The following is a 72,089-nucleotide window of genomic DNA, read 5'->3' on the forward strand; positions in this document are numbered from 1 at the left end:
GCTTACTTAATTCTTAAATACAATGTGAGGACTCGCCAATGTACGTCTTACCAATCAAGGGGCTCTTAGGCAAATGGAAGCCAAGCTATATACTTTTATGTACGAGACAAGTGAATAATAGTTCAGCGACAAGGGGTACTGCAAGCTCCATCATTCTAGTAACTCTGCAAGCTTCTAAAAGTGCATCCCATTGTAGCATAGGAGCATCATCTACATCTCAGGAGCAAGGGCATGCTAGTGTGGGGAGTGGTGTGCCTCCTAGCTATACCATGGGGAAAATTTTGTATGAATTATTACAAAATTCAAAGTAGCAAAGCCAAAATCAAGTAGTGTCAGGAAGCAATTCTTGGGCTGAGAAGTACAAGAATATGAGGGTGCCCACTTTCGACGAAACTCCTGGTGGAGATGCAGACAGAAAAGGCATTGAATGCCATGCTGTACCCGAAAGACTAGAAAGCTTGGGTTACTGCATCAAACTTGGTGGGAGGCGCAAAATATTCATGGCAGTCCATCATAGATATACTTGAAGATAGAGAATTTGTTCTCTGAACCACTTTCAGGAACAAGTTTTACCAATAGTTCTTCCTCGGGACTGAGAGGATGGAGAAAGAAGAGGAATTCAGGAAGTTGAGACAAGAAAGTATGAGTGTGGCGGCCTACACCGCTATGTTTAACTCCTTATCTATATTTGCAAAGGTTTCAGTGTCAAAAGAAAAGCAGAAATGCAAGCTCTATGAGTATAGACTAAGGCGTGAGATTCTAAGGTTGGTGGGGTTATTGCAATTCTGAAAATTTGGTAAGATAGTTGAGATGACATCCCGTTATGAGTTTTGGGATGCCCAGACATCAAAAGCAAAGACAGGGGAGAAACTGAAGCAAGTACAATAAGGACAATCTAGTTTATCGTCTTGAGATTTCCTTAAGAAGAAGACAAACAACAATAAGTTTTAGAAAATACATGAATGAAGTAGTGGAGAAAACAACAACAAGCAGTAGGAAAAGAGGCCTGAGCAGCAGGAAGCAAAAAGGCCCTGACACCAAGGGCTAACATCTAGAAACAATGATAATTGTAGAACTTGTAGCCTCAAGCATGATGGTTGTTGCGAAGATAAGAACAATAAGTGCTATAATTGTGGACAAATGTGGCACGTCACCAAGAAACACCCTCAACCAGTGTGAGAAGACAAAGCAAGACCCAAAGACAAACCAGTTACTCCAAGCCGAGTGTACGTGGTGACTCTTCAGGCAACTCTGGTTAGTCTGAAGATTATGAAACATACTCTACTCAATTTTGGCATTAGTGCACATATTCTTTTTTATTCGAGGGCAACACATAGTTTCACTACCCCGACTTTTGCTGCACAATTATCTCTTCCACCTACACCTCTAGGCATACATTATCTAGTAGAAACATCAATGGGAGAAACCGTTTATGTGGACATGGCTTCTAAGGGATGTATATTATACATAGCAAAACGTTTATTGTCGGTAAAACTATTGATATTAAAATTTAATGGAGTAGACGTTATCTTGGACATAGATTGATTATCTAACAATTATGCAACCATCAATTATCGAAGAAAGAACATCAATTTTCAACAGCCTGAGACCCTAATATTAACCTTTCAGGGTATTAGAAAACTCACAAAATCGACAATTATTTCATGTCTTCAGGCCAACAGATATTTACAAAAGGTTGCCTTGAGTATCTGGCTTATATAAAGACAAAAGTTCAAGATATCTTTATAATTGTAGAGGTAAAGATTGTATTAAAATTCGTAGATGGTTTTCCAGACAAATTATCAAGACTTTTATAAAAAATGAAAGTCGAGTTTCAGATTGATTTAGTTCTTGACACTGCACCCATCTCCATTGCACCTTACATGATGAGACCTGTGGAACTTACGAAACTCAAGGATTAACTTCAAGAGTTGTTGGATATTGGATTTATTCGACCATCAATGTCACATTGGGGTGTAGTAATTTTGTTCGTAAAGAAAGACGGATCACTATGGATGTACATCTATAAGAAGTTGAATAAAAAACAAGTACCCATTGCCAAGGATAGACAATTTATTTGATGAACTCCAAGAGGCAGCATGTTTTTCTAAGTTGTATATTCATTCAGGGTACTTTTCCAAAGAGAAGAGGAAGTGGGTAAAACAACTTTTCGCTCAAGATATGAGCATTATGAATTCTTGGTCTTGACTTTCGGTCTGACGAACGCCCTAACAATATTCATGATTCTAATGAATCAGGTGTTCAAACCTCAAACCATATTTGAACAAGTTTGTAGTAGTGTTTGTAGATGATATAAAGAACAAATCAGGTGACTTTGGACAAAACATTGTTTTGAAATTACCACCATCCATTGCGCAGATAGTGGAGCCCACCAAAAAGTGATGACATCATCATTTCTCAAAGGATAGTGGTGATTGAAGTCATAGATGGTGCTGATTTCAAAATACAAGGAATTGTGTTCCGTTGAATCACTTGATCCATCCTCTTCTAGGTCTCGGTTCCATCTCAAATAGGTATGGGGGGACACGTTGAGCCCTCGTTACCAGGCTCATAAAAAGCTGTTTTGAACTCACAAAATAGACATGACAAACCAAAGATGAATAATTTGTGTTTTGACTTGCATAAGCTTACTAAGTAAGCATAAGTATATTTTTTATATATTATATTTTAGAATGAATTATTGAAGTATTTGGCTTGCAAGAAGTAGATATAAAAATAAAATCGCATTGCTTCTATCTCTAAAACTGTTTATTTTTTAATCACTTTCAACCCTAAAATTTTTTTTTTCTTGAATTCTGTTTGTTTAGTTTGAGTTCACTACTTCTATCTTCGGATCTGAACCTTGAGGTGACTTTGGGTTTGGATCTTAAACCATGAAACACCTGGTAAGGTTTTGAATATGTAAAGGAAAGGGTTCACTTTTTCAGAAATTGCTCCTATAGACATTTGTGCTACTTTTACCTTTTGAATTACTTATCTGTGTTTAATTATAGCTATAAAAATAAAGAATTAATAAATTGATACTTAAATTAAAAAAAGAGAAAGGTTGAAAGCGACATCTTCAAGAGTTAACTATAGTTGTGTGAACCAGTACCTGGAACAAAGGCAATTCTTTTAAAAAGTTAGGCAGTTAACTTAAATATATGGAACTTGGGGCAGCCAATTATAAATTTACCATACGTTAACTGCACATTAAAAAAAGTACATTTTGAAGATTTTTTTTGGAAAATATCAGCTTACATAAAAGTTTAGAATTTAGAAGACATGTAAAAATGTAAATAACTTATAAATCTAAAAATTAAAAATGTCATTACTGAAATGGCATCACATCTAAAAAAATTTCCATAGTTTAGATGTAATATCATGAAAAAACAACAATTGATCGAAAAAAAAACAATTATTTTATTCTATTTGAATATGTCCCAACAACATCATGATATTTTGGAATATTCTGACATTTATGACTGTTGTAGGAGAGAGTCGGGCATCCCTTACAGTGAATGAATGTGTATCAATGGTTCTTTGTGAGCCATCTATTTTAAACCACTTTGATGCCGTTCATTCGAAGCATGAAGGACATCCTAGACAATGGTGCAGTCCATACCTCTGGCATCGCACACATGGCGGTTTGAATGCCGTTCATCTTGAGATTAACGGTATCTAAGGGCCCTTGATGGGGTTTGCCCCTAACCTGATCCGGTCTCACTTCTGCTTTACCCGTCTAGTTTCTCTTAGAGGTGTCAATTGGTCGGGTATGACCTGATCCTGACCCGTACTAGGTCGTTGATGGCACAAAATCGAATCCGTGGCGCATGGGGGCTGCTGCTGTGGTCAGCGGGGACTTGTGTCAAGGTAAAGCCCCCCCCCCCCCCGCCCCAAAAGGGTTTACTTGGATCCTAGTCAGGATTAGGGGTGACAATGGGTCGGGTTGGCGGGTCAGCATACCTCAACTCTAACCCAACCCATTTATTAAACGGGTAACCCGACACGACCCGCCAAGCCGCTTAATAAACTGGTTGGGTCGGGTAAACAGGTTGGCGGGTCGGGTTGACAGGTTGACCCGCCCGCCTAACCCATTTATTAAACGGGTGAGCCGGGTTGGCATACCCTAACACGAACCCGACCTGTTTAATAAACATGTTAGGTGGGTTGACCCGTTTATTAAACGGGTTCATTTTTGCCTAACCCGAACCCGCCTAAGAGGCGGGTTGGCGGGTGTGTCAGGTTTTGCCACCCCTAGTCAGGATCCACCAATTTCTGCCGCGTGTCAGACCCGTTGACACCTCTCTCTCCAAACGGGTCCAGACCCAAACCGTGTGATACGGGTCCATCTTCCCATCTCCATCCACACCTAATCGAGTCGTGTCAACGTTCGAGTTTTCTAGAGGTTCGAAGTTCTAACGCTTGCGACTCGAACGTGTCAGAGTCTCGCTGACTCCAGGCGATACACGTGGCACGAGATATCGGGCTTCTCTGGGCACGCTTTCCTCCCTGTACGCAAACGCCTTGCGGGCCCCACAAACATTTTCTATAAAAGGCCAAAAACCGTCGCCCTCTCAAACTCTTGCCATTTTCTTTTCCCTACATTCCGTCGTTTTCGCCCCGCGTCTTTTGTAACTTTTCTCTGTCTCTCGACTTCCGCTTCGCTCCCGCGTCTCCCTCGCAAGTGCGATACCGATGCATTCTACGAACCGCCTGCCGTTCCACACGTGCCTGAGGCCACCGGAGGGATCCTCACCGGGGAGGCGATCGCTCCTTGGTTTCGCTGCGATTCGTCTTCGTCGATTCCCCGTCGACTCTCAGGTTCGTGATTTCGATCGGTATCGGCCGGATGCCTTCCCTTGCCTAGCGTTTTTTCTCTCCCCCGAATTCGTTATTTCATATTATGGTCGATTGCATCGTGTAAACGGCGCTGTGCCTCTCGTTCTGACGGAAGTTTGCCTCTTATGGATGTATAGATATCTAGAGCGGTCGGTCGTTTTTGTAGAATTCGGAGGAGAGGGTATGGAGGCGTTTTGCGTCGTGATTCAGTGTCGCCGATTGCCGCCGCGGACGAGGTATTTATTTTGGACTTTTGACAACCGATTCTTCGTAGTGGAGATGGTTATTTTCTTTTCGTATGGGGAACAATGTGTTCTGGGATTTATTTTTGACATATTACACATTTAGGGTGAAAATAACACTTACCGTGTCAACTTTAGATCGGTATAAAATTCCCAGTAACGTTACTCATCTTCAGGATGTTTGCAGAAGGTTTTTCTGAGGGTGTGATGTAATTTATCAACTATCCTGCCGTATGAGTAAAAATTTGAGCGTTTTCTTTGTCTTTGGTGTGACGTTCCTGATAATTCGAGTTCCATCTATATTCCTTTCCCAAATTTGGATATACATAAAGTTGGAGCATCTGAACGACTGGAAATGTGGTGAAGTGGCTAGAGCTGATGAGTCACTATACTTTTCTGAGACGTCGTACCAATTGGATAAACTTGGCAGAGCCTGGTTGGTGGTAAGGGCAGACCTATAAATAATTGACTCGAGCTTTTTTCGCCCGAAGTTTTTTTACACGTTTGCCTTTTTGGAGCTATTCTGTTATAGATAAAAAATGGTGGAAAAACCTATAGAATCTAAGATATTTCTAAATACCAGTAGTCATTTCTGGGGATTGATATGATATGTCACTTTCATTACGAAAAATATAAGCAGAATGACATTGCCTCCTTTGTCTGCGGATACATTTCTATGAATTGGTTAGAGCTGCACTTTGTTTTTTTTGAATAATTGTTTACTTCTTTGGACATTTCCAGTGCTAATTTACACGAGATAGATGATGTAGCAAAGTTGGATATCATGAGGCGCGGCCTAAACTTTTAGGCAGACTATTGGAAGTCTTCTTTGTATTTTGGGAGTTATTTTTTGAGGATATGTTATGGTTTTATTGGTATATGCATGGGCAGTTATTTCTGCAGGAAAACTGTTCAAGTTGTATTTGGATTTCAAAATTTTCTACGAGGGTTATGGTGAAACATCACTAAGTTTCATCATTTGCGATCTTTGCACCATTTTTTTCACTAAAATTGCTTTGAAATTTGTAAGTGCCATGCACAATAATAAATTATGATTTTTGACACCCTTTCTTGCTTCAGGATGGATTCTCGTTCTCACCATTTGATGATGGATTTGAGGATCATGATAGTGGAGTATCTACGGAGAATCTGTATTTGATATCATCAAGTGAGGGAGAAGAAAGTGATATGGAAATCCTGATCAATCCTTCTGGAGATCTGGAGTATCATAAAAGCATTCATTCTGACATGTCTGATTTGGCATCAGCCACCAATCGTCTTGCAAATATTAGAATGAAGTCTAAAAATGATAGGCAAGAAAATTCCACCAAACTTGATTTGAACTGTAATTTTACTTTTTTTATTGTTGTTTTTTCTCTTACACTTGTCCATTTAGTGAGGAAGTTCTTATGCATCTTGTTTATTTATTTATTTATTTATTTTTGCATTGCTGATTTTTTTCAGTTGCTGCAATTGTTAGAGAAAGAAATTTTTGTTAGTCTTACTGCAAGATCTAAATAATGACAGTTAAATCCTTTTTATTGGAAAATGATTTCATTTTACTTATTTCTATGGCAGAACTCATCTCGGACTTTTGAGTAATTTGGGATTGACTGTATTCTTGGTTGTGGTTCTGTTACTCTTTGACTTGTGTGCATGGCGGATTGTGAAGCTACCATTGGCGCCTTTTTTCTTGATATGCCCTTTCTTAGTTGCTGCTGTTTTAGCATCATTTGCTGGATTTTTGTGTGTGCCATTGTTTCATGTTTTGAAGATTCATCAAGTACTGAGGGTAGAAGGGCCTGACATTCACTTATATAAAAAGGGCACTCCTACAATGGGTGGCTTATTTTTCATTCCGGTTGGAATTATAGTTGCTGGAGCTGCATCTGGTTTTTCGTCAGTTGAAGTTTTTGGAGCAGCTGTAGCAACCATTGCTTTTGCAGCAATTGGGTTACTTGATGATCTCATGAGTCTTATGAAGAAACATAATTATGGGTTGCCTGCATGGATTAAGATAATATTAGAGGTAGAAGACTTTTTGGGGGCATTTGAATAAATGTCTCTATTCTATGTTTTCAATTTCTTCTTGAATCTTGTCTTGTTGGGGGACATTGGTTTCTTCCAAATTTTTGTTTATCTAATTCCAACAGTGGGGTTTGACAGGTTGCTGCTGGCACATGGTTTTCTTTGTGGCTGAATTCGGCAAATATAACATCACCATACGGCATGTATAGCTTCTCATTACCAATCTGTTGATATAAAACCAGACAAATGCTTGAGCTACGTTTTGTAAGTGGTTATCTGAAGATGGAATCATTCTGTAAAGGATCAGTGTGGCCAAGGTTGTTTTGAGATCATCTAAAACTATAGTGTTTTGCTCAAGGATTAGGAAGCTGAAGTGGTTTTAGTGTTTATTTTTTTTCCTTTTTTGGTTTTTGGGTTATGGATTGGAGTGACACTTGGCACTGGTAGGGCATATCTTTATTGATTTTAATGCTGATCTCTTTGTAGATACTGCTTATTACATTTTGAGCATGTCCACAGGAGTCCTGTATGATAGTTGGCCATGGACTATTGACAAGCCTGAGTTTGTCAATGAGCCCAGCTCAAGCTGCAAGCTTTCTTTTTAAATGAGCAAAAGGAAAATTCCCATTTCCTCCCTTTTATTTTGGTTATAGAGACATTTATAAGAGATGTTGTGCCATGTTATATTGGTTTTATAGTCTTGATAAGACAATTTTATTTCATGGTGCTGTGTCATGCTTGCATATTTCTGTTCTGAAAAAGGGATATTATGCTCAACTTACTCAATTTCATGTTGATTTCTATTACTAGTAATGGAATGGATGATCTTCCTTGCGGCTTAGTTTTGCATGCTTATGCTTTTCCTTTCCCTGCTTCTTTTGCAAGAACATCAAAATGCTAGATGGGTGCACAGAAAAAGGGAAGCATGCTTAGGATGAAGATGATCTTTAATGGACACCATTTTCTTGACAGTTACTCTGAGTGATATCTGTCCTCTCAACCCAGGGATTACCTGGATAAATGTAGAATGTTTAATTTTTTCCAAAGCTGGGTTTCATAATAAACTGATAACCAAAATGCAGCTAGCCGACTGTTGGTGAGCTAAATATTGAAGAATAAGAGTTTGTGTGTTTGTTATTTATGTGTTTCTTGTTTTCGTACCATGTAGTGATTTCTCTTGTGAGGGGTTGTGATAACAAGAGGAATACACTATAAATGCAGTTTAGTATACAGCACTTCTAGTGAAAGAAGTAAGAACAAAAATGCACTCTTGATGAAATTTGTAATCTCTGAAAATTGTATTGACTAATTCACTCGGGATCTTAGTTGTTAAAAGCGCTAGTTAGAGCCTAGGCAAAAGACCCCTAAAAGGACTAGTTGGGCCTAAGCGGGACTAGTTGGGACCAAAAGAATAAAGCATCAAGAAAAATATAAATATTATAATAAATAGTTAAATTTCATAACAAACATATGATTGTAACTATGAATGAAGTGTGTAATTCAATGTAACATATCACAAAAGTCATATTTTATATATATATATATATATATATATATATATATATATATAAAGAGAGAGAGAGAGAGACTAGAATATGAGAACTAGAAATATGAGAACTTCCTTGTGAGCTGTGCATTTCCAACACTTTTTTTGCAAATCCAACCATGTAAATGTGTTCAACAATGTGAATTTGCTAGGAATCAACTATTGGATCGTGTATTTTCGATGAAAAAATATGATTTTTGGATGCTTGAATATTTATGAAGATTATGAGCTGCTGATTTTAAGGCCTTAAAAATTCTTGTTTATTCATCATAATAGGACAATTCAAGAGCTGGTCCTTATAGAACCAAGCATATAAATCATATCCATATAGTTAGATTTAAGAAAAAAGAACAAAAAAATCCATGAAAATTGCGGTTCAAGCCTTATTGTCTATGACCTTCTCCAATCAGCTACCTAACTGGCGATCCTGCACTCGATAACCATGAGAGGAGAAGGAAACATCACATCCATGGTCAGATAATTGAGAAACAGATAAAATATTTAAGTTCAATTTAGGAATATATTTAATTTTAGAAATAAAAAATCTTTTTGAATTTTGAGAAATGTTTTCAAAATTTTCTATTCCTTTTATCTCAAGAGATGTTCCATCAGCAGTGAAAACATTTGACCTACATGAGTTATGACGTTCGGATAACATATCACCATTTGGTGTCATTTGAAAAGAGACAACTGAGTCAAGAAGCTAAAGAGATTTACTGGGATTGTTGAAGCCAAAGGAAGAGATCGTGGCTCCAATGGATGAGGATGTTCCTTTGAGTAGAGGTTGAAGAGCCTCCACTAATTGTGTCAAGGAATGTTTCCAATAAATGGATCTTATATAATTTTTACATCTCTTGACTCTTGTGGAGGTCCAACAGAGGCAACATTTTTCTCATAAGGTTTCTTCAATTTAGGACAATATATTTTCACATGTCTCAGTTCACGACAATAATAGCAAATAACTTTCTTTCTTTCATACTCATTACTTTACTTCTCATCATTTGACCTTCCATAGTTTGGTGGTTTATAGGTATGAACATAGTTTTTCGGTCTAGATACGACTAGAATCGAGTCATCATCACTCTTAGAGATTCACTTTTAAGCCTATTCTCCTTCATACTTAATTCTTCTATAGTGTCTTCTATCAAAGAGACTTTCCCTCGATGAAGAAGAGTGGATTTGGTAGATTCAAACTCCGAGCTCAACCCATTAATAAATTGGTAAAAATGCTCTGCGTCTATTTCATTTTGGCAGAGTTTTATGTCTTCCGAACAATGCCACTTTGGTTCAAGAGCCAACTCCTTTCATGGTTCGGACAAACCATTATAATATTCTCTAATGCTTTTGTCTCTTTGAATCATATTGTATATCTTATCTTACAAGTTGCATACATATGTAATATCTTTAAGAGAATACATTCACTTAAGATAATCTCATGCATTGTTTGCATGCTCGAATTTAACAATACGTGAACACTTCTTAATGTCGCTGATACTAATGAGCCAAGACATAATTTTGGCATGTCCCATTTGCCATTCCTTTTACTTCTTCTCATAAGTGGCAATTGTTTTATTTTTCTCAACCGCTTCATAATTGAAGCCCATATTACATAGTTTGAATCATTGAGCTTGATGGGTTTTATGCTGACATTTTCATTATCATCAATTTTACAAGAGTAAAGATAAATAAAAAAGACTAGAGAGAATGAGAGAAAGTATAGAGGAGAGAACAAGAGAAAGGGTGAAAATCACGAGCACTTTCACCACCAAGCAAATGTCACCGATCAAGAGCACGAACATTCCTTTTCCACGCAAGCACCATCAATCTATTACTTGAAAAACAATCATGATCTTACTAGCACTTGAATAAGAACTGCAGAGAGCTTCAACACTTTGAAATTTGGAGTAGTACGCTTCTCAATGTACCAAAAACAATTTCAGCTTGATCACCAAGATCATGAGTTCCTTCAAAGATATTCACTCAATCACCAAGAGTAGACACTCAAGAGAGTTTCACCAAAATACCAAAATGAACACTCAAAGAACCACAAATGGGTTCACTCACAAACTTCCACTAAAAGGAAATAAAAACAAGAGATAAAAAATAATGATTTTATTTATCTTAACATATGGAAGATGCATTACATTGTAGTGGGGCTTTGCCTCATATTTATACACAAGTGAAGGAGGCCATAGAGAGTCGTTGGGACCCCAACGGTTCCCTATGTTGACTAGTCAATATGTGTTGACTAGTTCAAATACAACCAAAAAAATAAAGAAACCTAAAGAGGGTATTCCTAGCTACTATTCCTAGTTACATTATATATATATATACATTTACATTTTTAACATATGTTTGGTACTAATGAAGGTATAGAACTATGAAGCTAGAAATCATAGATGCAAGTTGTATCATCTCAATCTGACCATAGAGGTACGTTAAAAATTTTTGTTTACTAACATTGGACCTTGGATCATGTTTTTTGGATGTAAAAAATATGATTTTTTGAGTTGTGAAATTTTGGTACATTATGGGCTGTTGATTTTTGAAGCCCTTGAAAAACTTACATGTCACAATTACATTATTCAAAACCCATTTCCTTCTAAACAAGCATTATAGATCACATCCATAATGTCCCATTTACAAAACAAATTCAAAAATATGAAATATAGGTGATTTCTACTCAATAGTTTCATACCTTCATTAGTAGAAAATATTTACCTTTATATATCTATCTATCTATCTATCTATCTATATATATATATATATATATATATATATATATATATAGTAGGTGGTAGCTGCCTAGCACTTTTTTGGACTACCGTTTTTTTGAAGGATTTTTCTATGTTTACCTTAAATTTAACAGTAGAGTGTTCTACATGTTTGATTTTATAGGAATCAACTCTTAGATCGTCCAATTGCAACACGAGGTTGATTTTTATAAGGTTTAGAAATCGACAGTCTAAGATTTTCATAAATATTCAAGGCTTAAAAATCATGTTTATTTTTATCAAAAAAACATGATCCAAGTGTTGTTTCCTAGTAAATTGACCATACCGAACACATCTTCAGGGATCAGATTTGCAAAAAAAAAACAACTTAAAAACACCTGTTTGCTCATGGTAGGCTGGAGGTAGGCTAGAAAAGTGCTAGGCAGCTACCACTTTTCATATATATATATATAGTCTTTTGTGTTCCTATTTTTTTAGTAAATCTGACCCTCTAGATGTGATTTACATGATCTGTTTAGTGGGATAGTTATGGATCTTCGGATTTGACATCTAAGCAGGTCTTTCAGCTATTGAAAAACCAATGGTGATAAACAACAACAACAACAACAACAACAACAACTACGCCTTCATCCCAAAACAATTGGGGTCAGCGATATGAACCAAAAAAGAAATTCATTTTGGGTCTTCCACATGAATCCTTTTCCTCCAATCATTTCTATCCAATGCCATGTCCTCGGTGAGGTTCAAAGCATTCATATCCTTTCCTATCATCTCCATCCAAGTCTTCCTAGGCCTACCCCGACCTCTTTTAACTAATATAAATCTTCAAAATTTTCTTGAGTAAAAGAAACATACTTTTTTGCCGACAAAAAAAAAACACGATCCAAGGGTCAATCCCATCCTCTCTCTCTCTCTCTGTCTCATTTAACTGAAAGGCTAGTAGCTTTGTGATTAGGGCATGTATGCCTGCCAAGCTCTATAGCAAATCTAGCATAGCGGGGATACTCTTTTGCTATTGGGGTTCCTTTCTTGTAGTTTTGCTTTGTTTGATGGATGTAAATAATCTTTTATATGGTAGTAATAGTTGTATTTTGGGACAATGCATCAAAGAAGATAGTGAGTGGCTAGTAGCTTGCTTCACTATTTCTTAGCATAATGTACCCCTGGATAAGAGTGAAACTAAGAAAGATTTGCCGACAACAGAGATCCATATAGTAATAGAACGTGGGTGGAAATACACTAAAAAAGTGCCAAAATGATTGCAGTTATGTGACTGTCAATTTGTATTAACCCAGTTATTGCCTGATCTACACGCTTAAACCTGACCAATTTGTTTGTGTGGTATCTATGAGTAAAGTGCCATTACTCATGCATTTTTTAAGTAAATTTACTGCATTGATGGATTTGTCACCGTTTATTCACTCAGAACATACATTGAACCAATACATTTGCATTTTTAAGTTATTTTAGTTTAAAAATGAATGATCCATATTGCACCAAAATTTAACTATAAAAAAACTTCTGACATCCAAATTGTTAAATGGAAAAACATGGTTTGTACTGAATGGGCCATGCTAAACCAATTTGTACTGTCTGAGAATCTGATATACTTAAAGATGCAATACTTAGGTGAGATCATAGTCACAAATATCAGTGATATTTTTAAAATATCGTGATATTATCGCTGTAAATTCAGCAAACACTAATATAGGTAAAATATCGTGATATTTTGAAAATATCACCAATTTGATTTCTTTCTCATGATATTATCAATTAATTTTACTGTTATTATTTATTTTTATATTTTAAATATGTTTTTCTTCTCCTCTCAAAATATGTTTTTTTTCTTTCTTTTACATTGTTTAATTATTTCTTTTATTATTTATGTATTTTTTGTCTAAACATGATATGTTCTTACTTATTTTTGTTATTTTTTATATTTTTTAAGCCCCGAGATTTTCTCAAGATATAGCCGATACCGATATTGGTGAGTATGGGTGAGATTTCACTCATTGATATGATATGCACATATGTACTAAAGACTTGTATACAATGACAGTTTCACTAGAAATGAAGTATATAGCGCACAAACACGCACACACATGAACATCATTTCTGCATATTCATTTATCTAATATGCAGTTTGAAATACATGTATTATGGGCCTGTATTGCATAGATTTGAAGATGGTGCTCAAGTTGTTTCCTTGTGGGTGTAGAAAAAAAGATTGATAACTAAACCTTATTTTTTGTTTTTTAATTATGTGGGTACATGTCAGCTGATGTATTCTTGTGCTACTATATTCTCTTCTATGTATCCTGATTGAATGTATTTCCAACTGTTTGCTGCAGGAGATTTGTGGTTCCTTTGCCGGCACCATTGGGCCTTTTGTGTATTAGGAGGCTCTACTTGTTTCTTACAACATTCTGTTTTGTTTCTATGGTGAATGGGGTGAACCTCACAGATGGTCTTGATGGTCTTGCTGGAGGAGTAGCTGCATTGACTTTTATAGGGATGTCTATTGCTGTCCTTCCAATATGTCCTGGTCAGTTCAATTTCTGGCCTTTCAGTATTTGATTGATTATTTGACCTGATTCCAGTACATACATTTTTCCACGTTTGTGTGCCTCCTTTTTTTCTTCTCTTTTTTTTTTGCCTCCAAATTTTGTCATGATTGTTGTTGATGAGGATGTTATAGGAGGCTGTGGTGTGAAAATGCTAACAGGTCATTATGCTTATTTTGTTATTCTGCTTCATGTGTTTTATTGCCAAAAGGAGCTTTTAGACCTTTTATTCATGCTGTTACATTTTGTCCATTTTTTGCTTGAAACCAAATTTATAATCCGTTTGCAGAGTTCTTGTTATGCAGCGTAATTATTTACTTTTCAGAGGTTTTATGGTTCTTGGGGGTTTTCTTGTGTTGCCCTGCATCTTGAAGAGCAGTTTACCTTGATGTACTTATTTTTGTGTTTGATGAGAATTGACAAGTTACTATTCTTTGTCTTGTTCACCATAATATGATGTCATGGCTAGGGTCGATCTTGGAAGGTTTTCTCAGAAACTATCTGTAAAACCCCATTTAAAAAAAAAAAAATTGTTTGGACCCGGGCCGGGTCGGGTCCGGACCCGACCCGGGCCCCTTTTTTTATTAGGGTTTTACCTAACCCGAGCTCACCCGAGCTTTCGGGCGCCGCAACCCACCCCCCTTCTCCCCCTTCGCTTGTAGGAAGATTAGGGAAACCCACCAGGGGTTTCCCCTTCCGGTGCCCCCCCTGCGCCTTTAAGAGAGAGGTTGGAGGGCGAGGGGAGTCACGCCTCCCTCTCGCAGCCCTCGCCCCCCCCTCCGCGCCGGTCTCCTCCTTGCTGCGCACGTCGCCGACGCCGGCCACCACTCCCAGGTACGCCGCCCTCTTCTTCTCTTCTCTTCTCTTCTCCTCCCTCTTTTCTTCCTCACCCCCCTCCCTGTCACCTCGCCGGGAGGCCGACAGGCGGCTTACAGCCACTGTCGCGGACTCCCACCGCCTCCCTGTGCCATCGGGGCCCCGACAGGTGGCCTACGCGGCCCCTGTCGTCCCCTTCTCTCGCTGGGGTTCGCCGGAGTGCCGGCAGGGGACCTGAGGCCCCCGCGGCACCCCTTTTTTTTTGCTGCCACCTTGTGGCCTTCGGCAGGGACGGACCCCCCTGCCGTCCATTGCTGTCGGCAGGGGCTCAGCCCCTGCCACTTCTTGCTGTCGGCAGGGGTTGGCCCCTGCCGTCCTGTGCTTTCAGCAGGGGCTGCCCCCCTGCCATCTATTGCTGTCGGCAGGGGCTCAGCCCCTGCCACTGTGTGCTGTTGGCAGGGGCTCAGCCCCTGCCGCTTCTTGCTGTCGGCAGGGGTTGGCCCCTGCCGTCCTGTGCTTTCGGCAGGGGCTGGCCCCCTGCCATCTCATTGCTGTCGGCAGGGGCTCAGCCCCTGCCACTTCTTGCTGTCGGCAGGGGTTGGGCCCTGTCGTCCTGTGCTTTCGGCAGGGGTTCGGCCCCTGCCACTTCATGCTGTCGGCAGGGGTTCGGCCCCTACCACTTGGTGGCTGTCGGCAGGGGTTGGCCCCCTGCCGCCACGCTATGTTTTGACAGGGGCTCATCCCCTGTCGCCCCGCTATTGTCGGCAGGCAGGGGCTTGTCCCCTGTCGCTTGTCTGTTTTCGGCCAGCAGGGGCACACCCCTGCTGCCTCTCTCTTTTCCTATCGGCAGACTTGTTTTTCTACTTCTCCGCATAATAATTAAAGTAGCACTGTTGCAGACCTCGCATCGGACCCCCGCTCTGGCTCTGCGGCCCGAACCTCGTATCATCTACACGCGTAGACGCACGCAGCTGCACGACATCCCGAGGTAGGGGAAAGTCGCACGAAGGGTTTGTAAGAATGAAATAAAATTATAAGGATTTTGTGATAGAATAGTTTATTTGGCATGCATTCTCACTCGTAGAATTTCCTAACTGGTGATTGTCTGTGTTGTGTTTCTGCATATGTATTCTTTTGAAATTTCATGCTTATTGTTGAAGCTCTACGAGTAGACTCATTGCTAGAAAGACCTTATTCCTGTATTTTCGCCTTGCTCATTGCTATAAATGCCTTATTGATTATTGCCTGATGAATCTTGGATGCGACTTCTTGATTCTTAGTATTCGAGCATGCCAAGCATAATACAGACATTTATAAAACCTTGTGATGGGTTATCTATCGAGAACCCACAAATTTACTTTCGTAATTAGACCTGAAGATAAGTATGATACAAATAGTACGGGAGGTCATTCAGTACCTCAAAGTGATTAAGAAACTCCTTATTGATATCCATGAGATAATACCGGCCTCCACAGGCCCATCTGCTCAGAGAGCAATTCATGTTATGCATGAACCAAAAGAATCATAAAATATTATGTTGCCCTTTCATCGTAGTTGTACCTCTAGGAAGGTATAATCGTACTTTTAGACAAGTACGTCCCATGTGGGTTACGATGGTGGGATGATGAGGTTGTAGCAACCTCAATCAGTGCAATTAGCACAATGCTGAGATCACATAAATGGTGACCATTCGCCTTCACAGGCAAGATGCTCGAGTGGGTCTAATGGACCAGAGCATGTAGGATGGGGCGGCGGTTAAGAAACCCCCGTCGTACCTATCCGATCTTCACGGTTCATCAAGGGAGACGATGGATGGTACAAAGACTCCGATGGACAGGTTGTTAACAACCACCCCACGGGCAAAAGACTCGGTTTTCTCCAGTCATCGGAGTTAGGGGAATTGGGATTACCATAAATTATCCTAGGTGGTAACTCCCAGGCACTTCTGCAGAAGTTGGATGCATCCATGGGCCACGAATGCCTTTGGGGATTTACTCTCTTGGTCACTGACCGTCCCCTTAGGAGCGGACTCAGTCAGCCATCCGGGTTAATGAAAACACCTGACATAATAAACCCCCGGATCGGTCTCGGTTGTTTCTACGTTTCGCGTCTGTGCGTACCCACAGGCCAGTTAATATCAGAACTTAAGGAATATCTTCATGAATAGTTGTAGATGACTGAGACTTACACTGCTTCAACTAACAGCTCTTTGCATTTATTAGAATAGACTATAATTGTTTTAATTGCTTAAATATCATAACTGCTTATCTCATGAATGTCCTGTTTTATTTTCATTCTACTTATCTGTTCGTGCACCTACTGGTTTGTTGTGAAACTGACCCATTTCATGGGCAGGTGAGGAGTAGGATTTCACTGGCGGTCGATGGCGTGGTGCAACATGGATCAAGATTCATCTTCTCTCTGCTGGCGGCTTGGCTCTGGGTCTTTTTGGAGTTTTCTTTAGATTTATTGAACTTTGAAATAAAATGCTCATTTTGTAATAAACTGCAGATTTTTAATCTATTGCCTTATTTCTTAAATTCCTTTAAGTAGTTGTACATGTGAATGATGGTTTTTCAGCTAACGTACCCAGGATTTGTTGACTTGTGTTCCTTTCTAAATGTCTTCCGCTGTCGTTTTTAAAAGTAAAAACTTAAATCTTTGAAAGGTTTTTCGATAAAGTTTTCGAAATCACAAGTCGAAATTTTGGGGCATTACAACTTGGTATTAAAGCCATATCAGAAAGAGGTGAATCTTGACTATTGAGCATCCCATCGCGCTGTAAGTAAGTCTTTGATATTTCATAGCATGTTTAGACTAAATTATATTCTTGTTTTATTCGTAGTACCATTGGATATATGGATCCGTTTACTGGTTCTAATGGTAGTCGCGGTAGGAGCACGTGTAGTGTACGTGGCCGTTCCGTAAGGGAGAGGGGCGGACATGAGATGTTCGGGGCTGGTTACTGGGCTAACCGCCCTCCTCTACCCATTTTTACTGATGAACAAGGCTGCCCACTACCGATCGCCTACCAGATACCCTTGGCAGCAGCGTGGGCTGAGGTGCATGCTCGAGAAGGTGGTTTCGCGCCTTCACACGTTCGGGTGCACCATCAGACATCACAGGAGTCATCGGGAGATTTTGTTCTCCCTGAGTTAGCAGAGGAGTGTGGTTTCTGCGGAGAAACAGGGCATACCATGGATGCTTGCCTCCACAAGGCCGAGCATGACGGCAAGATCGCAATTTCGACTGCAGACGAGCAACCGCCACCTCCGGCAGACCCAGTGGGCGGTGTATCACCCACATACACACCTGCGACGGATTCTTCAGATTATAGCCTTGGCTCACCGGAATATACTCCGACGACGCCCTTTACGGGCAGGAGCCCTCCTACGAGGAGCCACTTCCCTTCACCCCTAAGCGCAGATTCAGGCGCACATGCAATAGAAGGAAATATCTTAGGAAGTACTCTAGCCGTCCCTAAGGGGAGGTAGCAATTACCCAATTTTGTTGGAGTTTGTGAACTCATTTATAATTACGGAATAGAACTTTTGCTTATGTACCAGCACAGCTGAATTCTAAATATTTGACTTTCGTAATAAAAATCTATGTTTTTGCTTTTGCTCTTATACTTATGCCAACTTGTACGTCTTCAGTATTTTTGACTTTAATCTTGGTTGCTTTTTAAGGATGGCGGGAAACTCAAGCCACATCATGGCCGATGAGTTGCGTGAACAGAGGGGATTCATGATGGATACCCTCAACTCCTTGGCTGAGGCGATTCGTAACCAGGGTCGCCCCCATCAGGATCCGGGTTCCCTTGTTGGGAATGCACCAACTGCCACCTATGAAAAATTTCTGAAGCTGGACCTCCTACTTTCTCTAGCAAGGTTGATCCTGACTTGGCGGAGAGTTGGGTTAAAGAGGTGGAACGGGTGTTCCAAGTGTTGTCCGTCCCTGATGATAAGAAGACGATGTTCGGGTCCTTTCGTTTGAAGGACGACGCTCGCGAATGGTGGGACACTACGCGGGAGGTGCAGTTTCCGGGTGCTGAGGTGATTCCGTGGGAGGCCTTCCGAAGGGTTTTTCTCGGAAACTATTTCCCTCATGCGAGGGAAAAGAAGAAGGCGGAATTTCTGGAGCTGTGCCAAGGCAGCTTAAGTTTGAACGATTATATCGCCAAATTTCAACGGTTGGAGCGCTATTGTCCTCACCTCTTCGAGGATGATCATGAGCGGGTCGGGAAGTTCATTCGAGGCCTGAAGGAAGGACTCAGGCATAGGGTTCTCACCAGCATGCCCGCGACTTTTTCTGCGGCGGTAGCAGCAGCCACCCTACTGAACGAGGATTGGGAGCGTTCAAAAAGTGTGCAAGCCAAAAAGTCAACCGCGTCAGGTGGTGAGCAGAAGAAGACCTTTTCCGGCGGCCCAGGGCAACGACCACCATTTCCAGGAAGACTGAAGGAGGGAAGAAACAGTTTCCTCCAGCAAAGCGCCAACGACAGCAGGGCCACCCACCGCCCAGACAACCGTCGGGAGATAACTGCCCCAGGTGCAAGAGGCCTCATGTGAGACAATCTTGTCCGCGGGACACTGGCGGATGCCTGTACCGTGGCAAGATGGGCCATTTCATACGCGACTGCCGGAAGAAAGCAGCAGATGACCTCAAGCGAACCGGCAACGTATCTCAGCCTCCTCGACCACCTCATCAGCAACAACAACGAGCACAACCAAGCAGTGGCAGGGAGCCGGGTCGAGTTTATGCAGCCACGGTCGATCAATTGACCAAAGGGGATCTCGTTCAAGGTACCATTCTTGTTGTCGATCAAGCAGCTTTTGCACTCTTTCATTGTGGTGCTACACACTCGTTTGTTTCAGAAAAATTCGTAAAACAGTTGCATATAACGGTAAAAACACTTGATAATGCTTTAGACGTGTATAACCCCGTTGGGAAGAACACAGTTTGCACCACTTGCACACCTGAATTGTACGTAGTGGTGGCAGAGCGACACTTGCCTGCTTGTGCTATCCTGCTGGAGATGACCGAATTTGACGTCATCCTAGGCATGGATTGGTTGCACAAGTATCATGCCAAGATCTTTTGCCGTGATGGCAAGATCGTTTTATCACCTCCAGGCTCTTTGAGAGTAGAATTCATAATTCCCAGACCTGTTCGAGCAAGCCGGATGATCTCGGCGCTTAAGGCACAGAACTTCTTGCGGAAGGGATGCACTGCCTTTTTGGTTAGTGTTATCCAGTCAGATCCAATGCCTGTTCTCATCGGTGAGCTGGATGTTGTTCGCAATTATCCCGACGTTTTTCCTAAAGAGCTGTCGGGACTTTCCCCGTCTCGTGAGGTAGAATTCAATATTGAATTGCTACCAGGTACGACGCCAATCTCCAAAGCACCCTACAGAATGGCGCCAACTGAGCTTGAGGAGCTGAAGAAGCAGTTGCAGGAGTTGTTGGATTAGGGATTCATTCGCCCCAGCGTTTCTCCTTGGGGAGCTCCTGTGCTCTTTGTGAAGAAGAAGGACGGGACTTTGCGTTTGTGCATCGACTATCGAATGCTCAACCAGGCCACGATAAAAAACAAGTACCCTTTGCCGCGTATCGAAGACTTGTTCGATCAGTTGCAGAAGGCTAAGGTTTTCTCGAAAATCGATCTTAGGTCTGGATACCATCAACTTAGAATTAGGAATGAGGATATTCCTAAGACGGCCTTTCGGACGAGATACGGACATTACGAGTTCACAGTCATGCTGTTCGGACTGACCAATGCCCCCGCAGCTTTTATGGACTTAATGAATAGGGTGTTCAAGCCATTTTTGGACACCTTCGTGATCGTGTTCATCGACGACATCTTGGTGTACTCAGAAAGTCGAGAGCAACATCGAGAGCACCTAACAATTGTGTTGGAGACCTTGCGAAAGGAACGTTTGTATGTCAAGTTCTCTAAATGTGAATTCTGGCTCGAGGAAGTCATGTTTTTGGGACACGTTATTTCTAAGGAAGGAGTGTCCGTAGACCCTGCGAAGGTTGAGGCTGTACTTAGTTGGCAGCAACCAAAGAACGCACGTGATATCAGAAGTTTCCTTGGACTAGCGGGTTACTACAGAAGATTCATTCAGGATTTTTCTAAAATTGCGTTACCCCTGACGAAGTTGCTGAAGAAAGAGGCTAAATTCTTATGGGGCGAGAAGTGCGAGGCGAGTTTTCAGTTATTGAAGGAGCGACTTACCAGTGCTCCTATTTTGACCTTACCTTCTGGTAAGGGCGGATTCGTGATTTTTACTGATGCCTCTGGGTCAGGCCTAGGGGCCGTGCTGATGCAGAATGGGAAAGTGATCGCATACGCCTCTCGACAACTCAAAATTCACGAGAAGAACTACCCAACTCACGATTTAGAGTTAACTGCGGTGGTGTTCGCATTGAAGATTTGGCGACATTACTTATATGGGGAGCAGTTTAAAGCATTCACCAATCATAAGAGCCTTAAGTATCTTTTCTCGCAGAAAGAATTGAACATGAGACAACGGCGTTGGCTTGAATTTCTTAAGGATTATGACTTCACCATCTCCTACCACCCAGGAAAGGCGAATGTAGTGGCTGACGCCCTCAGCCGCAAAGCACCGAAAGTTTCGATTAATGCTTTATTTGCTGGATGGAGGTTGGTCGAAGACCTAGCCTCATGGGAACCTTTCGCGATCACTCAAGGTTCAATCGGCTTATCCCACCTTGTTGCTCAACCTGAGCTACTAGCGAGGATCATAAATATGCAGAAAACTGATGCACGCTACGAGAAGTTGAAGGCTCAGGCGATACTGGCAGATACACCTTTTCGTCTGAAGGAGGATGGAAGTGTATGGTTGAAGGAGCGCCTTTGGGTTCCTGACGACCCGATCCTTCGAGATTAAATTTTGGCGGAAGCCCACAAGTCTATGTACACAATTCACCCTGGTAGCACGAAGATGTTCAAGGACTTACAACGCAGTTATTGGTGGAACGGTATGAAGCGAGACGTGGCTGAGTATGTCTCGAAGTGTTTAACGTGTTAGCAAATCAAGATCGAGCACCAGAGACCTGGTGGGGTCATGCAGCAGATAGAGATCCCTCTATGGAAGTGGGAAGATGTTACCATGGACTTCATAGTCGGTCTTCCGAGGACGCGGAGGAAGCATGACGCGATTTGGGTGATCGTCGATAGACTCACCAAGTCGGCTCACTTCCTACCTATCCGTCTCAACCAATCGTTGGATGGTCTCGCTGATCTCTATGTTAGAGAGATTGTGAGATTGCACGGGGTTCCAGTCTCAATTATCTCCGATCGTGATCCTAGATTCACTTCAAGGTTTTGGGGACAACTTCAGTTGGCGTTGGGCACAAAGTTAAAGTTTAGTACTGCGTTTCACCCTCAGACGGTCGGGTAGTCGGAGCGTACGATTCAAACCTTGGAAGACATGCTTCGAGCCTGTATGATGGACTGGAAGGGAGAGTGGGATTCTCACATCAGTTTGGCGGAATTCGCATATAACAACAACTATCATGCGAGCATTGGGATGGCCCCATACGAAGCTTTGTATGGGAGGCCATGTCGATCACTTGTTTACTGGGACGAGGTTGGCGAACGAAGTTTGGAGGCACCTATAGTTTTGCAACACTATACTCAACAAGTGCAGATGATTCGGGAACGACTCCGTACCGCTCAGAGTCGGCAGAAAAGCTATGCAGATAGACGTCGACGAGAGCTTACCTTCGATATTGGCGAGATGGTTTTTGTTAAGGTATCTCCGACGAAGAGCGTATTTCGGTTCGGGAAGAAGGGAAAGCTAAGTCCTAGATACGTCGGACCGTTCGAAATCCTGGAGCGGATTGGAGAAGCAGCTTATCGCGTGGCGTTACCTCCGCAGTATGCTCAGATCCATAATGTTTTTCACGTATCCATGTTGAGGAAGTATGTTCACGATCCATCGCATATCATTCATTATGATGATGTGGACATTAGAGGGGACTTGACATTCGAAGAAAGACCAGTGGAGATCGTCGACCGTCGTGACCAAGTGCTAAGATCAAAGACCTTTTCATTTATAAAGGTTCGGTGGCAACATCATGGAATTGACAAGTGTACTTGGGAACCTGAGAGCGATATTAGGGAAAAGTATCCTGACCTGTATTTTTTATTCTTCAAGGTAATAAATATTTCGCGGACGAAATTCTTTTAAGAGGGGTAGGATGTAAAACCCCATTTAAAAAAAAATTGTTTGGACCCGGGCCGGGTTGGGTCCGGACCCGACCCGGGCCCCTTTTTTATTAGGGTTTTACCTAACCCGAGCTCACCCGAGCTTTCGGGCGCCGCAACCCACCCCCCTTCTCCCCCTTCGCTTGCGGGAAGATTAGGGAAACCCACCAGGGGTTTCCCCTTCCGGTGCCCCACCTGCGCCTTTAAGAGAGAGGTTGGAGGGCGAGGGGAGTCATGCCTCCCTCTCGCAGCCCTCGCCCCCGCCACTCCGCGCCGGTCTCCTCCCTACTGCGCATGTCGCCGACGCCGGCCACCACTCCCAGGTACGCTGCCCTCTTCTTCTCTTCTCTTCTCCTCCCTCTTTTCTTCCTCACCCCCCTCCCTGTCACCTCGCCGGGAGGCCGACAGGCGGCTTACAGCCACTGCCGCGGCCTCCCACCGCCTCCCTGTGCCATCGGGGCCCCGACAGGTGGCCTACGCGGCCCCTGTCGTCCCCTTCTCTCGCTGGGGTTCGTCGGAGTGCCGGTAGGGGACCTGAGGCTCCCGCGGCACCCCCTTTTTTTTGCTGCCACCTTGTGGCCTTCGGCAGGGACGGACCCCCCTGCCGTCCTGTGCTTTCGGCAGGGGCTGGCCCCCTGCCATCTATTGCTGTCAGCAGGGGCTCAGCCCCTGCCACTGTGTGCTGCCGGCTGGGGCTCAACCCCTGCCACTTCTTGCTGTCGGCAGGGGCTCAGCCCCTGCCACTGTGTGCTGTTGGCAGGGGCTCAGCCCCTGCCACTGTGTGCTGTTGGCAGGGGCTCAACCCCTGCCACTGTGTGCTGTTGGCAGGGGCTCAGCCCCTGCCACTTCTTGCTGTCGGCAGGGGTTGGCCCGTGCCGTCCTGTGCTTTCGGCAGGGGCTGGCCCCCTGCCATCTCATTGCTGTCGGCAGGGGCTCAGCCCCTGCGACTTCTTGCTGTCGACAGGGGTTGGCCCCTGCCGTCCTGTGCTTTCGGCAGGGGCTGGCCCCCTGCCATCTATTGCTGTCGGCAGGGGCTCAACCCCTGCCACTGTGTGTTGTCGGAAGGGGTTCGGCCCCTGCCACTTCATGCTGTTGGCAGGGGCTTAGCCCCTGCCACTTGGTGGCTGTCGGCAGGGGTTGGCACCCTGCCGCCACGCTATGTTTTGACAGGGGCTCATCCCCTGTCGCCCCGCTATTGTCGGCAGGCAAGGGCTTGTCCCCTGTCGCTTGTCTGTTTTCGGCCAGCAGGGGCACACCCTTGCTGCCTCTCTCTTTTCCTATCGGCAGACTTGTTTTTCTACTTCTCCGCATAATAATTAAAGTAGCACTGTTGCAGACCTCGCATCGGACCCCCGCTCTGGCTCCGTGGCCCGAGCCTCGTATCATCTACACGCGTAGACGCACGCAGCTGCACGACATCCCGAGATAGGGGAAAGTCGCACGAAGGGTTTGTAAGAATGAAATAAAATTATAAGGATTTTGTGATAGAATAGTTTATTTGGCATGCATTCTCACTCGTAGAATTTCCTAACTGGTGATTGTCTGTGTTGTGTTTCTGCATCTGTATTCTTTTGAAATTTCATGCTTATTGTTGAAGCTCTACGAGTAGACTCATTGCTAGAAAGACCTTATTCCTGTATTTTCGCCTTGCTCATTGCTATAAATGCCTTATTGATTATTGCCTGATGAATCTTGGATGCGACTTCTTGATTCTTAGTATTCGAGCATGCCAAGCATAATACAGACATTTATAAAACCTTGTGATGGGTTATCTATCGAGAACCCACAAATTTACTTTCGTAATTAAACCTGAAGATAAGTATGATACAAATAGTATGGGAGGTCATTCAGTACCTCAAAGTGATTAAGAAACTCCTTATTGATATCCATGAGATAATACCGGCCTCCACAGGCCCATCTGCTCAGAGAGCAATTCATGTTATGCATGAACCAAAAGAATCATAAAATATTATGTTGCCCTCTCATCGTAGTTGTACCTCTAGGAAGGTACGATCGTACTTTTAGACAAGTACGTCCCATGTGGGTTACGATGGTGGGATGATGAGGTTGTAGCAACCTCAATGAGTGCAATTAGCACAATGCTGAGATCACATAAATGGTGACCATTCGCCTTCACAGGCAAGATGCTCGAGTGGGTCTAATGGACCAGAGCATGTAGGATGGGGCGGCGGTTAAGAAACCCCCGTCGTACCCATCCGATCTTCACGGTTCATCAAGGGAGAGGATGGATGGTACAAAGACTCCGATGGACAGGTTGTTAACAACCACCCCACGGGCAAAAGACTCGGTTTTCCCCAGTCATCGGAGTTAGGGGAATTGGGATTACCATAAATTATCCTAGGTGGTAACTCCCAGGCACTTCTGCAGAAGTTGGATGCATCCATGGGCCACGAATGCCTTTGGGGATTTACTCTCTTGGTCACTGACCGTCCCCTTAGGAGCGGACTCAGTCAGCCATCCGGGTTAATGAAAACACCTGACATAATAAACCCCCGGATCGGTCTCGGTTGTTTCTACGTTTCGCGTCTGTGCGTACCCACAAGCCAGTTAATATCAGAACTTAAGGAATATCTTCATGAATAGTTGTAGATGACTGAGACTTACACTGCTTCAACTAACAACTCTTTGCATTTATTAGAATAGACTATAATTGTTTTAATTGCTTAAATATTATAACTGCTTATCTCATGAATGTCCTGTTTTATTTTCATTCTACTTATCTGATCGTGCACCTACTGGTTTGTTGTGAAACTGACCCATTTCATGGGCAGGTGAGGAGTAGGATTTCACTGGCGGTCGATGGCGTGGTGCAACATGGATCAAGATTCATCTTCTCTCTGCTGGCGGCTTGGCTCTGGGTCTTTTTGGAGTTTTCTTTAGATTTATTGAACTTTGAAATAAAATGCTCATTTTGTAATAAACTGCAGATTTTTAATCTATTGCCTTATTTCTTAAATTCCTTTAAGTAGTTGTACATGTGAATGATGGTTTTTCAGCTAACGTACCCAGGATTTGTTGACTTGTGTTCCTTTCTAAATGTCTTCCGCTGTCGTTTTTAAAAGTAAAAACTTAAATCTTTGAAAGGTTTTTCGATAAAGTTTTCGAAATCACAAGTCGAAATTTTGGGGCGTTACACTATCTTGTTGTGAGGTTTTATTTCATAACAATCAAACCTTGTTCCGGCTGCATGCGTTCTGCTATGGGTACGAGACAAGATATGGACACGCTTGGCACAACATGAGTTTTGTAAAACTATGACACAGATACTACTGTACACACACCCATATAGCAATAAAGCATGAATATCATCTTCGGTATAAATTCTTCAGCAACATTCTTCTTCATTATAAAAATAAATTTAAGTTAAAAAGTTGAAATGCAATCTAATTAATGTCAAATTTTAAAAGAAAATGCACGCAAGTAAATATAAAAATAAACAATTAAGATCATAAAAAGAAAACACACACAAGGAAATATTGGTGAGTGAATTCATGAAATTTCATGTTGTGTCTACGTCATGCCCGGTGTCGTGTCGACATGGGGCACACATGCTAAGTGAAGTGTCTATGTGACATAAGTTCTTTAAGGGCATGTTTGATGCGCCGTTCCCAACGGGATTCGGACGAAAATTCCGCTAGGAACAGTGAAATCAGACAAATGTTGGACGCGACGGACGACGTTCTGCACGTCCGGCGCGTCCATAATTGTATGTAATTTTCGATCCACCTCCCCCCCCCCCTGCTACAAAAAGAACAGGAACGTAGGGAACGAAAACAAAAAAAAATGCATTGGCGGGCACACCGCGCCCATCGATGTGTGTCTCTCTCTCTCTCTCTCTCTCTGTGCAAGGGCTCCGTCGGAGCGGCGGGTGGCGACACCAATCGCCTCCGGTGCCAAGAGTGGGCGTCCCTTCGGTAGCACAACAGGTCGGTCCTCCTCCTGTCTTGTCGCTGGCCACGGCGACTCCACCACCCCGTCGATGCCCCTTGGCCCCTCCCTCCACGTCCAGAGCCTGCCCGATCCTCTCTTCACCGCGGTGGAGCTCTTCACCGCGGTGGAGCTCGGTCGATGGAGTCCGGCTTCCCAATCCCTCTCTCTCTCTCTCTTCACCGCAGCGGAGCATGCCCGATCGTCTATTCAACGAGTTGGAGCTTGGCTACTCAAGCGTAAAAGACAGAGGAACTCCGAAGTGAGGAAAACGAGAAAGCACAATGGTTCCCCTGCTCCTCTTATGTGAGTGCTTCTTTTTTGTATTTGAGTGTTTTAGGTCATTTTCCCTGTGTTTGAGGGTTTTTCTTTGTGTGGGTAGAGCACTTGGTGAATAAGCATTGTTGGTTTTGTTTTGGGGGTTTCTCTTCTGGAATTTTTTTTCATTTGGCAGATGTACTCGTAGGAGCTCCTACGTAGTTAATTTTCTTATGCTTTGTTTAATTGGATTTTTTTTGTGTTCATTTCAATTGAAAATTTTGTGTGCTGGTTGGGTTGGGTTTTGGTTAGAATCATGTGATTGGTTTTTTCAATTTTCTTTCATCAACCCTGGAGGTTCTTTTGATGGAGATTCTTCTGTCATTTTGTTTCCTGTGGTTTGCTTGGGTTGAATGGATGTGGGAAGTCCACCCTTACAGCAATAGGCTGCAGGGAGCTTCCAATTCCTGAACACATGGATATCTATCACCTCAACAGGAAAATTAAAGCTTCAGATATGTCTGTCCTTGAGTTTAGTGGATGGATTCGATACTTTATCTTGGTTATAGGATAGAGTTAAAATTGTCAATTTCAATTCTGTGTTGGTGGTAGGAAAATGTTGTGAATGACATTGCAATGAATTGCGGGATACTGTAGGAGTCACTTTTTGAGGATGTATCGTTGAAAATAGCAGGATGAGAATGCATAGCTGCCAATGAACCGCCATTGAAATAGCTAATATTTGAGTGTTACCATTTTTTTATAAATGGGTGGTGTGGGGAGTTGGTGCTATGGCAAACCTTTGGAAATCGTTTGGGGTTAATAACAACTCTGTTTGATTAGGTTGGCTGTTTGCCATTCTTACAGTTGCCAATGCGCCATCATTGAAATAGCTAATATTTGAGTGTTATTGTTTTTATGAATGGGTGGTGTGGGGAGTTGGTACTATGGCAAATCTTTGAAAATCGTTTGGGGTTAATAACAACTCAGTTTGATTGGGGAAGTAGTTATTTTCCATTCTTAGTTGATTTCTATCATGCAGAAAGAAATATGAACAATATTCCTTTCTTTGAGCATGGTCGGATAGACCCTCTATAATTATGCTATAATAAGATACTTAATTGGATTTTAGATATAATTTCGTAATTGGATCCATATCCGGGCAAAAAAACATAATAATCTTGTTAAAACATGTTAAATCGTGGACAAATCGGGTCATACGATCCAAAACGAAGTAATTTGACCCATTATCCATGACTGTCCAAGTTGTCCGCACATCGTCATCAAACAACAGACATTTGGAACATAGTGTTTGAGTACGGTCCAAACAAACATTGGACTTGGAACGGTTATTACGGAATGAACAGAACCAATGTTCTGTTCCGTTCTTTTTGTTCATTTTGTCCAACCCTGGACAACCCATCAAACATACCCTAAGAGCCTTGTTTTCCTTTTCATTCGTATCCATAGTCAAAACAAGCTTTTACGCACATTTTTGCATCCCATTCACTCTCTTATCGAGTTCTCATTGTCTATCAAGGAAAGCCAAACAAAGTTAAAGGTCCATGTTCATAATGGTGACTTTGTGAATTTCTGTCAAATACTTTCTTATTTGTCTGAGACTCTGTCCTATATCCACTTTTGACTGATGCTTTAACATCAATAGGTGTTAACAATACATAGGGTGTCTAGGGTTGGGAAACAAGATGAGTAGCTCGTTGTTCAGCTTGGCTTGGAAATTGAGCTCGGCAAGCGAAGCTATCAGCCAACTCAACTTGTTTTACATATTATATATTTTATACATATATTATATATGTTGTAGAAGAAAAAACTCAGAGAATACTCAGAAACAAGAGAGAGAGAAAGAAAGAACTTAGAAAACTTTATTAGGTCTAATCTCCTTTAGTTTAAATAGAGATTAGCCAAGAGAGCAAATTTACATTAGAGTCCCTCATTATTTATAAAATACAAAAAACTTTAAGAATAAATAAACTTTACTTTAGAGTGGTAGACTTATCTTAACACTCCCCCTCAAGCTGGAGCATAGATATCAATCATGCTCAGCTTGCCGCGACATTTTGAGAAACTGGGCCTGGCAAGAGGCTTTGTAAAAATATCTGCAACTTGATACTTAGATATTACATGCTTGGTAGAAATATGTCCAGCTTGAACCATATCTCTTATACAGTGACAGTCAACTTCAATATGTTTTGTCCTCTCATGAAATACCAGATTATTGGCTATATATGTAGCTGCCTTGTTATTACACATCATCACCATAGGTGATGAAACCTTCACTTGAAGATCGGTCAACACAGTTTAAACCCACATTAAGTTAGTTGTCGTTTGGGCCATAGCCCTATATTCTGATTCGGCACTCGACCTAGCAACCATGGTTTGCTTCTTGCTTCTCCAAGAAATTAGGTTACCTCCCACAAATACACATAATCCTGTGATAGATTTCCTATCCTCTACAGACCCAGCATAATCAGCATCAGAGTAAGCAACTACTTCCAGAGTACTCCCTTGAATAATAACCCTTTTTCTGGAGAAGATTTTAAGTACCTGAGTATTATCATTATAGCATTACAGTGTACCTCAGTCGGTTTGTCCATGAATTGGCTAACCTTGCTTACAGCCAGAGCAATATCAGGTCTAGTCACTATTACATATATGAAATTTGTGATCCATGGGAATATTTGCTGGTTTAGCTCCCAACATTCGTGTCTCTTTTAATAAATCAAGAACATACTTTCGTTGGGACAGAACTACACCCTCACTACTCCTCGCCACTTCAATGCCCAGAAAGTATCTAAGGGAACCAAGGTCTTTTGTAACAAAATGTTTTTGAAGATGATCCTTCATAGCTGCAATATCTTTCATGTTAACTCTTGTAAGGATGATGTCATCCACATATACCACCATAACAACTATGCCTGAGTTAGTTTTCTTAATAAATAATGTGTGGTTTGACGCTGACCTATTAAAACTAAACTTTGATATCACCTTAAACAACTTTTGAAATCATGCACGAGGACTTTGCTTTAGACCATATATCGCCTTTCTTAATCTGCACACCTTCTGACACTCCCCCTCAACTACAAACGCAGGAGGTTGTTGCATGTAGACTGTCTCAGACAGATCCCCATATAGGAATGCATTTTTCATATCTAGTTGACACAAACTCCAACCACGATGAACGGCTACGGAGAGAACGAAACGAATGGTGCCCATCCGTGCTACGGGAGAAAATGTTTCAAAGAAATCAACACATATGTCTGAGTATAGCCTTTTGCTACCAACCGGGCCTTGTATCTTTCAATTGAATCATCTGAGTTATACTTAATGGTATATGCCCATTTGCATCCAACAATGTCCGCATCCAATGGAGGATCAACGAGATCCCATGTCTGTTGAGACAGTAAAGCATCCATTTCATTTTGTATAGTCTGCTTCCACCTGCTATCCGGTACTGCCTTTTGATAATTCATAGGAATAGTTTCAACAGATAAAGTTGAAATAAATGTTTTCATCTGATTACCAATTCTGGCATGTGACACAAACTGAGACATAGGATATAAGGTACATTGTCGTGTCCCCTTTCGTAGAGCGATAGGCCTGTTATCATTAATAAAAATGTCATTGCTATCAGGAGCACTTACCTCAAGAGAAGACGAAGATGGAGGAATTGGACTAGGTGGAGTTCTACGCACATACACCAATGGAGGATTGTGAAACCGTGAGGTAGAATGAGTTGGAGGAGGTGTTAGGGGCACCGATTCCAAAGGAAAAGGAGGAACAGGAAGAGAAAAGGAGTTATCTTGATCAGCTTACATCCGCACTGACATACTCCCGACGAGAAATCGGATCATAACATCGATACCCCTTTTGATTTTTGGAATAGCCTATAAACATACACTTAGTGGCTAATTTATCACGGTCAGGTCCGAGTCTGTGCACAAAACAAACGCACCCAAATACCTTGGGCGAAAAAGAGAAGAGGGGTACATTAGGATATAGAATTTGCAAGGGAATTTGGTCGTCCACGGATGATGAAGGCATGCGGTTGTTCAAAAACAAGTTGTGGTAACCGCATCACCCCAATATGAAGCAGGAATATTTGATTGAATCATAAGGGTGCGGGCTACATCAAGGAGATGCATGTGTTTTCGCTCAGCCACCCCATTTTGTTGGGAAGTATAGGCACACATGGTTTGAGGTTGAATACTATGGTCCCGATAAAATTACAACAATGGTGCGGGCTACATCAAGGAGATGCATGTGTTTTCGCTCAGCCACCCCATTTTGTTGGGAAGTATAGGCACACGTGGTTTGAGGTTGAATACTATGGCCCCGATAAAATTACACCAATGCTTTTGTTTTAAACTCAAGGGCATTATCAGTGCGGATAATCTTGACAACGGATTCAAACTGAGTTTTTACTTCAATAACCAATGATTTGAGAATACTAGGAACTTCAAATCTTTCTTTTATTAAGAACACCCAAGACAACTTCGAAAAATCATCGATAATAACAAGATAATAACGACATTGAGTCCTGGTAGGAATCTTATTAGGACCCCATACATCCGCATGAAAAAGTTTAAAGACTTTATGACTGGACTGACTCTGACTAGAAGAAAACGAATTCCTATGATGCTTGCCCAACTGACATGCTTCACACTGGAATGATGTAGTAGATGGAATTTGAGGAATGAAACGACGAAGCTTCGACAAAGACGGATGTCCGAGACGACGATGCCACTGAACATGACTCGAGAAATCATCGACTATAGTATAAATGTTTTCCACAGGGTGATGTAGATATTAGACTCCATTTTCTTCATAGCCTCCACCAATCTTCTTCCCCATTAGCAAATCCTGAAAATGACAACACATAGGATCAAATATCACCCTACAATTTAGCTCTTTTGTAAGGCAATTAACAGAGAGTAAACTTTGAGGAAATGAAGGAGCATGAAGGACATTGTTCAATTATAAGAAAGAATATATAAAAACATTTCCCTGACCAATAACAGGGGAGGAACTCCCATCAGCTAATGAGACACTCCGATGTGCAGTAATAGCCTTTAGATCTGAATTTTTTTGAGAATTTTTGCATAGATGCACCAGAGTCAATAATCCACTTACTATCATGGGGAGAAAGATGGTCTCCTGTTGAGTAGGCCACACCAGCTACAGGAGAAGAGGAACTTGAAGGACGATGAACAACTAGTTCATCATATTCTGCACGACTAGGAGTGATACAATCACTGGGGAAAGTGGTGTCATTCGCTACTTCTAGTTTAATATCATTAGCTTTTGGAACATTAGACTTCAATGGAGAAGAAGCAGGCCGTCCATGTTTATCCCAACAACGATCTTCTAAATGTCCTGATTTTCCACAAAAGGTACATTAGAGTTTTGTGAAAATATCTCAAAAATGAGATAAAGTGTGCGATAAGCACAACACCACCAATGTGCACAAATGCACAAGAACACTTAGAACAAATGTACACAAAGGTACAATAAAGAAACTCAAATGCACAAAGGCATGCAAAATATAAAGAATTTTATTGAGAAGAATGGAGAACAAAAGCTATAAGAAGTAAAGTTTACAAAGGGGGAACTCCCCTATTTATAAGAGGAAAAGGAGCCTTGGAGGGGCTCCACTAGCTGTTGGAGCCCCTCCAACGGTTAGAATTCTAACCGTTGGAGAGGCTCAACAACTATTGTTGAGCCCTCCAAGGTTGACTTTGAGTCAACAAAAAACAAAAAATAAAGACAAAAAAAAGAAAAGAAAAAAAGGAAAAAGAAGAAAAGCAAAAATACAAAAAGAATTACAACATATTCATAATTATGAATATGCGCAAAAAGAGAAATGACTAAAATACCCTTGCGGGTTTTACAAGAAAGAAGAAGCATATATATTTATATATATATATATATAAAGATAGATACATATACATATATACATAATGTATATATGTATATGTATCTCTCTTTATATATATATGTAAATATTTACATAAAGAGAGATACATTTTAACACCCTCCCTCAAACTTAGGGCATAATGACCGAAAGTTTGCTAAGGAGAAAGTTGAATCTGGGAGAGCAAAGCGCCTTGGTGAAGAAATCTGCCAACTGATATTCTGAAGTTACATAAGGAAGATCGATGACTTTTTGTAGATATGCCTCTCGGACATAATGGCAGTCCATCTCAATATGCTTTGTCCGTTCATGAAACGTGTGATTCTTAGCAATATAAATTGCACTCTTATTATCACAACACAACTTTGTGGGTTCTTGAATTGGAATCCCCATGTCTTGCAGCAACTGATGGATCCAGACAATCTCCATAGTTGTAGACGCCATGGCTCGATATTCTGCTTCGGTGGATGATAGAGACACATTCTGTTGTTTCTTACATCTCCATGAGATCAGGGATTCACCTAAAAAAATGCAAAAGCCTGTAGTGGAGTGACGATTATTTGGGTCACCTCCCCAATCAGAGTCAGTATATGCAATTAAATTTAACTCAGAAGATGAGGAAAGAAAAACTCTCTAGTTTAAAGTTCCCTTTATGTATCTGACAACTCGGAGAACGACACTCATATGAACGGATGTAGGAGCATGCTGAAATTGGCTTGCAGTATGCACGGCATGAGAGATGTCCGGCCTTGTGATGCTAAGATACATTAGAGATCCCACAAGTTGCCGGTAGGGGGTAGGATCCTCCAAAGGTTTCCCATCATCGATCTTCATTTTTGATCCCACAATTTCTGGGGTCTCACAGATTTTATCATCAGTAATACCTGATCTGTTAAGAATCTCACAAGCAAGTTTAGTTTGAGACAAAAAATAGCCTCTATGAGAGTAGGCTACCTCGATACCAAGAAAGTAAGTCAGATACCCCAGGTCTGACATTTCAAACCTTTCTTTTAAAGTGGTTTTAATGTTTCTGATGCCCTTTATGTCACTACCTGTTATCAACATATCATCAACATACAACAGTAAAATTACAATTCCTGCATCAGACTTTTTGACGAACAAAGCAGTGTCAGTGTAGCATGAGGAAAAACCATTTTGAACCATTACATCATTAAATCGATCATACCAAGCCTTAGGGGCTTGTTTTAAACCATAAAGCGCTTTTTGCAAACGAAGGACTTTCCCCTTTGGTACGTTCATACCAGGAGGAGCATCCATGTAGACTTCTTCATTAAGGTCCCCATTTAGAAATGCATTTTTAACATCCATTTGGTAAATATTCCATTTTTTAATAGATGCAATGGTGATCAAACACCTTACAATAACCATTCGTGCAACAGGAGCAAAGGTTTCTTCGTAATCGATGCTGTATTCTTGACTATATCCTTTTGCGACAAGACGGGCTTTATATCTTTCGAGAGTGCCATCACTCTTGGTTTTGATTTTAAAAACCCATCTACATCCTATTGTTTTCTTTCCTTCTGGAAGACATTGAAAAACCCACGTTTTGGCTTTGTTGAGGGCTCTAAGTTCGTTGTCCATGGCATCCCTCCATTCTATCATTTCCTTAGCTTCTTTAAAATTTCTAGGTTCTTGATATGAGTGAATGGCACTAAGACATGCCCTATGCTTTGGAGAAAAAGACTCATAGGATATAAATCTAGAAGGATTTTTCCTAGATCTTTCAGTTCGAGAGTTGTTGGAAGATTCACTAAGATCACTATATTTCTCTATTGCACTTCTAAAAGTGCTTTTATCTCTATGTGTATAGGTAATTGGTTCATTTATCATTTCTTCTTCATCATGAATGGTTTGAGGAATACTTTCACTTATATCCTCATTCTCATTTAATTCATCATCGCTAAAAAAATCTTCATTTCTAGATAATAGTTCAAACAAAAAGGAATAATCGGCATTATCTTCATGAGTTTTGTGTTCTTCAAAACCACTTATGTTTTCTAAAAAGGTTACATTTCTTGAAACATATAGTTTATCATTCTTAGTATCATAACACCTAAAACCTTTTTGGGTTTCCGAATATCCTAAAAATGCACAAGGAATAGCTTTGGGAGATAATTTATCATTCTTATCGGTGAGAACAAAACATTTACAACAAAAAATTCTTAATCTATTGTAATCGGGTTCTTTTTTATACAAGATTTCATATGGAGATATTTGGTTCAAGTTTTTGGATGGAAGTCGGTTGATGAGATAAACCGATGCAAGAGCTGCTTCGGCCCAAAATCTTTTTGGAATTTTTTGAGAAATTAGCAAAGTTCTTATAGTTTCAATTATGTGTCTATGTTTTCGTTCGGCCAACCCATTTTGTTGAGGAGTTTTGGGACAAGACCTTTGATGAACAATCCCATTATTTTCAATATAACTTTTGAAATCATTTGAGAGATATTCTCCCCCGGAATCGGTTCTAAGAATTTGTAATTTACTATTGAATTGATTTTGTATTAACATGTGAAAAACCTTAAAAGTAGAGAAAACCTCATGTTTATGTTTGAGGAAGTATATCCAACTATACCTTGAGAAATCATCCACATAAATAACATAATACGAAAAACCTCCCTTAGACACAACGGGTGCCGGTCCCCAAACATCCGAATGCACAATTTCGAAAGGCTTAGTTGAAAACATAGTTCTTTGTCCAAAAGGTAAGCTTCTCATTTTACCAAGAATACAATCATTACAATTGAAATTGTCTTTACATAAGGTTTTAGCAAAATGTAAATACGAAAGCTTGACAATATTTGGATGCCCAAGGCGTTTATGCCAAACATTTATATCTTTATGTTGGGCAACATTACAAAAAGAGGTTTTTGGAATTTGAAGAAATTCCATGAGATAAAGATCTCCCTTCCTAGAGCCTTCCCCAATCAACTTCCCGGACCGGTGATCCTGTATCCAACATTTATTTGATGAGAATTTAATATCACACTCATGATCTGATAGTTGAGAGACGGAAAGCAAATTTAAATTTAGTTTTGGTATAAATCTAACTTTTGGAATAAAAAAACCTTGTCTTTCAAAATCACCAATTCCTTTTATTTCAAGAGAAGCCCCATCCGCGGTGGAGACAAAAGAAGGTGACAAATTTTTTGAGTATTTAGAAAGTGAAAAAACATTTGGAGTCATATGAAAGGATGCACCCGAGTCTAAGAGCCAAAGAGTCTTACCGGGAGGAGAGAAGGTGGTCATGGCAGCTCCGGACACGGATCCCTTGAGGAGTGGTTGAAGAGCTTCCATGATTTGATTGAGAGACAAAGTAACATGATTAGAAGTAGAAGAACCTTCCTCCTTGGTTGATTGGAAAGTAGTAGACATAGCCACCATCTTCTTCCATTTAGGGCATACCGGTTTAATGTGACCCGGTTCTTTGCAAAAATGGCATATGATCTTACTATAATCTCTTCTTCCATAATGCCCACCATTTTCTCTTCCTCCTTGATTTTTGTTAAAATGAGGGGGTTTATAGGTTTTAACATTATTCCATGGTCTTGAGACGGCATAAGCACCCTCATCCTCATCTTTAGAAGGAACGGCCAACACACTTAGATTGGTTTTATTCATTCCCAATCTAGTTTCTTCTCCACTTAATTTGGTAAGCACATCTTCCAAAGGAGGGGAAGAGAAGGAAGATAAGAGAGAGGATCTAGTTTGTTCAAACTCGGGTCTAAGCCCATTTTAAAAGTTAAAGAAATGATCCTCTTCTAATTGTTTGGCCCTCAATTCAATAGCCTCACCACTCCATTTAGGTTCTTGGAGGGCAAGCTCATCCCAAATAGTGGATAACTCGGCGAAATACTCTCTAACGGACATTTCTCCTTGTTGAAGGGTTAAAGCCTTCTTTTGGAGATAGTATTTATGGGACAAATCTCTTGAGGTATATATTTTTTCAAGATATTCCCATACTTGATATGCCTTTTTGAACTTTAGAATGTTGGCATTAATTTTGGTCTCAACCGAAGGGAAGAACCATGAGAGTATTTTGTAATTTTTCATTTCCCACTCTTCATGCTTCTTATTGTAATCTTCAAAAGCCTCTTCTCTTTCTTCTCCCTCAAGAACCTTGATCTCCCCTCTCTCTAGGGTAGTAATTTTTGGTTCGGGTTCGGGAATAGTTCCTTGAACATATCCCCAAAGACCCTTACCTTTTATATGGGCCTCCATATTCCCGGCCCATACATGATAATTCGTTCCATTCAATTTGAAGCCAAGAGAGAAGTGAGAATCCTTTTCGCCCATTAGAGAGGATATAAAGAGAAATAAATGCATACCACAATGCGAAATGAGTCCTTTCTTGATGTAGGAAGCTTCTAAAATATAGAATGAAGAGCCGAGTCTTCACTCCAACCACCACAACTTAATGGCACGCTTTACGAGGTACTCCAACGAAGAGAGAAATGAGCACGATCTTCTTTTCCTTTAAGCCTAGCTTTGATACCATGTGAAAATATCTCAAAAATGAGATAAAGTGTGCGATAAGCACAACACCACCAATGTGCACAAATGCACAAGAACACTTAGAACAAATGTACACAAAGGTACAATAAAGAAACTCAAATGCACAAAGGCATGCAAAATATAAAGAATTTTATTGAGAAGAATGGAGAACAAAAGCTCCAAGAAGTAAAGTTTACAAAGGGGGAACTCCCCTATTTATAAGAGGAAAAGGAGCCTTGGAGGGGCTCCACTAGCTGAGCCCCTCCAACAGTTAGAATTCTAACCGTTGGAGAGGCTCAACAGCTAGTGTTGAGCCCTCTGTGAAAATGTCTATGATAAGACAATACGCATACGAACACAAATAATATAGAAAAGATGTGCACGAAGGCACTCTCACAACACTTGAACAAAGTACACAAAAGTGTAAAAATAATAAACATGCACTATGGCATGTATTTCATAGAAAGAACCGAATGCTTGAGACTCTCAAGCTTATTTTACAACAAGGGGGAACACCCCTATTTATACAAGAAAGGAGAGGGGCTAGAGGGGGCTCCCCAAAGGAGTCGTTGGGGAGCTCCCAACGGTCACAATTGTGACCGTTGGGGGCTCCCCAACGACTCTATTGGGGAGACCCCCAATGCTCCTTTTTGGAAATACAAAAGGTAAAAAATAAAAATAAAAGAAATGAAAAAATAAATAGAAAAATTACAGCATATTCCAAATGGAATATGCACAAAATGTAAAAGGACTAAAATACCCTTTTCGGATAAAAAGCGAAAAATGTATAAATATATATACTTATATATAGAGATACATATACATATAACATATGTATACATATCTCTATGAGTATAAGTATATATATTTATACTTACAATAATGCTTTTGAGTATACATTTTAACACCCCCCTCAAACTTACGGTGTGATAACCGCAAGTTTGTAAAGAAGGAAATGAAATCTAGGCGAACAAAGAGCTTTTGTGAAGAAGTCCGCAAGTTGATACTCAGACATCACGTATGGTAGATCAATGACCTTCTTCAAGTATTCTTCCCTGACATAATGGCAGTCCATCTCTATATGTTTTGTTCGCTCGTGAAATGTGTGGTTCTTGGCAATGTAGATTGCACTTTTATTGTCACAGCATAGCTTTGTTGGTTCTTTGACAATAACTCTCATATCATCCAAAAGACGTCGAATTCATACTATTTCCATGGTGGTAGATGCCATGGCTCTGTATTCGGCTTCGGTGGATGATAAGGAGACCTTCTGTTGCTTTTTACATCGCCACGAGATCAAAGATTCTCCTAAGAAAATACAAAAACCAGTGGTGGAGTGACGGTTACTAGGGTCACCTCCCCAATCTAAGTCAGTATAACCAAACAATTTTAATTCAGAAGAAGAGGATAGGAATACTCCCTTATTCACCGTTCCCTTCAAATATCTGATGATGCGAAGCACAACACTCATATGAACGGTTGTAGGAGCATGCTGAAACTGGCTGGCGATGTGTATAGCATGTGACAGATCGGGTCGAGTAATGCTGAGATACATTAAAGAACCTACCAACTGTATGTAAGGAGTAGGATCGATTAGAGGAACACCGTCGTCAATCTTCATTTTTGCTCCCACAACTTCAGGGGTTTCGCATACTTTGTTATCAGAAATTCCTGATCTGTCAATAATCTCACAAGCAAGCTTAGACTGAGATAAAAAATAACCACGTTAGGAATAGGCAACCTCAATTCCAAGAAAATATGTCAGAAAACCCAAGTCTGACATCTCAAATTTTGAAGTCAAGACGGACTTAATACCCTTGACTCCTTGAATATCATCACCTGTGATTAGCATATCATCAACATAGAGCAACAAAATTACAATCCCTGCATTAGATTTTCTAGTAAACAAAGCAGTGTCAGTATAACATGAGGAAAATCGATTTTCCAGCATTACACTGGTAAACCTATCATACCAAGCTTTAGGTGCCTGCTTTAAACCATAGAGAGCCTTTCGAAGACGAATAACTTTATTTTTAGGAATTATCATGCCTGGTGGGGCATCCATATATACTTCTTCGTGGAGATCACCATTTAAGAAGGCATTTTTAACATCCATTTGAAAAATGTTCCAATTTTTAATAGATGCAATAGTAATGAGACACCTAACCGTAACCATCCGAGCTACAGGGGCAAAGGTTTCTTCGTAATCAATTCCATACTCTTGCCCATACCCCTTTGCAACTAAGCGAGCTTTATACCTTTTTAGGGAACCATCGCTTTTAGTTTTAACTTTAAAGACCCATCGGCAACCTATAGTTTTCTTTCCTATAGGTAGAGTTTGAAAATCCCAAGTTTCGGTCCTTTTAAGAGCATCAAGTTCACTTTGCATGGCCTCTTGCCATTCTATACATTTTTTAGCTTCTTCAAAATTTCTTGGCTGAAAATAAGAGTGTATGGCACTTAGACAAGCCCTATATCGGGGTGAAAAAGAATCAAAAGAGACAAAACGAGTTGGAGGTCTTCTATTCCTTTCAGATCTTCTATGATCAAGGGGAGTGGAAGGCTCACTATATTGATCAATAGCACTTCTAAAGGTGTCTTGGTTTCTACGAGAGTAGGTTATAGGATCACTTGGAACTCTATTTTCTGGTTCATTTAGTGAATTATGTTCACCAATGTCTCCATCATTTTCCTCATCATGGTTTAATGATACATCATCATCACTAGATATGTCATCATTACTTGACAATAAGTCGAATAAGGAGTAATCAAAATTTTTTTGTTGAGAAACATTTTTTTCAAAACCACTTTCATTTTCTAAAAAGGTTACATTTCTAGAGACATACAGTTTATCGTCTCAAAGGTCATAACAACGAAAACCTTTTTGAGTTTCGGAATAACCAAGAAAGGCACAGGGAATAGCCTTGGGAGATAGTTTGTCATTCTTATCCGTAAGTATGAAACACTTACATCCAAAGACTCTTAACCTATTATAATCAGGTTCGATCTTATGTAATACCTCGAAGGGAAATATTTTACCTAATAACTTAGATGGTAAGCGATTTATCAAATAAACAGAAGCAAGAGCTGCTTCAGCCCAAAAATTTTTAAGAATATTTTGAGATATAAGGAGAGTCCTAGTAGTCTCGATAATGTGCCTATGTTTTCTTTCAGCTAATCCATTCTGTTGAGGTGTCTTAGGACAGGACCTTTGGTGAACAATACCCTGATCCTCAAGATATACCTTAAATTGATTGGAGAGATATTCTCCTCTAGAGTCACTTCTAAAAATCTTTATGTTACTGTTGAATTGGTTCTTAATCATTGAATGAAAAATTTTGAAACATGAAAACACTTCATGTTTAAACTTAAGAAAATATATCCATGAATATCTAGAAAAATCATCCACAAATATTACGTAATAAGAAAAACCTTCTTTTGAAACAACAGGTGCAGGTCCCCAAACATCCGAATGAACAATTTCGAAAGCTTTAGAAGAGAACATAGTTCTTTGCTCAAAAGGTAAACTTCGCATTTTTCCAAGAATACAGTCATTACAAGAAAAAGAGCTTTTACATAGGTCTTTTGCAAAATGTAAGTATGATAACTTGGTGATATTAGGATGACCAAGTCTTTTGTGCCACACATTTATATCTTTATGTCGGGCAACATTATACAAAACTTTTGGAACTTGAAGAGATTCCATATAATATAAATCTCCTCTTCTAAAGCCTTTCCCAATCAATTTCCCGGACTGGCGATCCTGTATTAAACATTTATCACAAGAGAATTTAATATCACAGCCATGGTCCGTGAGTTGAGAAACAGAGAGGAGATTTAAGTTTAGTTTAGGTATAAATCTGATTTTCGGAATAAAGAACTCTTGAGTTTCAAAATTACCTATTCCTTTAATTTCAAGAGAGGTTCCATCCGCAGTGGAGACGTAAGATGGGAAACCATTTTTAGAGTAATCGGAGAGTGAAAAAATGTTTGGGGACATATGAAAGGATGCACCGGAGTCCAAAAGCCAAGAGATTTTACCTGGAGAAGAAGAAGTGGACACGGCCGCACCGGAGGTAGATCCCTTGAGGAGAGGTTGAAGAGCTTCCACTATTTGATTTATAGAGAGGGTCCCACTTGAAGATGCCTCCTCTTTCTGTGGTACACCAGTGGTAGCCATGGCTAGGAGCTTCTTCCATTTGGGACAAACGGGTTTGATATGCCCCGGTTCTTTACAAAAATGACAAATAGTTTTGCTATAGTCCCTTTTCCCTCTTTGTCCACCATTTTCTCTTTGATTTTGAAATTTAAAGTGAGGGGGACGATAGGTTCTTACATTGTTTCCGGGTCTTGATACGGCATTAACCTCACTATTTTCTTCAATACTACAAGGAACCGCAAGAACATTTGGTCCTTGTTTACATAAATTCATACGAGTCTCTTCACCACTTAATTTGGTGAGAACATCTTCAAGAGAAGGAGGAGAAAAGGAGGAAAGAAGAGATGACCTTATTTGCTCAAATTCGGGCCTTAGCCCATTCAAAAAGTTGAAGAAACGATCTTCTTCAAGTTGCTTGTGACGAAGCTCAATTGCCTCTCCACTCCATTTTGGTTTAAGCATTGCAAGCTCATCCCAAATAGAGGAAAGATCGACAAAGTACTCTCTAATCGTCATTTCTCCTTGGGTAAGGGAAATAGCCTTCTTTTGAAGGTAGTATTTATGAGAGAGATCCCTTGATGTGTACATTTTTTCAAGATAATGCCAAGCTTCCGATGCCTTTTTGAATTTAATAATGTTGGCATTGATCTTAGTCTCCACGGATGAGAAAAACCATGAAAGAATCTTGAAATTCTTCATTTCCCATTCATCGTGCTTCTTGGAGTATTCTTCAAGGGCTTTGGTTCTTTCTTCTCCCTCAAGAACCTTGATTTCGCTTCCATTTACCACGGTAATCTTGGGTTCCGGTTCTGGAATTGTACCAAGTACATATCCCCATAGACCCTTCCCTTTTATATGAGCCTCCATATTTCCGGCCCAAACATGATAGTTGGACCCATTTAATTTGAAACTAAGAGCAAAATGGGACTCTTTTTCGCCCATTAGAGAGTAAAGAGGTAGAGGAAAAAGCGTACCAACACAATATTTCCAACACCAACTTTGCACAAGATTCTTCTAAAATATTTGAGAAGAAAGATCCACCACTTCAAACTTCAAAGATCGGAAGGCACGTTTTTCGAGGCACTCGAAAAATAGAGAATCCCACGATCTTCAATAATCAACCTTGCTCTGATACCATGTGAAAATGTCTATGATAAGACAATACGCATACGAACACAAATAATATAGAAAGGATGTGCACGAAGGCACTCTCACAACACTTGAACATAGTACGCAAAAGATAAAAATAATAAACATGCACTATGGCATGTATTTCATAGAAAGAACCGAATGCTTGAGACTCTCAAGCTTATTTTACAACAAGGGGGAACACCCCTATTTATACAAGAAAGGAGAGGGGCTAGAGGGGGCTCCCCAAAGGAGTCGTTGGGGAGCTCCCAACGGTCACAATTGTGACCGTTGGGGGCTCCCCAACGACTCTATTGGGGAGACCCCCAATGCTCCTTTTTGGAAATACAAAAAGGTAAAAAATAAAAATAAAAGAAATGAAAAACTAAATAGAAAAATTACAGCATATTCCAAATGGAATATGCGCAAAATGTAAAAGGACTAAAATACCCTTTTCAGATAAAAAGCGAAAAATGTATAAATATATATACTTATATATAGAGATACGTATACATATAACATATGTATACGTATCTCTATGAGTATAAGTATATATATTTATACTTACAATAATGCTTTTGAGTATACATTTTAACACCCTCCAAGGTTGACTTTGAGTCAACAAAAAACAAAAAATAAAGACAAAAAAAAGAAAAGAAAAAAAGGAAAAAGAAGAAAAGCGAAAATACAAAAAGAATTACAACATATTCATAATTATGAATATGCGCAAAAAGAGAAATGACTAAAATACCCTTGCGAGTTTTACAGGAAAGAAGAAGCATATATATTTACATATATATATAAAGATAGATACATATACATATATACATAATGTATATATGTATATGTATCTCTCTTTATATATATATGTAAATATTTACATAAAGAGAGATACATTTTAACAAGTTTACCTCTACCTCTCATACCTCTTCCTCTAACATTCAAAGTATTTCCTCGTCCATAACTAGATGAAACAGCTAAAGCAGATGACCGAGATGCATGCTGAGATTGTGGAAGAGAGATGGCAAGTCTACTCAACCGATTGTATGCATCAACAAGAGTAGGAACATCAGACCTGGTTAACATTTGGACTTTAGCAACTGAGAACTCTGAAGATAGGTCTGTGAGGAACCGATCAACCATAGTCTGTTCTTGATGATCCTTTTGTTTTGAACAACACAGTGGTCTATGAGCATTAAGTTTTTCAAAAGCAGCTTTGACGGAGGTATAGTACTGGGCCAATGTCTGATCACCTTGCTGCAAATTATATATTTCTTGTTCAACTTGGAGAATACGACTCACATTAGTCTCTTGAGAGTACGAATCTCAAAGATTATCCCACATCTGTTTAGCTGTATTGTAGTAAATTAGGCCATTTGCAATATGAGGTTCAATGCTATTCATGATCCATGACATAACAATGTCATTATCTTCTTCCCAAGTAATGTATTTTCCTGTCTTATCATTTGGTTCAGATTTCATCAGTATGTGTTTTCTACGATGTCCAGACACCGACATCATAAACGTTCTGGACCACCGTGGATAGTTAGTTTCATTTAATTTCACAGAAGACCCATAGGAGGAAGGATTTGTGAAGGCTTTATATTCCCCAATGGCCTCATTCTTGAAAACAAATTTAGAAACTTGACCCATACTGATGAATCCCTCAGTAGTCACCACGAATAGTGCTGCTGCAATAAACTTCCACTTAAAAAAAATGTTAAATCTGATAGAGATCGGCTCCACACTATGCAGATCCACTACGATGATGGGTCTTCACCACGACATCAGATCTGCGATCAGATCTGAACCAACCAGAACAAATGATCTGATAAAAAAAACCATGACTATTTAATATAAACTGTTCTTCACAACAACCAAATATGAGTGAACCAAAATAGAAGTATGCAGGTCCACGACTAAAAAGTATATCCAATCTTCACCACACTCATATGAGTCAGATCTGTAATCAGATCTCAAAAAAAAATCCACGACTATGTAATATAAAGTATTTTTGTTTTTCTTTTCTTTTCGACACCCAGATATGAAGGACCCAAAAACAAAAGTATGCATGTCCATGATTGAAAAATAGATTTAATCTTCACCACACTCAGATCTGTGAGCAGATCTCTAAAAAAAAATTGCAGATCCACGACTATTTAATATGAATATTTCTTCACGACAACTAGATTTGAACGAACCAAACCAAAAATATCCATGTCCACGACTGAAAACTATATTTAATCTTCACTACATTCATATTTGTGATCAGATCTGAACTACCCAGAGCATACGGTCAGAAAAAAAAACACAGATCCACGACAATGGACTGCATTTAACCTCCACAAAATTTTTTTTACCGTTACCCACTTCACGACTTCAGCACAATACCCATACCTGTATCCACTCAGTTTGGTCGAGACCCATAGATCCACACAACTTTTAGATCTGAGTCATGACTCTTGTCAGACCTCAGATCTGTTATCCGATCTATACCACTCGTTAAAAAAATGACACCTTTTATCTGATTCTCTTCACGTGAACCTTTTATCTGATCCTCTTCACGTGATCTAATACCCTTCACTTGAACTTTGACGCAGAACTCTAGATCGCGCTCCCCAGATCGAGGGCTCTGATACCATGTAGAAGAAAAAACTTAGAGAATACTCAGAAACGAGAGAGAAAGAAAGAACATGGAAAACTTCATTAGGTCTAATCTCCTTTAGTTTAAATAGAGATTAGTGGATAAATAAACTTTAGAGTGGTTGACTTATCTTAACATATGTTATATATATTATATGTATTATATACATAATATGTATATTATATATGTATTATACATATATTTTATATGTTATAAAGCTTTAAAAAAGACCCAGAATGATTTTCTTTTTTGGTTCATATCGCCGACCCCAATTGTTTTGGGATGAAGGCGTTGTTGTTGTTGTTGTTGTTGTATAAAGCTTTAAAAAACAGTTAAAAAAACATTCTTTTTTAAAACGAGCCAGCTCGTGATCGGCTCATAACAAGCTCGGGTTAGGCTCGGCTCATGATGAGCTCTCGAGCCGATCCCGAACAGCCCAAGCTCCTCATTCGGCTTGTTTACCAGCTGCCCTAAGGGTATCAACACTTAACCTTTTTCAACCTTTTCAACTCTCTGTTACAATGTTACTGTGCTAATCATATGAAGGCAGCGTATTCTTTAGGCTTCTATTTTCTCATTTTTCTTAAACTAAGCAACCTTGTGATTGTTAGTCTTTTCATCTCCTATTTGGTTGATGTTCTGCCTTTATTAGTTGAAATATGCTATTTTTATCTCTGTTGAGAAAATCTCTTGGAGCAATGTAACTTATTGATTTATTGTCCATTTCTATCCTTTTCTTGGTGTCCAATATGCAACCTACATAAATGAATGCCTTAGAGGTGTATTTCAGTATAATACCATGTTTCTTTGGTTTGCTTGTAGGTTTTTAACTTTTGGTGAGCAGATGTTTCTAAGCATTGTTACATCAATTTTACTTGTTCTTCATGTGACAGATTTATCTATATTTGGAGCATCAATAGCAGGGTCATGTGTTGGTTTTCTCATGCATAACAGATATGAGGCATCTATATTTATGGGTGACACTGGATCTTTAGCACTTGGTGGAGCATTAGCTGCAATGGCATCTTGCACTGGAATGTTTTTTCCCCTTTTCATCTCATCTGCTGTCTTTGTCATTGAAGTACTGTCAGTCATCATTCAGGTAAAGTATCAAGTAAGCATGTTCTGTAATCTATGTTTAGTTTCTCTCAAGTTCATTAAGATGCCAGATTGTTAAGTTTTAGGATCTCATGCCCAATTTTCCCTGTAAGTTATAAGAGCAAAATGATCCCAGTTTTCGTGAGATTAACAAAAATGTAATCTCAATGAATGAATGTTTCTTTTCTAAAACTTGGTTCATGTGTTGAGAGACTGCAACTCAAATATCTTGTGAGGCTTGCTGTAGCACATGCCTTGATGGTTTGCATGTGCATTATTCTCACAATTGAGTTCCTTTTTTATTTTTGAAATTGTGCGAACATGCCTCCATTCTTTTCATGAAATATTTTATGGGTGGAGGTGGTGATTGAATTGTTGAAGAAAAATTTAAAAAATCTGAGATCATCGAATTATAAGCCACTTATGTTGGTTGGGGCTTCTCACAAGTACTGAATCATAGTTTGGACTGTAATCTCCCTCTCTTTAGATCTCGTTGCAACATTATGCTGTGGTATCATGCTTCTTTGGTGGTATAGATGCCTGCATCATGTTGTAGTCAATAATCATCAACTGCTACACTGGATTCAGATAGATCTTAGATTGTGTTTGGTTCTTTGGTTCTGTGACCTAATGGGGTGAGTCACAGAAATATCAGAAAGCTTAACAATAATATTTACACAATGCTGAGTATAGGAAAATGGAGCAGTTTTGAGAAGGATTGGATGTGGAATTTTGAGTTTGGAAATAAATACTCGAGCATAGGAATATGGAGTTTTCAGAAGGATTGTAAATGGAAATTTTAAGTTAGAAACATATAAGTACTGTATCAAGATTAGGAGTAGTGTATTAGAGGATCTTATCTAGGACTTCAGCATGGTTGGTCTCGATAGAGTCAAGCTACCAGATTTCAGCGTTTGGGGGTAAAGAGGGCTTTATGCATCAAATTTTAGTGTTTCTGCTTGGTTGGGATGCACTATTGTATTTTTTTACATAATCTGTGGTGTTGCTAATGGACTTGCACTTGTAGCATCTTCCAAGTCTGTTGTGAAGCATGTATCATCTCCACGCTCACCCTGTTGGCTATGGTTATGTTGACAAATCTTCAAGTGGCATAATTAGACGGTCTTGTATGTTCTCTCTCTGAGAAATCACTTTTCATGAGCCTTCTTTTTCCCTTTTTTGAAGAGAATTGTGGATGAATAGTTTTGCATGCATAGACTTTATACCGATTTGTAGTTCTAGATTATCTGCTGTTGGTCTTTTATGTTTTTAAAATCTGTTATACTTTTATTTTGGTTTTCGCCTTTTAAGTTCCTCCAGGTACAATAACTGTATGGCTGAACTATAATCAATGATCTTCATCTCATTATTCCTACTGAGCTTGTGAAAATATTTTTTGCAATAGTGAAAGCAATAAATAAGCTCCTGTAATTCTTTTTCTGTGCCAGTAACCATTTTTGCCAATCCGATGGCATAGATTGTTGACTTTGGTTTTTTGTCCTCTGTATCATTATTGAGTGTAGTAGCTACATGTAACTCCTGATCCACTCGTAGAACAGGTGACACTAGCGTTCTTTCCATATGTTTACTTCCTGAAGAAACAGATAAAGGATTCTGTTAAAATTTCTCTGGCAAATGAATGCTGACCAGTGTTACAAGATTTTCTAGAGGGAGGTTTTACTTGGACTGTGTTTTGATGTGCTCCTTGTCTGTGACTTGGCACAATTGGTTGCAGCTTTCTTTCTTCAGGCTTACCAAACAAGTCGGTGGAGCTGGAAGGAAGTTGTTTCGGATGGCACCCGTGCATCACCATTTTGAATTGTCCGGTATTCAAGAGCCATCGATTGTTGCAACTGCATATATTTTTTCAGCCATCTTTGCGTTGCTTGCAGGGTATATTGGCCTCATTTCTGCATGAGAGAGAGAGAGAGAGAATAAATCCACCATCAGTTGAATAAGTGCATTCAACAAAATATGATGGCCAGTTAGTGGTTGAAAGTTGAATTTTTGAGATATAACGGTTGGTTGAATTAAGCGGTGGGATGTCACCTCTCCTAATATTGCACCCATTACAGCAGCAGGCAACGTGAATTTATGCTAGGTTGTCGACTGTTTGCTGGACCGTGTCCTGCATCGCGCAAAATATGGCCCATTTTTGAGTTTTTTTTATCTCGATGATTATTTTTCCATGGTTAGTTTTTGACATCGTATCCGAACAAGATTTGGGGAGGTTCAAAATTTTCTTCTTAGAATGATCTTTCTTTTGTCGAATATACCAATCATTTATGTACAAATGATTTATCAAACACCTTTTTTTATTTTTTTACTTTAAATTAATCTGACCTCATGGATGTGATTTACGTCCTCTGCCTAGTGGGATCGGCATATGGATTGCCAGATTTCAGCAGCTGAGTAGGTTTTTCTTACAATTGAATGATGATATTCATAATAATAATAAAAAAACCAATAGTAAATGTTTAAAGGTTTAAAATTGTGATTAGGTAAAAGGAATGAAAATGGTTAGCAAAGCTTTTGTACAAAGGATGGAATGAGAGTTGGGAAATTTAGAGGCGGCTAAGAGTGCTATTAGGGCATATTTGGAATCAAGAAAAACTCTCATAGGAAAATAATTTTTCCTATGAGAAGTTTTCCAAAAGATTTTTTTTGCTTGTTTGTGTAGCATGAGAAAACTGGACTGAAAATGAAATAGAAATTTTTGCTTGTTTGTGCATGGAAATTTTTTCCGCCTAGCTAACAAATGGTAGTTCTAAAATTTCACCTCCATGTTCATGTTGCTGTTTCAACTGAACAATTGAAAAAAATAAAGTGCTTATACTGAACATATTGTTGTTTCAACTGCCAAACTATTCATATTTGCTTTGTGGAATCAAAAGAATACCCCCCCCCCCCCTCCCCCCCAAGAAAAAAAACAATCCATTCTAGCAATGGCACCTCCATTCCAAAACAAGATCAGGAAAGGGAATATTAGATGAAACCAAGAATGCCCTTTCCTCATTTTTTCGGGATAAGGATACCATATTTCCTGTGATTAACAAAATGAATTTATTGATTCCGCATAATTAGATTCGATTTTAAATTCCACAAACTAAAACGCTGGTTGGTTGTATAAATACAGAGAGAAAACACCAATAAAATAAAGGATTCTCAATAGACCTGCATTAATAATTTCACCAATTCAATGAAGAAAATATTGGAAATTACGAAAAATGGATACCAGTCAAATCAAGATCAAATGCTGCAAGTGGAAAACCTAAAATCCATGACCCACAATTAGTTAACGAGAATGTTCTGCCTCTATATCGGATCCCTAAACTAAAACGATACGCATTAAACTCAGAACCACTATGAACATGATCAATCAACAAAGAATAACGGATCCAATAAGAAGAATCCCAAGTGTCACCCGATTTGATGACACAAAATTCCCAGAAAAATAAGATAAATCACAAAAACATATCTACATAATAAAAAATTCTCGGACAAACACAACATAAAATCAAGATCTACAAATTAAATTCGGAACCTGCACGGAAAATGCCTCGTGTCTTCTCCAGCAGCGACTCGTTGGAAAACCAGAAGAAAAGAGGAGGGGTGTAGGAACTGTTTCCTTCTCGCGGTCGACTCTTCACGTCCTCCGGTGGCGGAGCTCCTTGTTCTCCCTGGATGCCCTCCTCTCCTGCACGTCGTCGAGACCCTTGAAGCAGCATGACTGCCCTTTGTCGGCTGCAGCTAGAAACAGGACGACCTCCCTGGTTGCAGACAAAAGAGGAGGGGTGAGGGAGGGGGACAACCTCCCTGGTTGCAAACGAAAGAGGAGAGGCGAGAGAGGGGAACAACTTCCTTGGTTGTAAACGAAAAAGGAGGGCCGTCTCTCCTTAAGCTCAGAAAAACTCTGATAGGATGTGGAAGTCTTTCCTATAAAAAACGGTACCTTTTTCAAAAGGTTTGTCAGAGTAACATTTTCTCTGGTTTGAAAAGGTCAAGAAAACCGTATGGTTTTGTTTTTCAACCTTTGCTTCACTTTTCCTAATGTTTTCCACTTTCAAACGTGCCTTTCGGATATGCCTTCAGGCTGTAAATGGAGAAATGATTTGGAAGTTGTGCCTGTTTTTCTCCTGTTGGTGCTTTTGGTTGGAATGCAGAGTTTTCAATGAGAACTACTCAATTTAGATCATATTCGATCGGCTATCAAAACTTTTGCTGCTATAAAGTGGCCCGACTAGGGCTTTTGTTGGGTAGGTGGGGATTTCTAATTCTAATCTATTATTCTCTCTACCTTCTTGTTCTCTATGTTTCTTGGCCTGTTGATCTCTCTTTATGGTGATTGCTTATCACCTTTAATAATCTACTTCTTCCTCTAATAAAAATGGGTTGTGCTGCTTAAGCATGATCCTACCTGCTTTATATGGATTGATGTGTAAAATTGGAGTTCAAAATTTAGACTTGTTTAAAAGGTTAGTTGAATCTTGGGTTTGGGTACGTACCTGCATACAAAATGCTAAAAGAAACACACAATGTGATGGAGCCTAATGGTTCTGAAATCCAATATGGACGGAGTCATTGAATCGAATGAGGCTTGTGCTAGAAGGAGAACTCAAACCTCCATCTATTTGAAAAATACATGCTCTTTGAATTTCTTGGGTTTATATCAATGATATTCTTCTCTTATGTTATGGGTTATTTTTTATATAATCATATGAATTTTTTCATCATTCAATTTTAAGTACAAGGTTTTCACATATGCTATGGTTTATTTTACACAGTCTTGTGGTTTTTTCATATCCTCATATAAATCATGATTTTTTTGCATATGAGTTTAACCATAACATCATGAGGTTTTACACATACTAGCTGGACTTTTTTTTTATGATATATCACCATCACAAGAATATTCATAGACTAGGTTGATTTTTTATTATAATCCTTTCATACACTCATTTTACATAATTATATATGTTTTTCATCGTGTCAATTTAAATTTTAACCCTTAATGTGCAATAATTTATTTTCAGTATTCACCTCTAACTACATACTCAACTATGAAGTCTATATTTCTAGAGCAAAATGAAAACATTGTAATGTGGGTCTTATATAGTCATAGGTTTCATATTACTCTCCAATGAGCATACCATCATAATGTGCTAATAACCTTACACAAAGTCTACATGCAAAATAGTGGAGTACTATAGATTTTCATTGCTTCATGGATCCATAATAAAATATGATTGAACATATATAACAAATACTCTCATTTTTTAAACTTTCATCATAGTTCGTACTCCCACTATCCATGTGCATTATCATCACATGCACCATACTTAAATTTTCATCAAGTTAATCACCACCTAATCATTTTGGATCGATATATATCCAGATCCATATCCCATAAAAGTTATCCCATTATCATTTGGATATACCAAACATGATACACTCATTCCAAGGCTTTAATCTTATGATATAAGCAATCAAACCACAAGCTTGTGAACATATAAGTTCAAATCCATTACCGGATTCACTCAAAAAAATTATATCCAAATTCATTAAATTTGTATAAGTCCATATCCAAATCCGACTTGAGATGTTATCCATTAAGTCTAACATGATTCATATTAAAATTTAAATAGATCTACACTACACATCCAACATTATACTTATTTAGATCTATTCCGGTCAAACTAGGACCCATACAAAATATGTTATTATTAAATCCAATATTCGGCTTGATACTATCTAGATAAAACCTAGATCAAATTTAGTTTCATATCCCATATCCAAGCATTGTACTTATCTGAACGCGGTCGATGTCAGTATAGGGATAACTAGATTGCCTAGACCATTTGGTGGTCCTGTCGAATGAGGTCGGGCCAGTGTAAAAAAAAAACTTTGTTTGTAGTAGAGAGGAAAAAAAATGTTGGTCTTCAAGTAAGAGTGGCACAAGAAGAATGTAGCTCTCTTTCATGTCTTTTAGGTCCATTTTGACTTTTTATGCATTTGTAAACAATTTTCTTTTGAAAATTCATGACGATAAACATCAGGAGTCCTACACCTCTTGTTGGTTCATGAATAAGGTAGAGTTGCCTCAGTAAGGCCTTAGAGTAGAAATACCCATCCTAAGATTATCAATTTACACATGAGATTTTCTGTCCCAGTAAGGGGAATCATACATACTTTGGTCACCGAACAAAGCCTTCTGAGCATTCTTTAGACTCATGATCCTTATTAGGGATGAGAGTGGACCGGGGGGAAATGGGGCCCCGCCCCGTCTCGCCCCGTATGGACCAGGGATGAAGGGCATGAAATGGGGATGGAGGCGGGGATGAAGGTCAAAATTCATCCCTGTGCGGGGATGGACTTACACTTTCCCCCGCCCCGCCCCATCCCCACCCCGCCCCGGCTCATCCCCGCCCCATCCTTGTTAATAAAATTACTAAAATATTTAAACCTAACTAATAAAATTACAAGAAAACCATAATAATATATACTAACTTACTAACCATAATACTAACCCTAAATCATGTGCAGCAGCAACATCACCATGTTCGTCAGCCCTCACCCCTCTCTCTCTGTCCACCATCGATGACCATCATTGTCGGTGCCAGATTCGTCCACCAACTTTGCAAGGGATGAGATGCAAGATTGGTTGTCTCTGGTTGCCATTTACAAGCTTACAACGATCTGTGGTTGCTCGCTATGGTGTTTTACTTTGGTGCTAGGTTCAGATTCGACAAGAATGACAGGTGATCTCTGGTTGAGTGTGTTTCATTGCATGGATATTTGAGAAGAGGAAGAGGCAAAGAACATCATTATGCTTTGATTGGTTTTTCAGTTTTATTTAGTGTACATGACTTGTATGTGTGCATTCATACTCGAGTAAAAGGACTACAATATTCTTTCCTGCTTGTTTTGGCGTGTGAAAACCTCCAAGTTACAACATTCATGAATTATTTTGAACTTTTGGTGTATATATATGGCACTGCAACTATGTCAGCGAATCACATTAAGGCCAACTGCTAATGAAATTTTTTGGTCATACAGTAGTACAACAGGATGATAGTATAAACACTTTATGTAGGGTGACCTTCATTCATTAGTACACTATCTATTTATCTCTTTTTCTTCTGAAATGTTCCTATAAATTTTCAGAAGAAACTCTTGTTTTTTCTCTTTTTTATTTCAAATATTAAATCAGAAGGTTAAATCTATGTATGGTTAAGCATATCTTGTAGGATTTGGATAACTTTGTTTCCAAGTGTGTTGATAGCCTCTGAAAAGACTGAAGAAAGAAGAATTGTGTAAAGCATCTTATGTTGGCTATATTTTTCCATAATTCTTCTATTCCCTTAGATGTGAAGAATTGAGAATAATATTGTTGAATTTTCTTGTTCTTTCTCCTTTGTTAAATTATTTTGGTTATTTTCCTGGATGATTTCTGCTTAATAATGCTTTCATAATACATTGATTGAATATTGGCTTAATGTTAGAGCGCCTGTGAAGGACAAGTTCATACTCACATGATCTTGCAACTAGAAAACCATAGGTAAATAGAAATCAATAGAACTGGAAATCAAAGAATAAAACACAGAGAGAGAGAGAGAGAGAGGACAAAAAAAAAATAGATTAAAAGAAAAACATATGAAATAGGAAGCAGAGACAAAAATTGTATGGAATTAACATAACAGAATACAATGTATATTAACTCACCTCCACCACCATTCATGATATTCAACAGCAAGTTGAAAGTATGTCAGTGCCACAGTAATGAATGCAGTGACGATGATGAGAATGATGAAGACAATAAAGAGAATGTTGTAGATGGTGTAGATTCTATGTCCCCATACTCTTGCAAAGATGTAGTAAAGTTCAATATAGATAACACTGAAAGGCAAGAATCCTACCATCACCATCTGGGGGATAGTCCCCCTATACCAAGGCAATGGTAGGATTTCTCTGGGATACTTTGTGGTCCGAACTGGAGCTTGGAACTCAGCCTTACTGTTTTTACCAGCTATTCCACCCAAAACAAGCAAAGGTGATGTAACTAGTGCCCATATGAGAAGGATAACCAGTATGGTGCCAAATGGCAATGTTGCAGTAGTGCTATATGCTATAGCAATAGTGTTCAGGAAACAAAATGTGAGGAACAGAGGCCCACAGAAAAGGAACCCCATCAACAACAAATTCCTCACCTGTAATTCTTTTCTGTTTTTATTAATTGCTTTTGATGTATTCATACTAAAGTACATGACTTGCTCTCTCTCTCTCTCTCAAAGTATTACTGTTGTTATTGTTTCTTTTCTGCAACCAAGTAATTCTTGTTGTCTGCTTGTTTATTGAATACTCTAATAAGTTGTACTTTTGAAGAAAAAAAAAAGTTGACTACTGTAAGCCAATCGCTGTAGCTGGTTTATACCAAAAAATTTCACCTTGTGTGGAGATTTAGGTAGCCTGGTTTTAATTCAAATGCAACTTTATTGTTTACAAGTAATAGAAACATTTCTGACTATTAGTCTATTTGCATTTTAAATCAGAAATGTGAAGCCCCACCTGGTGAAAAGCCTGAGCCAGTGAGGACCCACTTGCGCAACATGATTATTGTGCTTGAAATGATCAGAAGTATCATTGGAGTGTATAATGGAAAGACTTTCAACCAGGCTGAGATCAAGCCAGAGATGATCAACCATTACCTGACAGAGTTCTCCATAAGCTACAAGCCTGTCAAGCACGGTAGGCCAGGTATTGGTGCCACCCACTCGTCTAGGTTTATCCCTCTCAAATGACAGGGCTTTTGTCGATTTTATATTTTGGTAGTGAAACTCAGAGGATGCTTTGTAGTGTTTATTTGTTTCTCTTTTGATTAAACAAATTTTGGCTGCACTAGCTATTTCAAATATGTGACTAGTGACAAGTTCCAACACTTTTGATCTAATCTTTTAGATTCAACTAGGTTTGACAAGATTCAAGCAGATCCAATAGACGAACCCATATGTTGTAACCATTTTCTTTTCTTTCTAAACATGATTGGAAGATCCAATCTCATGTGATGAGATGGCGGGGCGGGGCAGGACGAGGATGGGGATGGGGCGGGGCAGGGATGGAGATAATTTGTTTGAGACGGGGTGGGGGTGGAGGTCCAAAGTCTCCCCCGCCACGGGGATGGAGGTTAACTTTTTGAGACGGGGCGGGGGTGGAGACCTTGTCCACCGCCCCCGCCCCGGTGCACTGCCATCCCTAATCCTTATGGCTAGACTCTTTGGTGCATTATAATGCATGCAATAAACTTTTATGTAGTGAGACCTATGCATTTGTAGTAGAGTGGGTAGCCTATGATAGCTATAAATGATTGATCATTTAGGGTCATGAATTTTTGTTGTTTGCTCTCTTCTCGAGATTTAGGACCTTCCTAACAAATTTATTCCAATACTTGAGATTCTTATACTTTAAACATTTCTCCTCTTAGCTTGGTATAAGGTAATGACACTCAGATTCATTAGAATTTTTTTTTTTAATTTTGCATTGGTTTCAAGTGACTAGTTATAGAGATATTAGATTAAGTCGCAAGACATTTCTGTTGGGTCTAATGGTCTCTACTAAGGCTTGAACCCTGAAGAATTAGAGCTTGGTGAGAATGCATTCAAGTACACCTCTTGTCCTTAGGTAAGTTCCTTTTTAGCCTTGACTTTTATCCTGCATGGGGTTTGTTCCTTACTTTTATCATCCATTAAACTAAGACCCAACAATCATGGGCAACATGACTATCCAATCCAAGAGGAATGCCTCTATCTATCCAACCTCTGTCTCCACGAACACACGACCAGAGCTTGCCTCCTTGTCATAAGTTCTGGAGGTAAGTATTCAATTTCTTCTAGCACACACTTTTGTTTTAAATCCTTGCCCCGAATGTTATTTCATGACCGGAGTGTGCCACCATGCCATGGTCCTAAGGGTAGGTATGCACTGCTCTTTTTTTTGCATACTTTTTCAATGTTTTCCTATTGAGATAGAAGAAAAAAACTTCTCAAGGTGGGAAACTTATGAAGCTGACTAGCATCGAAGGTATTCAACATCCGACCATTTTCTTAGAGAGTTGGATGCCTAGGTGGGTTTTTATTGGATGTACATTTATACATCCATAATAATTTTGTGCCCCTATAATTCATCATTATAAACTCATCAGCTAAAATTATTGGATTAAAATACCTTGACCTTAGTGTGTCACTTTCTTATCTTTTCCTAGGACTTAGATGTCCTACGTGACAGACTCTCGTGTGTAGGGATATACTTGCAAGAAGGACCATATTGAAGAGAGCTGGATCTATTTTAGGGCAAGATCCTTAACCTTTAATGACATACTTAGTATTGTGATGAAGCTCTATCCTACTCTTATGACTGTTGGAGTCAAGGTGAAATGGACTGCCAAGACTATTCTAAGTCTTGCCGAACGAGGTCGAATCAATTTAAGGACGACTAGGGTATCAAGACCACTTGTGGTATCATCGAACGAGGTCGGGCCAATGTCCAGAGGTAAACCAAGATTCCAAGACTACTTGGGTCTCATCGAATGAGGTCGAGCTAGTTTAAGATTTGTATGCTTGGTTGCTAGATGTTCCTTCTTATCTGAGAGGTTTGAGCTTTTGATGGTTTTGCAATACCCTATATCTGAGTTCTGGATAGGTTCATACTCTTTTAACATGTCCTCACATGATTTTGACAGAAAGACATCATTAGAAATAATATGAAAAAATAAAAGAAAAGGGTTTGACAAAAGCTTTCTTAGTCTTGTCAATAGGAATAATATGCACCTGCAATGAAGAAGATAGCTTGGACCTAGAAAAAAATATTTTTGAATTTTTTGGCTTTTCTCATTTTTTTGACTTTTTGGAACATTTTATTTTTTTGGATTTTTAAAATTTTTCTATTTTTGAGTATTTATTTATATTTTTTAGTTTTTTAAAAGCTATTTTACAAAATTCAGATTTTTGAAGGCTTATTTGGAGTTGTGGGATGACCCATGCAAGAGGTCTTTTTTTTTTAAGGCATATTTTTTAGTTTTTTTATTTTTTTGGTTTTTTAAAAAGCTATTTTACCCATGCAAGAGGTCTTTTTTTTTTATACCATTGCAGTTTTGCCCAAACTTGTAATTGCCTTTTTCTGAGCATGCCAGCCTTTTCAGAAGGAGAAGAAGATGAGCTTGAGTGGCTATTTGACATTTGTGAGCCCAGATTAAGTTGATGAAAAGAAAATGCCAATCTTGTATTCTCTGAAGCAACCAGACTCTCTACTGAGCTGATGATGGTTGACCCATTTCTGAAGTGATTCTTGAAGACTCATGAGAGCTTTTCCTTTTTACCCCTTTTCTGTTGAGGTCCTTTGTATCCTAGACATTGGGTCCTTGCCTTTGGCACTTGTGAGAGAGTCTCGCTTATGCCTTGTTGGCTTTTTCTCAGTCCTTGAAAATGTTGGTACTTCATGTGCAAAGCGATTCTTCATCTATTTTCATATTTTTGCACATGATGGTATAAGGGGTGAGTCTTGAGGTGAGAGTCGTCTATCCTGCCCCTTTTATGGAAAGCCATAGACCTTTTGAAGATGTTTTAGATTGACATTTGACCCGAACTGAATGGTGTCACATTTATGACTGAGCTTGCTAACGAGATTACCTTTTCCTTACCAAATTTATATTGAGAGGCGATTAGTGAGGCATTAACAACAATACTCTTTTTAGGACCTTCGGCTGATAAGTCTTTCCTAAACATGCAATTTGACTCATATCATTTTTTGGCTGGTTCTTTCTAAGAGAGATTGCAGGGAGACTACCTCTTTTTGTGCCAGTGTCTCTGTGATAGGGCATTGGGGGATGAATTCTGATATAATTGTTGACTGGAGGGTCTAGATGAATTTCACTTATTTGAGGGAACTCTCGTGATATCTCTTGGTTCTTTGCTAGAATCTGCCTTGTACTCTCACCCCTCTTTGGTAACACATTTGTGAAGTTACAAGCAGTTGCTAAGGACTAACATTGTATGTGAGGACTTGAGGAGTGCAAATCACCGAGTTGGTAGGTGATCCTTGCTATGTAGCCTTTTCTGGAAGCCAATTCTTACTTTGTTCACAAGCTTGAACCTCCTCTTCTATGTTGTGATCTAGGAAAGGTTCTTTGAAGATTCATTGGTCATTGTTGTTATGGTTTGGTTGTTCCTCATCAAACAATAATTCTCCACTCTCAATGTTGTCTTGTATAATGTGTTTGAGGACATATCACTCTTCAATGTCATGGCCCATTATCCTGTGAAACCGACAATACTTGGATGGATCCTTACCCTTCATCTTCACGGTTTTGATATCTTGGGCAATTTAATCAGACTGTTCTGCAGTAGCAGATCAAGAACCTGTGATCTAGTTGGTTTAAACTTGTGAACCTCTGGTTACCTCTTTGGTTGGATTTCCATCGTACCCACCTTCCTTCTAGTTCTGTTTATGGGGGACACCTCTTTGGTTACCTCTCCTCTGGTCTTAGTGACCCTGCTTCTGACCCCATGTCTGGAGGTTCGAATGATGCTAACTTGGGCTTTGGACAGTTCTGACCACTTGCTAGCTGTTTTGTCCTTACCACTTTTCAGAAATCCATCATATACCTTTCTCTTAATTCCTATCTCGAAGGCAGTAGCCTTCTTAATGAGCTCAACATACCTTTCTACTTGAGCCATGTTGATCAGGCTCCTCAGGGGTTGGGAGAAATTGTCCAATATTATGACCAACACATGTGAATCGAAAATCAACTCCTTTATCTTGTTGGCCATAGACCTCCATCGATTTATAAACTCGTGGGCACCCTCCTCCTTCTTCGGCTTGAGGTCATACAATTGGATGATAGTGGGCAGGGCCTCTACGTTAAAACAAAATTGCTCCATGAACATGTTGATAATTTGCTTGAACTCTCGAATGTTCTGGAGATTTAGGGTGGTTAACCAATTCAAATGCCTCTCCTTTCAGGCTCTTGGGAAACCAGTTTATCACCTATTGTTATTTCAATATTTGGCCATGGTTCCCATAAATAGTGCTAGGTGAGTTCTCAAGTCACTTTTTCCTCTGAATTTCAAAAACTTAGGAGGAGCTTCATTGTCTTCATTATCATACCCTTCATGTAAGAAGTCCTTCGTAGAATACTCCCTTTGGTCCATATTCACATATCTCATTTTGGTGCTGAAATTCTAGACCATGTCCTTAGGGGATTTGATTTTTGTGTCCGTCTTTGAGGATCTAGAGTGGACCGGACGGGTCATCCGGTGTCTATGAGTTCTACCCTTTCAGTCGGACACTTGAGATTCACCCTAATACTTTTGTTCTCAGGCATGTCTATCTCTTATCTCTTCCAACAACTCTTGAGCCTATTGGTACTCTTCTCTTTCCTATAATTCCCTTATCATTTTCTCGATTTTCTTTATTTGATGTCTCATCTGTGACAACTCATCACTTTTTATGATTGGGGGTCTGACATGGGAAGTTTTATTGACTCGTCTATGCAGGAGTCGTTCGTCTTGTAATCAGTTAGAGGAATATTATGAGAAACTCGAGAGTACTGATGAAAGATGAACTCTGGCTGTATTGGACCCTTTCCTTTTCTTCGAGCATATTCAAGCTCTCTAGGAACATCAATGCAGGTCAATTCATCCATATCCACATCGTAGGCAACATTTGGCAACATCTAATGTGACATCTTGTGCATGGGTCTAAACAAATGGGGTGTCATCCCATAAGTAGGATTTCTCTGAGGTGGTTCCTCCAGAATAGATAGGGGGTTGGTTTTCTTGTTCTGAGATTGGATAATCATGACACCCAAACAAATGATTCAGAGAAGCCCAAACAAGTAAATAGAGATTTTTGCAACTAGACAGGTATCCTAAGTCTCCTAAAAAAGCACTCCACAGATCTGTGAGGTTTTTTCATGTTCTAAGACATGAATTCCCTTTTGGATCCAATACTTGATGCACTCAAGCTAACAACTTAAGAGCAGTGGTAGTGGTATGGATGTTTCAGCTTCGAATAGTACCGTTACCAATATACCCAAGCTAACAACTTAAAGGTATAGGTGGGGGGATCCAAAGATCCCAATTGTAGGACAATTGAGAGTTGAAAATCTAAAAAAAAAGAGGGTTTTAATCCTAAAAAAGTTTCATTAGGTAAAAACATGAAGCACGTGATTAGAAAAATAAGGTTTTCACACAATATCCTAAAATTATTGGAGGTTATGTTTTCCTAATTTTTAAATGTCATGCATTTTCTCCAGCAATGGTTTCTAAAAATGTGATAAAAACCTAAACCTAATATTTATGCATTATCTTAATGCAAAAATATCTATATTCAGAATAAAAAGAAAATAAATGAAATCAAGGCTAGGGATAACGGGTCCCGCACGACCAAACCTAGTTAGACGACCAAACTAGCCTAGATGGCTAAATAGAGTCAGACAACTAAAATAGAAAAAGGCCCTGGATGACCAAAGAGCGAAGGGCTGCAGGGCCTGGATGGCCAACTCTGTAGAAAACTTGCAGGGCCTGAATGACCAAGTTTGCAATGAGGTCGTAGGGCCAAGATGGCCAAGTCCGCAAAAAGGATCTGCAGGACCTAGACGACCAATCTTCAAAGACAAAAAAGCGGAAAAAAATCCAGTTGGATGACCAAACCTGTCAGGAACAAAGTCTGGATGGACGACCAAACCTGTCAAGAACAGAGTCTGGCTAGATAACCAAACCAGATAGAGATAGCAGAGTAGATGGCAAACAAACAATACACAGACAGAGCCTCAGACGACCAAGTCTACAGAAAAAGCAGGATGGACGGTTAAACCTAATTTAGCAGTTCAAATAAAACAACAATATTATGGAAAACAGAAAAAATATAGGAATACAGACAAGCCATAGGGCTGCCAAGTCTGCGAAAAGAACAAGTGGATGGCTAAACCTGGTTTAGCCATCCAACAGAGTGGAAAATAAAAAAAGAGACCGAAATACAGGTCTAACTATGGGATTTTAAAGGAAAACATGGCCCCATCGTGATTGCCAAAACTGTTGATAAATAAATTTGAAAGCTTACCTTTTAAATAAAAAAAATTTCTTGTTAAAATGATCCGGGGAACGTCGTTCAAGTCTTCGTCGTCCTTCTCTTCAGAGAAGGTAAAACCAAAACAGTTTTTTCAAACTCGTAACTCGAATCGCACAACCGAGTTATGCAAATAAAACAAAACAATATGTATAAGTATCTATTCTAAGCTAGTAATGACTGAATTAATAAAAAGACAAACTATGAAGTACCTTTTTTGGACTCGAAAGAACATTTAGCTTTAAGTTCTTTCTTCTTCGTCTGATGGCACCTCCTCTAGGATATGGTAGCTTCTTGCGATGGTTCTGGGAGTAGCCCTGCACAGGTAGGATATTTAGATAGAAGAGGGAATGGCAAAGCTTACATTCATTCTTTATTGTGTCAACGCTCAGACGTCTATGATCATAAGGGCGAACCTCTATTTGTAGGTGTTCAGAACAGATCCAGATCATGAGACTTTTTAGGTTTGAATCTAGTCCAAATGGTTTTGTACTCATCCCAAATAAGAGATGAGGTTAATTGGAAAGAGTCTTTCTCGAGAGGAAGTTTATCCACGAGAGAATGTTCCTTCAAAAATATGCAAAAGTGATTGAAGATGAGACGAATGAGCCTCATTTGCTCTAACTGATTGGATGACTAAATTGGTTTGTCCATCCTGTGATAGATGACTAAATATGTTTGGCCATCCTCTAGAGACAAGATAAACCAAATGTCGGATAAACTGGACTGGATGGCTAAACTGGAGTAGCCATCCAAGGTCAGACGATGGAATTGAAATAATCGTCCAAGAGAGACAAGCCAAATGTTGGATCGACTGGACGATTGAATTGAGATAGCCATCCATGGTCGGACGATGGAACTGAGATAGCCATCAGTGTGGTGGATAGTTGAACTGCTTTAGCCATCCAACTGATTTTCTAGGTTTTCTTGTTTTGTCCTCCAACCTGCAACTTGATTCTTCAAAGGATGTTAGTGTAATAACCACAAATTTTTTATGCATTTATTTAGAAATATTATATATAAATGTCGTAATATTGTGATTTGGGCCTGAGATCCAAGTTTTGGATCCACGATCCATAAAGGGGTCTTTATATATATCGTATAAACTTATACGTATATATATATATATATGCAATAACTTTAATTAATTTAATTATTTAAGTGAGAATTATTAAAAATAATATGTAGATGGGTCTGGGATCCACTTTCCGGATCCATATAAATCATATATATATATATAAATATATATAATAATACTAAATAAATTAATAAATAAATTTTGGATTTGGTTCACAGTTGGACCCATTTGGATCCAACTTGTGGATCCACCGTTATTAGCATGACCCGGATCCACTTTTCTGTTGGATCCAGAGTCACGGGTCGCGGTTTCGGACCCGAACCCGATTTCGTCCGTTAAACAAGAAGACAAAGAATTGTGCCTAGTGTTACGACACTGAAGCTGTACATGATACTTCAAGTACAAGGTTTTGATGATGAACAAGTAAATCAACTGCATTTCAACTAAGGCAATGAAGACATTGAAGAATTCGATGAAGAATCTTTGAAGACTAGCGTGCATATGTTAAATTCATTAAAAGTCTTAGATTCTTGTAAGAGCTTTACTTAGAGTGCATATTTTGATTGCATTTCACCTAAAAAGTCTTTAGAAAAACTTTTCTAAAAGAACCCCTCATGAAAATCTTTTTAGAAAACTCTTTTCTTAAATTTTCGTGTTTATTAGTCGACCAATAGACTCACCAGTCGACTAATCCTTTCGCGCCATATTTTCTAAAAAAAAAAAATCATTTTTGTCAAATTAGTCGATCGAAGGTTTTATCAGTCGACTGGATAGAATGTGTGTTTTCTGGAAAATTTAGCAGCAGTCGACTAATGACTTTATCAGTCGACTGGAAAGAATGTGTGTTTTTTGGAAATTTAGTAGCAGTCGACTAATGCTTTTATCAGTCGACCGGACAGAATGTATGTTTTTCAGAAGATTTTAGCAGCAGTCAATTCAAAGGTTTTTCAGCCTACTGATGATATTATCAGTCGACTAACTTTTCTCTAGTCGACTAAGTTTCAAAAGTTCAGATTTTCAAACGGCTCGATAAACAGATCAGTCGATCGACGATAACTGCCAGTCTACTAATAACTAACTATTAGTCGATTAATTTTGCCGTTTTTTTTTAACTTCAAAAAGGCGTGTCTTTTCATTTTTCAAACATTTTGATCGTTCAAAATGGACTTATTTGACACCCTTTCATACTCTCAACGTATAAAAACTTCCAACTATAAATATGAGTGCATTTTACAATCAAAATAACTTCAATTCAATCAATTTGAATTAATTACTCTTTGCTTTTCACTCATATTCATTTTCTCACTCACGTGATATTTTTCACTTCAGTTTTTCACTCAAATTCCTTTGAGAGATAGTGAATTCGTGAGTAGAGTATTTCAACAACCTCAAAAGCTAATCGTATCTCATTTGCATTCAAAAGAAGGGCTCATAGGTTGTATTGTAAGTTGTTACTTATTTTCTGTAAAAGAAAGGACTCCTTGGTTTAAAAGAGTTGTTTGCTTTCAGTAGGTGTGTTACTAAAAGTGGGACCGGATTTGGTCTGTATGACCTTGTAGTTACACAAGGTTGATAGTGGAAATCTCAAGCGGGTTTTTGCTTGGGGACTGGATGTAGGTCGGGAAAGACCGAACCATGATAAATTATTGTGTTCTTTGTGTGTTTGCTTTGCATATTGCAAAATTCGTCAATATTCTGCAGACAATTCTTAAAAGCACTATTCACCCCCCCTCTAGTGCTCGTTGCCTCGATCCTACTGCACTTTCATTTGGTATCAGAGCAGGTTTGCTATTATTTTGATTTGATCATCATCTAGCATGGCAACTACAATATCTCAATACAAAGAAGGATGCTCCTTTGTTCGTCCTCCTCTCTTTGACGAAACAAACTATGGATACTGGAAAGTGAGAATGACAATATTCTTGCAATCCATGGATCTCGATATTTGGAAATTTGTTTCAGATAAATATCAAACTCCATCAACTGATTTCAGCCGATGGACTGATGAAGAAAAGAAGACTGCTTCACTTAATGCCAAGGCGATGAATGCATTATATTGTGCAGTTGACAAGGTAGAGTTCAATCGTATCTCTCAATGCTCTACAACAAATGAAATCTGGCATACTCTTCTCATGACTCACGAAGGTACGTCAAAGGTAAAAGAATCTAAAATTGCTTCTTTAGTTTATAAATTTGAATTGTTTAAAATGAAGCAAAATGAATCTATATCGGACATGATAACAAGAATGACCGATATAACAAACACTCTGAAATCCCTTGGAAAAGAATATTCACAAGTGGATTTAGTCAGAAAGATTCTAAGATGTTTAACTCCTGAATGGGAGAGAAAAACCACTGCTATTGAAGAGGCAAATGATTTAAACACTCTCACTCTTGAAGATTTGGTTGTTAACCTAATGACATATGAAGTCCAACTTCATGACAGACAAGAAGAAGAACCCAAGAAGAAATCTCTTGCTTTTAAGGCTACTTCTGACTCTAAAAATTCAGAAGAAGATGAAGATGAAGATATTGCCCTCATCACAAGGCAATTTAGAAAATTCATCGAAAAGGGAAGATTTCAAAGAAAGGTAAAGAAAGCGGATTCTTCCAATCCAAATGAAGTCAAGTGCTTTAACTGCAAAAAGGCAGGACATATCAAGAAAGATTGTCCTCTTCTCAAAATCAAGCCCAAAGACCAATTCAAGAAGAAAAAGGCATTTCAAGCATGTTAGGATGATAGTGAATCCTCTTCCAATGAAGAATCAAATGAAGAAGTCACCAACATGTGTTTTGTAGCACAAGAAGATTCGGTAAGTCAATTTGACTATGATGATTTATTAGAAGCATTCAATGATTTATATGCTAAATTTAAGAGTCTAAGTTCTAAAAACAAAGAGTTAAAAACTGAAAATTTAACTCTTGACTCTCAAAACAAAGTGTTACTTCAAGAGATAGAAGATCTCAAGAAGGAAAACTCTTGTCAAGCATTTGAGATAAAAGAAATTGGAACAAGAACCAATCTCTTACAAAAAGAAATAACTAGTCTAAAAGAAAAATCAAATGATCTTCTTTGTATAGTGACCAAATTCACAAATGGTCAAGAGAATCTAGAAAGACTTCTTGGTTCTCAAAGATGCTCGGTTAATAAAACCGGATTGGGATGTAACTTTTTTGATACTCAAAATAGACCAAACTATGTGGTGAAAAATCAAAGACAATATTCTCAACCATTTATTCATAGAACTAAATTTTCCAGTTCTAATAGAAATGCATCTAATCATGAAACTTATAATACTTATAAGCCTAAACATGATTATTCTAGAAATGCTAAATCTTTTTATAGAAAGAATATTATTATCAAAGGAAACCAAAATCCAAATGGATATGGGTTCCTAAGACTAACTCTCATGGACCCGAAAATAGAAAGGGGTCAAATGCTTTGTCTTCTAAATTTGTTGTAGGTACACAAAATAAGAAGCAAATGGATATTGGACAACGGTTGTTCCAAACATATGACTGGAAGGCCGAAGTTGTTTTTCACCCTCCAAAGTAAGGATGGAGGAATTGACACCTTTGGTGACAATAACAAGGGAAAAGTAATAGGTATTGGTAATCCAAAATTTTCCTTGATAGAAAATATTCTTTTAGTAGATGGTTTAATGCATAATTTATTATATATTAGTCAATTATGTGATAAAGGTTTTCATGTTTTTTTTGAAAATGATTTCTGCTTAATTTCTGATTTTCAATCTAAAAAGATTATTTTTAAAGGTAAAAGAAGGAACAATATCTAGATGAGTTACCCACTTTTAATGAAAAATGTCTTATTGTTTCAAATGAAATTCAATGGTTATGGCACAAGAGACTTGGACATGTTAACTTTAAAATTATTTCCAAGTTATCCAAGGATGATCTTGTTAGAGGCCTACCTAAAATACCATATAAGAAAGATCACTTATGTGATGCTTGCCAAAGGGGTAAACAAATCAAGAGTTCTTTTAAAGCAAAAGATATAGTTTTAACAAAATGTCCTCTTAAACTTTTACATTTAGATCTATTTGGACCATCTAGAATTCAAAGTTTGAATGACAGCAAGTGTGCTTTTGTTATAGTAGATGATTATTCTCGGTTTACATGGGTGATTTTTCTAAAAATAAAAAATGATGCTTTTTTGGAATTTCCCAAACTTTGTAGAAGAATTATAAATAAAAAATCTACATTTATAATTAAAATTCGTAGTGATCATGGTGGTGAATTTGAAAATAAATCTTTTCTAAAGTATTGTGATTTACATGGTACATCTCACAACTTTGCTTTTCCTAGAGCGGCTCCACAAAATGGAGTTGTTGAAAGAAAGAATAGAACTTTGCAAGAATGTGCTAGAACCATGCTTCAAGATAAAAATTTACCAAAATACTTTTGGGCTGAAGCAATAAATACAACATTTTATGTTTTAAACCGTGTTCTTATTCGACCAATTTTACATAAAACATGTTTTGAATTATATTATGATCGTATACCAAAGATCTCATATTTCAAAATTTTTGGTAGTAAATGTTTCTTGTTAAATACTAAAGATAATCTTGATAAGTTTGATTCTAAATCAGATGAATCAATATTTCTTGGATATTCTTCTAGAAGTAAAGCTTATCGTATTTTCAATAAAAGAACATCTTGCATTGAAGAATCTTTACATGTTGCATTTGATGAGAATCGTGAGCAGGTTATACCTCTAAGCGAAGGAGAATAAGTAATACCTCAAGAAGAACCCTTGATAGAGAATACTTCTCAAGAAAATATTCCTCTTCAACCCGTTTGGAAAAAAGTTCCCAATCATCCACATGAACAAGTTATTGGAGAAATAAAGAGTGGTGTCCAAACTAGAAGGCAATTAGAAAAATATATTGCAAATGTTGCTTTCATATTTAAAAAAAGAACCAAGGAATATCAATGAGGCTTGTGATGATGAATTTTGGCTTTAAGCCATGTCTGAAGAACTTAACCAATTTACTAGGAATGATGTTTGGGATCTAGTTGATGGACCAAAGAATCATCCTGTAATTGGAACAAGATGGGTCTTCCAAAATAAGCTGGACGAAAATGGTGAAGTCATTCGTAACACAGCAAGGCTAGTAGCACAAGGCTATAATCAAGAAGAAGACATAGATTTTGATGAAACCTATGCACCAGTGGCTCGATTGGAGTCGATTCGAATGATGCTTGCTTTTGCTAGTTACATGAACTTCAAGTTATATCAAATTGATGTTAAGAGTGCATTCTTAAATGGACACATCAATGAAGAAGTTTATGTAGAGCAACCTCCAGGCTTTGAAAATGAGAAATATCCAGAAAAAGTCTATAAATTAAAAAGAGCTTTGTATGAACTTAAACAAGCACCAAGAGCGTGGTATGAAAGACTACAAAATTTTCTAAAACAATCAAGTTTTTCCATTGGTCGGGTAGACTCCACTTTATTTATTAAAAATCTTAATTCATATATTCTTATTGTGCAAATTTATGTTGATGACATAATATTTGGTTCTACTAATGATTCTCTTTGTAAAGAATTTGCTAAAGCTATGCAGGAAGAGTTTGAAATGAGCTTGATGAGCGAATTAAACTACTTCCTTGGACTTTAAATAAGGCAAACTGAAGAAGAAATCTTCATCAATCAGGCTAAGTATACAAAAGAACTTCTCAAGAGATTTGGGATGGACTCATCGAAATCAAGAAGGAATCATATGAGTACAACTACTTCTCTTGATAAAGATGAAAATGGTAAAAGTGTAGATACTAAGCTCTACAGAGGTATGATTGGATCTCTATTATACTTAACTGCTAGTCGACCTGATATAATGTTTAGTGTTTGTATGTGTGCAAGATTTCAAGCTAATCCAAAGGAATCTCATTTAACTGAAGTAAAACAAATTCTTCGTTATTTGAAAGATACTTCAAATTTCGGTTTGTTTTACCCAAAATCATCTTCCTTTGATTTAGTTTCATATAGTGATGCAGATTTTGCAGGAAGTAAATCTGATCGCAAGAGTACTAGCGGAACTTGTCATTTCTTAGGAATTTTCTTAGTCTCTTGGTTTAGTAAAAAACAAAATCCAGTGTCACTCTCAACAACTGAAGCAAAATATATAACAGCTAGTTTAGCGTGTTCACAAGTACTATGGATGAAACAGACCTTAAAAGATTTTGGTTTGAATTACTCCACAACAACTATTTATTGTGATAACACTAGTGCTATAAATCTTTCAAAAAATCCTGTTCAGCACTCAAGAACTAAGCATATTGAAGTTAGACATCATTTCTTAAGAGATCATGTGTTAAAAGAAGATATTTCGTTAAATTTTATTTTCACTAAAGAACAACATGTCGATATCTTCACTAAACCACTTAAAAATAAATATTTTATGAGAATTAGGAGAGAACTAGGCATTTGCTCATTTTTGGATTTATAAAAATGTTGATTTTTGAACAAAATCTCAAAATCGCACTATATTAGTCGACCGATAAAATTTCTATTCGACTGATGTTTTTAGAATGAATCGCACCATATTAGTCGACCGATAAATTTCTAGTCGACTGATGTTTTAAAAAAAATATATTTTTAGAATGAGTCGCACATTCTTAGTCGACCGATAAAATTTTAGTCGACTAAATTTTTTTAAAATTTTAACTGAAGGGACCCGATACCCCTTGGATTTTTTTAAACACCCATTTTTTTTTTTGGCATCGTTTTATTTTTGTACCTTTTCATTTTTTTTAAAAGGAACGAAACCCTTAAAACAAAACCCTCTCTCTCTCTCTTTCCTCTCTCTCTTCCGAAAAACCCTCGGAGTGTCGTTCGAACCTATCCTCATCGGGATTTTCTTGCCGTGACAGGGAGATGCCGGAATCCTCTGGCCGTGACAGGGAATGCCAAAATCCTCTTGCAGTAAACGGCGCATCTTCAGATCTTGCCGAAATCCTCTTGCCGTGACGGTGTATCTTCAACCATCGCCGGAATCCCCTTGTGACAACCTTCTCACCCGCCATCAGCCATCGTATCCTCCTCTATTTCTGTTGCATTGGTTCTCCTTTACGACGCACGATAACATCTTCCTCCCGCCGGACGATATTTGAAAGTCAACATCATTCTCTGCAACTATTATTGTTTTTTAGGTGAATTTTTTTAAACCATGCCTCGTTCGAAGTCTGCATTTGCAAAAGGTTTAGGTTCTCCTCCTCCTACACCTTCTTCAAGACATGGATTTTCTCTCAGATTACTCTAAAATCCTCTTTTATATGATACTTTTGGATCGATTTTTGCACTACCTATTTTACCAGGCTGAAATGTACTGTTTCACCTGTTTTCTCGTTACAAAATAAGAGAATTATTTTCAGGAATTTCACATCTTTTTTATGCCTGTGCAGATACTCTTCACTATCCTTTTCTGATTCACTTATTTTATATGAATTTACATTTTGATCATGAAACTAGAGTTTTGTCCTCTCTTGTTCGTGATGTTGAAATCGAGTTTGATTCTAAACTACTTGAAGAAATCCTAGAAATTCCATCTTCAGACACTCTTTTCAATACTGTTTAACTGAATGATAAGAGAATTTTTTAACAAATTCTTCTTCCAGGTGCACCTCACTGCCCTCCTTTCAAAAATACTAATCTTCAAACTCATGCACGCATTGCTGGACGAATCCTTGCCCACAATGTTTTACCTAAAACTGGTTCTTTTGATTACTATTCCACAAATCTATCTACGACTCTTTATGTTTTATTTGAAAATATTTCTGTAAATTAGGCCAATGTGTATTTTACAAATTTGTGGAAACAAAAACCATTTCTTCCTTATGGATGTCTTCTAACTCGTATTTTCAGACATTTCAAAGTTCCCTTAACTAATGAAAAATATATTGAGCAAAAGGAGTTCTTTGATCAAACAATTTTTAAAAGAATGAAAATTAAATATCTGCCTCCTTTAAACGTTGATCAAACTGAACCATCTGATCCTACTGAACCATCAATTTCTGAACCCTCACCATCTTCTGCGACACCTTCATCTCAAGCAAAAAGAAAGAAATTTTCTACAAGTCAAGACAATGATGAAATTTTGCAGCGACTGGAAGCTTTGGAGCTGCATCAACACACTTTTCGTGAAGATGTGACTCAACAACTTTCTTCGATTCAGAAAGATGTTACTGCAATCAAGGACTTGCTCAACTCACTTTTCTGATCTTTATTTTCTATTTTTATTGAACTTTAATACTTTATGGGTTGTAATATTTTAAACTTGTATTTACATTTTGCTTATGTTATTTCTGCCCTTACTCTTTTTGATTATGACAAAGGGAGAGAAAAAGATAGACCTTGCATGAGAAATGAGAAATTAAGAGAAAAATATAGAAATTGCATATTGCATTATGACATGAAAATTACATTATGTGAAAGCATTGAAAATTGCATTTATGACAAAGTTTTAAAAATGCATGAAGTAATGATGAATGGAAATGCAAACCAATCAATATGTGATATATGTGCTTTAAATGTGCTAACTTATAATGTTTTGCAACATATTGATAGGGGGAGTAAAATCTCCATCTATGCATCTAAATGCTTCATCTTTGATTAAGTTTGTCATCATCAAAAATGGGGAGATTGTTACGACACTGAAGCCGTACATGATACTTCAAGTACAAGGTTTTGATGATGAACAAGTAAATCAACTGCATTTCAGCTAAGGCAATGAAGACATTGAAGAATTCGATGAAGAATCTTTGAAGACTAGTGTGCATATGTTAAATTCATTAAAAGCCTTAGATTCTTGTAAGAGCCTTACTTAGAGTGCATATTTCGATTGCATTTCACCTAAAAAGTCTTTAGAAAAACTTTTCTAAAAGAACCCCTCATGAAAATCTTTTTAGAAAACTCTTTTCTTAAATTTTCGTGTTTATTAGTCGACCAATAGACTCACCAGTTGACTAATCATTTCGCGCCATATTTTCTAAAAAAAAAGCATTTTTGTCAAATTAGTCGACTGAAGGTTTTATCAGTCGACTGGACAAAATGTGTGTTTTCTGGAAAATTTAGCAGCAGTCGACTAATGACTTTATCAGTCGACTGGACAGAACATGTGTTTTCTGAAAATTTAGCAGCAGTCGACTAATGCTTTTATCAGTCGACCAGACAGAATGTATATT

The 72,089-nt window shown here is 38.9% G+C and overlaps 1 protein-coding gene across 1 annotated transcript; it reads left to right on the forward strand.

The window, feature by feature from the left end:
• The first annotated feature begins 4,585 nt into the window (after positions 1 to 4,585).
• LOC149815539 (phospho-N-acetylmuramoyl-pentapeptide-transferase homolog) lies at positions 4,586 to 49,531 on the forward strand. Its single transcript, XM_089989399.1, has 8 exons — positions 4,586 to 4,824; positions 4,980 to 5,078; positions 6,165 to 6,397; positions 6,663 to 7,113; positions 7,251 to 7,315; positions 13,745 to 13,938; positions 46,486 to 46,694; positions 48,426 to 49,531. Exons 1-8 carry the CDS (start codon positions 4,699 to 4,701, stop codon positions 48,606 to 48,608), a joined length of 1,560 nt encoding a protein of 519 aa, XP_089845525.1. The 5' UTR covers positions 4,586 to 4,698; the 3' UTR covers positions 48,609 to 49,531.
• Positions 49,532 to 72,089: the final 22,558 nt, after the last annotated feature.

This window comes from Nuphar pumila, chromosome 15 (genome assembly GCF_984573655.1).
Source record: "Nuphar pumila chromosome 15, dmNupPumi1.hap1.1, whole genome shotgun sequence".
NCBI lineage: Eukaryota > Viridiplantae > Streptophyta > Magnoliopsida > Nymphaeales > Nymphaeaceae > Nuphar > Nuphar pumila.

What these genes read in the sequence shown, in the direction of transcription:
- LOC149815539 (XM_089989399.1), top strand. Translation starts at nt 4,699, where the DNA reads ATGCATTCTACGAACCGCCTGCCGTTCCACACGTGCCTGAGGCCACCG. An exon ending in ATGAAGTCTAAAAATGATAG is followed by an intron (nt 6,398 to 6,662) that starts GCAAGAAAATTC and finishes TTTCTATGGCAG; the next exon opens with AACTCATCTCGGACTTTTGA. An exon ending in GGATTAAGATAATATTAGAG is followed by an intron (nt 7,114 to 7,250) that starts GTAGAAGACTTT and finishes GGGGTTTGACAG; the next exon opens with GTTGCTGCTGGCACATGGTT.